Source organism: Hyperolius riggenbachi, chromosome 3 (genome assembly GCF_040937935.1).
Source record: "Hyperolius riggenbachi isolate aHypRig1 chromosome 3, aHypRig1.pri, whole genome shotgun sequence".
Classification (NCBI taxonomy): domain Eukaryota; kingdom Metazoa; phylum Chordata; class Amphibia; order Anura; family Hyperoliidae; genus Hyperolius; species Hyperolius riggenbachi.
The window spans coordinates 105,699,490-105,771,578 of NC_090648.1; positions in this window are offsets into that span (position 1 = coordinate 105,699,490).

A 72,089-nucleotide genomic window follows, 5' to 3' on the forward strand; every position below is an offset into this window, starting at 1 on the left:
CATGCTGATCCAGATGTCCTCCCTCTGCTTCATCTGGATCACCCTGGGGTCCCTGCGCAGGCACGTCAGCATGTGCGCTGCCATTGGGAAGAGGCGGGCCACGTCTGCTGGCACATCGACGTCAGTGCTGTCCTCCTCATCCTCCTCCTCTGCTGCCTCATCCTCTCTCCACCCCCGCACCAACTCAGCTGCACTGCGCTGATCCCCCTCATCAGCAGCCAGGTCAGGGACCTCCACCAAGTCCTCCTCCTCCTCCCCCTCAGAGGTGGACTGTGCAGCTGCTTGCCGCTCCTGCTGGTCCAAGGCTGCCGCTCCCTGTGCCAGCAAAGCATCGAGTGCCCTGTTCAGCAGAGAAACCAGGGGCACCCACTCGCAGACCATAGCATGGTCCCTGCTCACCATGTTTGTGGCCTGCAGGAAGGGAGCCAGCACTAAGCACACCTGCTGCATGTGCCTCCAGTCATCATCGGGGACGATGGACGGGATGTTGCTGGTCTTGTCCCTTCTCTGAGCTGCGGAAACAGTGGCCAGGGCAAGGTAGTGGTTGACAGCGTGCTTCTGTTCAACCAGACGCTCCAACATCGCCAGGGTGGAGTTCCAGCGAGTCGGAACGTCAATGATCAGCCGATGGCGTGGCAGATCCAGCTCCTTTTGCACGTCTTCCAGGCTCGCACAGGCTGCAGCCGAGCGCCGGAAGTGACGCACAACGTTCCTTGCCGTTTCCAGCAGCTCGTCCATCCCCTGGTAGGTGCGCAGGAACTTCTGCACCACCAGGTTCAGCACGTGGGCAAGACAGGGGATGTGGGTCAGGTTTCCCCTGTCTATGGCAGCAACCAGATTGGCCCCATTGTCGGACACCACCTCTCCGACTCTGAGGCCTCTGGGGGTCAGCCAAATCCGCTCCTGCTCCTGGAGTTTGGCCAACACGTGGGCTGCCGTCAGCTTGGTCTTGCCAAGGCTGACCAAGTGCAGCAGCGCTTGGCAGTGGCGGGCCTTCACACTGCTGCTGAGGCGGGGGGTTTGGCCAGGTGTGGCGGAGGATGGCAGAGGATCGGAGGAACCCGCTGCAGTTCCCCTGACCCTGCGGGGTGGCACCACCCACTGTGTTGCTGCTGCTGCTGTGCCCGCTGCTGCTCTCCCATCCTCACCCCCTTCCACCAAGCTGACCCAGTGGACAGTGAAGGACAGGTAGCGGCCTGTCCCGAAGCGGCTGCTCCAGGAGTCCATGGTGACGTGGACCCTTTCACCAACCGCGTGCTCCAGCCCTCGCTCCACATTGGCCATCACAAAGCGGTGCAGTGCAGGAATGGCCTTGCGGGCGAAGAAGTGTCTGCTGGGGAGCTGCCAGTCTGGGGCTGCACAAGCAAGCAGCGCCCGCATGTCGCTCCCCTCCTGCACGAGCGTGTACGGCAGGAGTTGGGAGCACATGGCCCGTGCCAGCAAGCCGTTCAGCTGCCGCACGCGACGGCTGCTGGGAGGCAGAGCCCTAACCACCCCCTGGAAGGACTCGCTCAAAAGGCTCTGGCGTGCCTTTTTGCTGGCACGGGAATCAGCAGACGGAGCAGAGGAGGCCACTGAGGACTGGCTGCCAGAACAGGCCTCAGTGTCGGCGGCAGGAGTTGCAGAGGGGGGAGGAGCAGGGCGTTTCCGCACTCCTGCTGGTGCTGCTGGAGGAGCAGGAGGGCGGGTGGCTGCTGTTGCTGCTGCTGCTGCTGAAGGCTGTGCAGTGATGGGATTGGTGCCACTGCCAGCACCAGATGCCTTCAGCCTCTGGAACTCCTCATGCTGGTGGAAGTGTTTCGCAGAAAGGTGGTTGATCAGCGAGCTGGTGCTGAACTTCAAGGGGTCTGCACCTCTGCTCAACTTCCGCTGACAGTGGTTGCAAGTGGCGTACTTGCTGTACACTGTGGGCATGGTGAAAAACCGCCAGATTGGTGACAAAAACATCCCCCTACGGCATGGAAGCGCTGCTGCCTGTTTCCCTGTGGTGGTTGGGGGGGGGGGGGGGGTCTTGGGTGCGGCTGGTGGTGGTACTGGCTGATGCTGCTGCTGCTGCTGCTGAGCCTGAGACACCAGCAGGCTGTGGGACGCTGCCAATGCTTGCAATGATGCGCCTCCTTGCAAGGCCCACAACCGCATCCTCCTCCTCCTCCTCAGAGCTGCTGAGGACGACATCCTCTGGATGTGTTGGCACCCAGTCTCTGTCTGTCACCGGGTCATCATCATCATGCCCCTCCTGAAACATGTCCTGCTCTGATGATGACCCCCCAAACTCCTCTGCTGATGCATGGATGGGACGCTTGACTGTCGCCACAGTCTTGCTGTCCAATCCCTCCTCCCCCAAAGTGCCCATCAGCATCTCCTCCTCCAAATCGCCAACAACAGCATTCAATTGACTCATCATGCCTGGGGTCAAAAGAGTGCTGAGTGACAGGTCGGCGACTGACGGTGAACTGGCCTCCTCCCCAGGCCCTGCTGGGCGGCTGCTGCGAACAGGGGTGGTGGTGGTGAGGGTGGAGGCCTCGGATGCAGAGCTGATGGCGGGCTGCTCATCCTCCGTCATGAGTTGCACCACAGTGTCTGCATCCTTTTCCTCAATGGGACGTTTCCGACCCGGCTGGAGGAAAATGGGAGCAGGTGCTACACGCTGCTGCTGCTGTGTCTCTGCAGCGTGAGTTGCAGATGCTCCTCCTGGGCGGCGCCCAAGGCGTCCACGGCCAGTGGCTATGGGAGGAATGTTAGCCACTGACGCTGCTGCTGCTGCTGCGGAACTGTGCATGGTGGCGCGCCCGCGGCCGCGGCTTGCCACAATGCTGCTCCCTCTCTTCCTGATTCCCTTGCTGCCCTTCCCCTTGCCCAAACCGCGCTGGCTGCCACTTCCAGACATCTTCAATGTTTTGGGCGTATAGACAAAAGTTTTGTAAAAGGGCGGGTGAAAAGTGGGGTACTTTAATGGAGTGGGTTGGTTGGTGAGGTGACTGAGTGAGTGTCCCCTAGTACAGTAAGTAAGTATTAACAGTCAGGAAGTACAACTAGCAGTTACAATAATCAGTAGTAGTAATCACAAGTAAATTTAGTGTGTGTACACTCAGACAGTGAGTGCACGCACGCAGGAGCTAGTAGCCTATGGACACAGTGACTGAGTGTCCTAGACTCCTAGTACGGTAAGAGTAAGTAAGTAGTAACAGTAAGTAGAACTAACTAATAACAATAATCAATCAGCGATCAGAAGGAAATGGAGTGTGGGTGGTGTGTGTGTACACTCAGACAGTGAGTGCACGCACGCAGGAGCTAGTAGCCTATGGACACAGTGACTGAGTGTCCTAGACTCCTAGTACGGTAAGAGTAAGTAAGTAGTAACAGTAAGTAGAACTAACTAATAACAATAATCAATCAGCGATCAGAAGGAAATGGAGTGTGGGTGGTGTGTGTGTACACTCAGACAGTGAGTGCACGCACGCAGGAGCTAGTAGCCTATGGACACAGTGACTGAGTGTCCTAGACTCCTAGTACAGTAAGAGTAAGTAAGTAGTAACAGTAAGTAGAACTAACTAATAACAATAATCAATCAGCGATCAGAAGGAAATGGAGTGTGGGTGGTGTGTGTACACTCAGACAGTGAGTGCACGCACGCAGGAGCTAGTAGCCTATGGACACAGTGACTGGGTGTCCTAGACTCCTAGTACAGTAAGAGTAAGTAAGTAGTAACAGTAAGTAGTAGAACTAACTAATAACAATAATCAATCAGCGATCAGAAGGAAATGGAGTGTGGGTGGTGTGTGTACACTCAGACAGTGAGTGCACGCACGCAGGAGCTAGTAGCCTATGGACACAGTGACTGAGTGTCCTAGACTCCTAGTACAGTAAGTAGTAACAGTAAGTAGTAGAACTAACTAATAACAATAATCAATCAGCGATCAGAAGGAAATGGAGTGTGGGTGGTGTGTGTACACTCAGACAGTGAGTGCACGCACGCAGGAGCTAGTAGCCTATGGACACAGTGACTGAGTGTCCTAGACTCCTAGTACAGTAAGTAGTAACAGTAAGTAGTAGAACTAACTAATAACAATAATCAATCAGCGATCAGAAGGAAATGGAGTGTGGGTGGTGTGTGTACACTCAGACAGTGAGTGCACGCACGCAGGAGCTAGTAGCCTATGGACACAGTGACTGAGTGTCCTAGACTCCTAGTACAGTAAGAGTAAGTAAGTAGTAACAGTAAGTAGAACTAACTAATAACAATAATCAATCAGCGATCAGAAGGAAATGGAGTGTGGGTGGTGTGTGTACACTCAGACAGTGAGTGCACGCACGCAGGAGCTAGTAGCCTATGGACACAGTGACTGGGTGTCCTAGACTCCTAGTACAGTAAGAGTAAGTAAGTAGTAACAGTAAGTAGTAGAACTAACTAATAACAATAATCAATCAGCGATCAGAAGGAAATGGAGTGTGGGTGGTGTGTGTACACTCAGACAGTGAGTGCACGCACGCAGGAGCTAGTAGCCTATGGACACAGTGACTGAGTGTCCTAGACTCCTAGTACAGTAAGTAGTAACAGTAAGTAGTAGAACTAACTAATAACAATAATCAATCAGCGATCAGAAGGAAATGGAGTGTGGGTGGTGTGTGTACACTCAGACAGTGAGTGCACGCACGCAGGAGCTAGTAGCCTATGGACACAGTGACTGAGTGTCCTAGACTCCTAGTACAGTAAGAGTAAGTAAGTAGTAACAGTAAGTAGAACTAACTAATAACAATAATCAATCAGCGATCAGAAGGAAATGGAGTGTGGGTGGTGTGTGTACACTCAGACAGTGAGTGCACGCACGCAGGAGCTAGTAGCCTATGGACACAGTGACTGGGTGTCCTAGACTCCTAGTACAGTAAGAGTAAGTAAGTAGTAACAGTAAGTAGTAGAACTAACTAATAACAATAATCAATCAGCGATCAGAAGGAAATGGAGTGTGGGTGGTGTGTGTACACTCAGACAGTGAGTGCACGCACGCAGGAGCTAGTAGCCTATGGACACAGTGACTGAGTGTCCTAGACTCCTAGTACAGTAAGTAGTAACAGTAAGTAGTAGAACTAACTAATAACAATAATCAATCAGCGATCAGAAGGAAATGGAGTGTGGGTGGTGTGTGTACACTCAGACAGTGAGTGCACGCACGCAGGAGCTAGTAGCCTATGGACACAGTGACTGAGTGTCCTAGACTCCTAGTACAGTAAGAGTAAGTAAGTAGTAACAGTAAGTAGAACTAACTAATAACAATAATCAATCAGCGATCAGAAGGAAATGGAGTGTGGGTGTGTGTACACTCAGACAGTGAGTGCACGCACGCAGGAGCTAGTAGCCTATGAACACAGTGACTGAGTGTCCTAGACTCCTAGTACAGTAAGAGTAAGTAGTAACAGTAAGTAGAACTAACTAATTACAATAATCAATCAGCGATCAGAAGGAAATAGAGTGTGTGTTGTGTGTGTACACTCAGACAGTGAGTGCGCACACGCAGGAGCTAGTAGCCTATATGAACAGTGACAGTGAGTGTCCCTACGGGTACAGTAAGAGTAAGTAGTAAGTAAGTACAACTAACAATAATCAATCAGTAATCAGAAGGAAATAGAGTGTGTGTACACACAGACAGTGAGTGAGTGCACACACGCAGGAGCTAGCTAGTAGCCTATAAACAGTGACAGTCAGTGAGTGTCCTACTCCTAGTACAGTATAACTACAATACTATTAGTAAAGGACAGCAGAAATACTGGTATAGATGATGAGAGAAATAAACAGAGGACAGCTGCCCACAGAGGCAAGGCCCCCCTGAGGCCTAAACCTGTAAGCTTGCAGCAGCTGCCTGTCTCTAATGTAACACACAAGCTACTAACTAAAATACAATGTCTATCTAAATAACAACAATACAGGTGTATATGGCAGGTGTAGGTGAGCAAAAACGCTAGGTAAATGAACACAATAGAGCACTTGCTAAGCCAAAGCACAAAGGAGCAGATCTCTCTCTGTACAAGTCTCAGGCAAGCATGGAAAACCCGAACATGGCGGCCGCTATTTATAGGGTAGGGGCTGGCCAGGGTCCCCCTCTGTGATTGGCTGCCGTCAGAGGGCCTGGGAGCCCTCTGATTGGCTCTAAGCACATCAATCTGGGCTATGACGCTATTCGAGCTCGGTACCGAGCTCGAATAGCGCCGGTTTGCTCGAATAGCTCGAATAGTGAATGGGCTATTCGAGTGTTCTCGAATAGCCCATTCGAATAGCTACAGCTATTCGGAGCTCGAATACCGAGCTCGAATAGCTGAAAAAGAGCTCGAATATTCGAGCTACTCGAATATTCGAGCTCTGCTGAGCACCACTAGCTGAAAGTAGCTGAACGTAGCTGAAAGTAGCCTAGCATGTACCATTTATGCTTAATGCAAGAGAAAAATTAGACAAGACAAATAACATTTATATCACACTTTTCTCCTGGCAGACTCAAAGCACCAGAGCTGCAGCCACTAGGGCACACTCTACAGGCAGTAGCACAGATATGTAGCCAGACATGGCCTTGTATTTTGTGTTCAACAGTTGTCAAGAGAAAAATTAGACAAGCTAGCCGTGTTAGGAAGACTTGCCTAAGGTCTCCTACTGAATAGGTGCTGGCTTACTGACAGACAGAGACAAGATTTGAACTCTGGTCTCCTGTGTCAGAGGCAGAGCCATTCACCACTACACCATGCAGCCACTGCTTACAGACATGTAGCCAGACATGGCCTTGCATTTTGTGTTCAACAGTTGTCAAGAGAAAAATTAGACAAGATAGTAGTGTTAGGAAGACTTGCCTAAGGTCTCCTACTGAATAGGTGCTGGCTTACTGAACAGACAGAGACGAGATTTGAACTCTGGTCTCCTGTGTCAGAGGCAGAGCCATTCACCATTACACCATGCAGCCACTGCTTACAGCCATGTAGCCAGACATGGCCTGGTATTTTGTGTTCAACAGTTGTTCAAAGAGAACCCCAGATAGCCAGGTAGATTCATCTCTCTCTCTCTCTCTCACCAACACTACATGCTGAAGCCAGCCTAGCATGTACCATTTATGCTCAATTCATTTATGCTCAAAATACAATTCCGCAGAAAGCGGTGACCATCCCTACGAGAGAGAGAGAGAGAGAGAGAGATGAATCTACCTGGCTATCTGAGGTTCTCTTTGGACAACTGTTGAACACAAAAGACAAGGCCATGCCTGGCTACAGATCTGTAAGCAGTGGATGCATGGTGTAATGGTGAAGGGCTCTGCCTCTGACACAGGAGACCAGAGTTCGAATCTCGTCTCTGTCTGTTCAGTAAGCCAGCACCATCCTTACGACCCAACCGACCACTGGGTCCAGCCCAGACGGGACTGAGCACCCTACACACAGGCAACCTCCATCCTTACGACCCAACCGACCACTGGGTCCAGCCCAGACGGGACTGAGCACCCTACACACAGGCAACCTCCATCCTTACGACCCAACCGACCACTGGGTCCAGCCCAGACGGGACTGAGCACCCTACACACAGGCAACCTCCATCCTTACGACCCAACCGACCACTGGGTCCAGCCCAGACGGGACTGAGCACCCTACACACAGGCAACCTCCATCCTTACGACCCAACCGACCACTGGGTCCAGCCCAGACGGGACTGAGCACCCTACACACAGGCAACCTCCATCCTTACGACCCAACCGACCACTGGGTCCAGCCCAGACGGGACTGAGCACCCTACACACAGGCAACCTCCATCCTTACGACCCAACCGACCACTGGGTCCAGCCCAGACGGGACTGAGCACCCTACACACAGGCAACCTCCATCCTTACGACCCAACCGACCACTGGGTCCAGCCCAGACGGGACTGAGCACCCTACACACAGGCAACCTCCATCCTTACGACCCAACCGACCACTGGGTCCAGCCCAGACGGGACTGAGCACCCTACACACAGGCAACCTCCATCCTTACGACCCAACCGACCACTGGGTCCAGCCCAGACGGGACTGAGCACCCTACACACAGGCAACCTCCATCCTTACGACCCAACCGACCACTGGGTCCAGCCCAGACGGGACTGAGCACCCTACACACAGGCAACCTCCATCCTTACGACCCAACCGACCACTGGGTCCAGCCCAGACGGGACTGAGCACCCTACACACAGGCAACCTCCATCCTTACGACCCAACCGACCACTGGGTCCAGCCCAGACGGGACTGAGCACCCTACACACAGGCAACCTCCATCCTTACGACCCAACCGACCACTGGGTCCAGCCCAGACGGGACTGAGCACCCTACACACAGGCAACCTCCATCCTTACGACCCAACCGACCACTGGGTCCAGCCCAGACGGGACTGAGCACCCTACACACAGGCAACCTCCATCCTTACGACCCAACCGACCACTGGGTCCAGCCCAGACGGGACTGAGCACCCTACACACAGGCAACCTCCATCCTTACGACCCAACCGACCACTGGGTCCAGCCCAGACGGGACTGAGCACCCTACACACAGGCAACCTCCATCCTTACGACCCAACCGACCACTGGGTCCAGCCCAGACGGGACTGAGCACCCTACACACAGGCAACCTCCATCCTTACGACCCAACCGACCACTGGGTCCAGCCCAGACGGGACTGAGCACCCTACACACAGGCAACCTCCATCCTTACGACCCAACCGACCACTGGGTCCAGCCCAGACGGGACTGAGCACCCTACACACAGGCAACCTCCATCCTTACGACCCAACCGACCACTGGGTCCAGCCCAGACGGGACTGAGCACCCTACACACAGGCAACCTCCATCCTTACGACCCAACCGACCACTGGGTCCAGCCCAGACGGGACTGAGCACCCTACACACAGGCAACCTCCATCCTTACGACCCAACCGACCACTGGGTCCAGCCCAGACGGGACTGAGCACCCTACACACAGGCAACCTCCATCCTTACGACCCAACCGACCACTGGGTCCAGCCCAGACGGGACTGAGCACCCTACACACAGGCAACCTCCATCCTTACGACCCAACCGACCACTGGGTCCAGCCCAGACGGGACTGAGCACCCTACACACAGGCAACCTCCATCCTTACGACCCAACCGACCACTGGGTCCAGCCCAGACGGGACTGAGCACCCTACACACAGGCAACCTCCATCCTTACGACCCAACCGACCACTGGGTCCAGCCCAGACGGGACTGAGCACCCTACACACAGGCAACCTCCATCCTTTACGACCCAACCGACCACTGGGTCCAGCCCAGACGGGACTGAGCACCCTACACACAGGCAACCTCCATCCTTACGACCCAACCGACCACTGGGTCCAGCCCAGACGGGACTGAGCACCCTACACACAGGCAACCTCCATCCTTACGACCCAACCGACCACTGGGTCCAGCCCAGACGGGACTGAGCACCCTACACACAGGCAACCTCCATCCTTACGACCCAACCGACCACTGGGTCCAGCCCAGACGGGACTGAGCACCCTACACACAGGCAACCTCCATCCTTACGACCCAACCGACCACTGGGTCCAGCCCAGACGGGACTGAGCACCCTACACACAGGCAACCTCCATCCTTACGACCCAACCGACCACTGGGTCCAGCCCAGACGGGACTGAGCACCCTACACACAGGCAACCTCCATCCTTACGACCCAACCGACCACTGGGTCCAGCCCAGACGGGACTGAGCACCCTACACACAGGCAACCTCCATCCTTACGACCCAACCGACCACTGGGTCCAGCCCAGACGGGACTGAGCACCCTACACACAGGCAACCTCCATCCTTACGACCCAACCGACCACTGGGTCCAGCCCAGACGGGACTGAGCACCCTACACACAGGCAACCTCCATCCTTACGACCCAACCGACCACTGGGTCCAGCCCAGACGGGACTGAGCACCCTACACACAGGCAACCTCCATCCTTACGACCCAACCGACCACTGGGTCCAGCCCAGACGGGACTGAGCACCCTACACACAGGCAACCTCCATCCTTACGACCCAACCGACCACTGGGTCCAGCCCAGACGGGACTGAGCACCCTACACACAGGCAACCTCCATCCTTACGACCCAACCGACCACTGGGTCCAGCCCAGACGGGACTGAGCACCCTACACACAGGCAACCTCCATCCTTACGACCCAACCGACCACTGGGTCCAGCCCAGACGGGACTGAGCACCCTACACACAGGCAACCTCCATCCTTACGACCCAACCGACCACTGGGTCCAGCCCAGACGGGACTGAGCACCCTACACACAGGCAACCTCCATCCTTACGACCCAACCGACCACTGGGTCCAGCCCAGACGGGACTGAGCACCCTACACACAGGCAACCTCCATCCTTACGACCCAACCGACCACTGGGTCCAGCCCAGACGGGACTGAGCACCCTACACACAGGCAACCTCCATCCTTACGACCCAACCGACCACTGGGTCCAGCCCAGACGGGACTGAGCACCCTACACACAGGCAACCTCCATCCTTACGACCCAACCGACCACTGGGTCCAGCCCAGACGGGACTGAGCACCCTACACACAGGCAACCTCCATCCTTACGACCCAACCGACCACTGGGTCCAGCCCAGACGGGACTGAGCACCCTACACACAGGCAACCTCCATCCTTACGACCCAACCGACCACTGGGTCCAGCCCAGACGGGACTGAGCACCCTACACACAGGCAACCTCCATCCTTACGACCCAACCGACCACTGGGTCCAGCCCAGACGGGACTGAGCACCCTACACACAGGCAACCTCCATCCTTACGACCCAACCGACCACTGGGTCCAGCCCAGACGGGACTGAGCACCCTACACACAGGCAACCTCCATCCTTACGACCCAACCGACCACTGGGTCCAGCCCAGACGGGACTGAGCACCCTACACACAGGCAACCTCCATCCTTACGACCCAACCGACCACTGGGTCCAGCCCAGACGGGACTGAGCACCCTACACACAGGCAACCTCCATCCTTACGACCCAACCGACCACTGGGTCCAGCCCAGACGGGACTGAGCACCCTACACACAGGCAACCTCCATCCTTACGACCCAACCGACCACTGGGTCCAGCCCAGACGGGACTGAGCACCCTACACACAGGCAACCTCCATCCTTACGACCCAACCGACCACTGGGTCCAGCCCAGACGGGACTGAGCACCCTACACACAGGCAACCTCCATCCTTACGACCCAACCGACCACTGGGTCCAGCCCAGACGGGACTGAGCACCCTACACACAGGCAACCTCCATCCTTACGACCCAACCGACCACTGGGTCCAGCCCAGACGGGACTGAGCACCCTACACACAGGCAACCTCCATCCTTACGACCCAACCGACCACTGGGTCCAGCCCAGACGGGACTGAGCACCCTACACACAGGCAACCTCCATCCTTACGACCCAACCGACCACTGGGTCCAGCCCAGACGGGACTGAGCACCCTACACACAGGCAACCTCCATCCTTACGACCCAACCGACCACTGGGTCCAGCCCAGACGGGACTGAGCACCCTACACACAGGCAACCTCCATCCTTACGACCCAACCGACCACTGGGTCCAGCCCAGACGGGACTGAGCACCCTACACACAGGCAACCTCCATCCTTACGACCCAACCGACCACTGGGTCCAGCCCAGACGGGACTGAGCACCCTACACACAGGCAACCTCCATCCTTACGACCCAACCGACCACTGGGTCCAGCCCAGACGGGACTGAGCACCCTACACACAGGCAACCTCCATCCTTACGACCCAACCGACCACTGGGTCCAGCCCAGACGGGACTGAGCACCCTACACACAGGCAACCTCCATCCTTACGACCCAACCGACCACTGGGTCCAGCCCAGACGGGACTGAGCACCCTACACACAGGCAACCTCCATCCTTACGACCCAACCGACCACTGGGTCCAGCCCAGACGGGACTGAGCACCCTACACACAGGCAACCTCCATCCTTACGACCCAACCGACCACTGGGTCCAGCCCAGACGGGACTGAGCACCCTACACACAGGCAACCTCCATCCTTACGACCCAACCGACCACTGGGTCCAGCCCAGACGGGACTGAGCACCCTACACACAGGCAACCTCCATCCTTACGACCCAACCGACCACTGGGTCCAGCCCAGACGGGACTGAGCACCCTACACACAGGCAACCTCCATCCTTACGACCCAACCGACCACTGGGTCCAGCCCAGACGGGACTGAGCACCCTACACACAGGCAACCTCCATCCTTACGACCCAACCGACCACTGGGTCCAGCCCAGACGGGACTGAGCACCCTACACACAGGCAACCTCCATCCTTACGACCCAACCGACCACTGGGTCCAGCCCAGACGGGACTGAGCACCCTACACACAGGCAACCTCCATCCTTACGACCCAACCGACCACTGGGTCCAGCCCAGACGGGACTGAGCACCCTACACACAGGCAACCTCCATCCTTACGACCCAACCGACCACTGGGTCCAGCCCAGACGGGACTGAGCACCCTACACACAGGCAACCTCCATCCTTACGACCCAACCGACCACTGGGTCCAGCCCAGACGGGACTGAGCACCCTACACACAGGCAACCTCCATCCTTACGACCCAACCGACCACTGGGTCCAGCCCAGACGGGACTGAGCACCCTACACACAGGCAACCTCCATCCTTACGACCCAACCGACCACTGGGTCCAGCCCAGACGGGACTGAGCACCCTACACACAGGCAACCTCCATCCTTACGACCCAACCGACCACTGGGTCCAGCCCAGACGGGACTGAGCACCCTACACACAGGCAACCTCCATCCTTACGACCCAACCGACCACTGGGTCCAGCCCAGACGGGACTGAGCACCCTACACACAGGCAACCTCCATCCTTACGACCCAACCGACCACTGGGTCCAGCCCAGACGGGACTGAGCACCCTACACACAGGCAACCTCCATCCTTACGACCCAACCGACCACTGGGTCCAGCCCAGACGGGACTGAGCACCCTACACACAGGCAACCTCCATCCTTACGACCCAACCGACCACTGGGTCCAGCCCAGACGGGACTGAGCACCCTACACACAGGCAACCTCCATCCTTACGACCCAACCGACCACTGGGTCCAGCCCAGACGGGACTGAGCACCCTACACACAGGCAACCTCCATCCTTACGACCCAACCGACCACTGGGTCCAGCCCAGACGGGACTGAGCACCCTACACACAGGCAACCTCCATCCTTACGACCCAACCGACCACTGGGTCCAGCCCAGACGGGACTGAGCACCCTACACACAGGCAACCTCCATCCTTACGACCCAACCGACCACTGGGTCCAGCCCAGACGGGACTGAGCACCCTACACACAGGCAACCTCCATCCTTACGACCCAACCGACCACTGGGTCCAGCCCAGACGGGACTGAGCACCCTACACACAGGCAACCTCCATCCTTACGACCCAACCGACCACTGGGTCCAGCCCAGACGGGACTGAGCACCCTACACACAGGCAACCTCCATCCTTACGACCCAACCGACCACTGGGTCCAGCCCAGACGGGACTGAGCACCCTACACACAGGCAACCTCCATCCTTACGACCCAACCGACCACTGGGTCCAGCCCAGACGGGACTGAGCACCCTACACACAGGCAACCTCCATCCTTACGACCCAACCGACCACTGGGTCCAGCCCAGACGGGACTGAGCACCCTACACACAGGCAACCTCCATCCTTACGACCCAACCGACCACTGGGTCCAGCCCAGACGGGACTGAGCACCCTACACACAGGCAACCTCCATCCTTACGACCCAACCGACCACTGGGTCCAGCCCAGACGGGACTGAGCACCCTACACACAGGCAACCTCCATCCTTACGACCCAACCGACCACTGGGTCCAGCCCAGACGGGACTGAGCACCCTACACACAGGCAACCTCCATCCTTACGACCCAACCGACCACTGGGTCCAGCCCAGACGGGACTGAGCACCCTACACACAGGCAACCTCCATCCTTACGACCCAACCGACCACTGGGTCCAGCCCAGACGGGACTGAGCACCCTACACACAGGCAACCTCCATCCTTACGACCCAACCGACCACTGGGTCCAGCCCAGACGGGACTGAGCACCCTACACACAGGCAACCTCCATCCTTACGACCCAACCGACCACTGGGTCCAGCCCAGACGGGACTGAGCACCCTACACACAGGCAACCTCCATCCTTACGACCCAACCGACCACTGGGTCCAGCCCAGACGGGACTGAGCACCCTACACACAGGCAACCTCCATCCTTACGACCCAACCGACCACTGGGTCCAGCCCAGACGGGACTGAGCACCCTACACACAGGCAACCTCCATCCTTACGACCCAACCGACCACTGGGTCCAGCCCAGACGGGACTGAGCACCCTACACACAGGCAACCTCCATCCTTACGACCCAACCGACCACTGGGTCCAGCCCAGACGGGACTGAGCACCCTACACACAGGCAACCTCCATCCTTACGACCCAACCGACCACTGGGTCCAGCCCAGACGGGACTGAGCACCCTACACACAGGCAACCTCCATCCTTACGACCCAACCGACCACTGGGTCCAGCCCAGACGGGACTGAGCACCCTACACACAGGCAACCTCCATCCTTACGACCCAACCGACCACTGGGTCCAGCCCAGACGGGACTGAGCACCCTACACACAGGCAACCTCCATCCTTACGACCCAACCGACCACTGGGTCCAGCCCAGACGGGACTGAGCACCCTACACACAGGCAACCTCCATCCTTACGACCCAACCGACCACTGGGTCCAGCCCAGACGGGACTGAGCACCCTACACACAGGCAACCTCCATCCTTACGACCCAACCGACCACTGGGTCCAGCCCAGACGGGACTGAGCACCCTACACACAGGCAACCTCCATCCTTACGACCCAACCGACCACTGGGTCCAGCCCAGACGGGACTGAGCACCCTACACACAGGCAACCTCCATCCTTACGACCCAACCGACCACTGGGTCCAGCCCAGACGGGACTGAGCACCCTACACACAGGCAACCTCCATCCTTACGACCCAACCGACCACTGGGTCCAGCCCAGACGGGACTGAGCACCCTACACACAGGCAACCTCCATCCTTACGACCCAACCGACCACTGGGTCCAGCCCAGACGGGACTGAGCACCCTACACACAGGCAACCTCCATCCTTACGACCCAACCGACCACTGGGTCCAGCCCAGACGGGACTGAGCACCCTACACACAGGCAACCTCCATCCTTACGACCCAACCGACCACTGGGTCCAGCCCAGACGGGACTGAGCACCCTACACACAGGCAACCTCCATCCTTACGACCCAACCGACCACTGGGTCCAGCCCAGACGGGACTGAGCACCCTACACACAGGCAACCTCCATCCTTACGACCCAACCGACCACTGGGTCCAGCCCAGACGGGACTGAGCACCCTACACACAGGCAACCTCCATCCTTACGACCCAACCGACCACTGGGTCCAGCCCAGACGGGACTGAGCACCCTACACACAGGCAACCTCCATCCTTACGACCCAACCGACCACTGGGTCCAGCCCAGACGGGACTGAGCACCCTACACACAGGCAACCTCCATCCTTACGACCCAACCGACCACTGGGTCCAGCCCAGACGGGACTGAGCACCCTACACACAGGCAACCTCCATCCTTACGACCCAACCGACCACTGGGTCTTACACTTACACTTACACTTACACTTACACTTACACTTACACTTACACTTACACTTACACTTACACTTACACTTACACTTACACTTACACTTACACTTACACTTACACTTACACTTACACTTACACTTACACTTACACTTACACTTACACTTACACTTACACTTACACTTACACTTACACTTACACTTACACTTACACTTACACTTACACTTACACTTACACTTACACTTACACTTACACTTACACTTACACTTACACTTACACTTACACTTACACTTACACTTACACTTACACTTACACTTACACTTACACTTACACTTACACTTACACTTACACTTACACTTACACTTACACTTACACTTACACTTACACTTACACTTACACTTACACTTACACTTACACTTACACTTCTTTATACATATTAATGTATTGTCTTATAACTTCATATTGTAGTCATGGGATTGAACCCACAGCCTCACAGTAGCAAGGCCCACACATTAGAGTAATTTAGGGCAATGTTCAGATATTGTCTACTGTGGGATTTGAACTCACAGCCTTGTGGTCATTAGACCTGCTCACTTCCCTTGTGAGCCACACACTGCCATGCAATCCACTCCACATCAAATAAATAAGACTCAGACCCTACATCTACCTACATATTCAACACAAATGTGCCTTGAGCTAATATTGCAGCTAAGCCTTTTCAGCTTGAGGTTAGGTTAGTGCATAAGGCAGCATACTCTCAAACATAAGGTTCTAGGTTTGAATACACAACATGACAACTCTGAATTCAGAATGTCTTAATAGGGGATTCATGGTTGAAAGTAGCAGAAGGGAGTGCTTAGCACAATAGCATAGGTAGGTAGGTAGCCCATAGGAATATACAGCTGAGGTGGCACAGGTGTACAGTTGGAATTAATATCACACGATCCAAGAGGAACTAGTGGCCAGTAGCAAGAGATAATGAGATACTAAAGACCCAATGATTTGGAGACCATTAACTGCCTATGAAGAAGCTATGGTGAATACTCCTTAACCAAAGCTCACACTGAGCTGCTGAACTGTAAGCTGCTAACAAGAAAAGGCAGATGTGGATGGTGTAGTACAATACCCTTTTTTTCCATATATATTATGTAAATATGTATTTAATTAACAACAAAATAACATAATACTGTTCACACAATATAAAAACACTTTTCAACAATCACATTGAAATTGACTTGCATTAAAATTTCTTCAGACACCACAGAAGCAAACCTCAACTGTACAACAATCTAAACTTCTACAACATAAAAAAAATTATATATATAGTACAGCATTTGCAAAACATGCACATTCAAATCATTGTCATTCAATGGAACCTAACATGGCCTGTCAAACATTATACATTTATGAATGATAAAAGTACACTAATAAAAAAAAAAAAAAATTCTACTGCCAAAGATTGAAACTAAACAGAAGAGATGACCAATGCATATGCAAATATTTTCATTTCCCAATCAAGCTGCAGGATAGTGCAATGGTTAGTGGTTCTGCCTTTGATGCAAGCATCCTGGGTTTGAATCTCAACTCTTGCTGCTCAGTATATATATATATATTACAACATTTGCAAACAATGCCCATTCAAATCATTGTCATTCAATGGAACCTAACATGGCCTGTCAATCATTATACATTCAGAAATGATAAAAGTACTCAAGTAATAAAAAAAATTAAACATTTCCCCTACAGCACCTTTCAAAACAAGCTTCTACTGCCAAAGATTAAAACTAAAGAGAAGAGATGACCAATGCACATGCAAATATTTCCAATTCCCATTCAAGCTACAGGATAGTGCAATCATTAGGGGCTCTGCCTTTGATGCCAGCATCCTGGGTTTGAATCTCAACTCTTCCTGCTCAGTACACCAATTCAGACTCCCTAATGCTACTACTACCTATTAGGGATGATCAATGTCATGCACATTTTTCCAACTTGGAGCAAATTATTTAGCAAATATATGCAACTTCAAAACAGACCTATCAATTTAAACCTGGTTTTAAATTACTTGGTCCATTTAAAATCTGCATACATTTGAATACTAATTGACAAAACATTGTATCAGCAGAATAGCCAGGCAACTGATATTGCATTACAAAAAAAAATGGCCGTTCATTCCTGCAACTACAGTTTTACAAATATGTAGTAGGGCTTGGCCTTTCAGCTTCTCTCAGTGACACTGACTAGGGATGCTCATAGGATGGTAATAATTCCTAACTAAGATACTTAGGCAATCAATATGGTTACTTTAACCACGTTTAGCCAGCTTGAAATTTCACCTTAAAGAGTAACTGTCGAGCATAAAATCAAAATTCAATTCTTTATTTTTATCTGGTAAACAAGTAATAAAGATGCTAACCAGGCAATCCAAAAGTTAAAAACACTATTACTTTTCTTGTTGATAAATTATCATTCCCCAGTTTACATGACTCTTATTTGGGACAAAGAAAATTTGGTACACAAAACACATGGACAGTGCAATACATGTGTTATGTAAGTAGAGCAAGTATTTATCTACTTATATATTTGTGTTTTTTTCCTGAGATAGTATGACTGACAGCTCCTCTTTAAAGGAATACTTAAGTCATTTAAAAAAAATGACTTTTACTCACCTGGGGCTCCCCTCAGCCCCCTGCAGCTGAACGGTGCCCTCGCTGTGTCCCTCCGATGCGGCTGGTCTCGCCGGCGGCCACTTCCGGTTTGGCCGTCACCGGCCGACAGGCTGTGAACGCGGCTGATTATCCCCGTCCCCGGACGCAATAGCGCCTTCTACAATGCTATTGCGTCCGGGGACGCTGATAATCAGCCGCGTTCACAGCCTGTCAGCCGGTGACGGCCAAACTGGAAGCGGCCGCCGGCGAGACCAGCCGCATCAGAGGGACACAGCGAGGGCAACGTTCAGCTGCAGGGGGCTGAGGGGAGCCCCAGGTGAGTAAAAGTCATTTTTTTTAAAATGACTTAAGTATTCCTTTAACACAATTAAAGATTTCCAAGTTACACGTATTTCCAGCAGCTGCATAGTGTAATGGTTAAGCACTCTGCCTCTGATACACAGGGCAATGGTTCAAACCCCAGCTCTTCCAGTTCAGTAAACCAGCACCTATTCAGTGAGACGACCCTGGACAAGACTCCCTTACACTGCAACTGCCTATACAGAACATCCTAGTGGTTGCAGCTCTGGCACTTTGAGTGCACCAGGAAAGCAGCAAAATACAAATGTTCAAAGCAATTTTTGCTGTGAATTACAATTTTTCACATCTGACTCACCTGACATGTAACACATTGCACATGATGCCAGCACTATATAAATAAAGAATGATAACAGACAAAAACAGTTTAGAAAATCTGATAACGGTACTCCAAATGTTTGCTTCAAGTATATATATATATATATATATTTTTTTTTTTTTATACTGCACTTTTGCCTTACAGGGCCTGTATTCCAGGTTCAGCTCCAGCCTAGGACACCACCTGCCCATATTTGATTAAGCTATAGGGAACCCAATCTGACCACCGATTGGCCCATGTGGTGAAGCAAGGTGTAAAAACCAAAGTACACCTAGCAGAGGATGGTTTCAATCCATTGACCTCTGGGTTATGGGCCCAGCACACTTCCACTGCACCACTCTGCTGCCACACAGGGAATGCTTTGTTGTAGGTAAAAGTGGTGTTAAATTTCTTGGAGCAGACTTACTTCCTCCCTCCAAAAGACACACATACATCCTCATTAAATGATCATGTAGCAGCAACAACTAGTCTCTGTGGCACAATTGATTAGTGCATTCAGCTGTTAACCGAAAGGTTGGTGGTTCAAGCCCACCCAGGGATGGCTTTGTGTTTTGTGAAGGGAATTAATGTACCTTTCTTAAACTTGAAGATTGTATACAAATGCAAGCAGACTGCAGAGTTGTGCAGCAGGAGTGTGCTGGGCCTATACCCCAGAGGTTGATGGATCAAAACCATCCTCTGCTAGGTACGATTTCATTTTTGCACTTTGCTTTATCGCATGGGCACAACGGTTTCCATAGCCCTGTAAGAGAAAGTGGTACAAGGGCCCTGCCATAACATAGATATTACGGTAGCTAACACTAATCCTGGGCCTTTCTTGTGGTTGAAGAGATGAGTGAACTGTGACACCACACTTAAAAACAATACAAAAAAACAGCAAACAGAGAAGCTTCCCCATATTGTTACACTACTATCTATGTTACAGCAAGGCCCTAATGACACTTTCACTTACGGGGCTATGGCCACCGATTGGCCCATGTGGTAAAGCAAGGTGTAAAAACCAAAGTACACCTAGCAGAGGATGGTTTCGATCCATTGACCTCTGGGTTATGGGCCCAGCACACTTCCACTGCACCACTCTGCTGCCACACAGGGAATGCTTTGTTGTAGGTAAAAGTAGTGTTAAACTTCTTGGAGCAGACTTTAAACTTCTTGGAGCAGACTTACTTCCTCCCTCCAAAAGACAAACATACATCCTCATTAAATGATCATGTAGCAGCAACAACTAGTCTCTGTGGCACAATTGATTAGTGCATTCAGCTGTTAACCGAAAGGTTGGTGGTTCAAGCCCACCCAGGGATGGCTTTGTGTTTTGGGAAGGGAATTAATGTACCTTTCTTAAACTTGAAGATTGTATACAAATGTAAGCAGACTGCAGAGTGGTGCAGCAGGAGTGTGCTGGGCCTATACCCCAGAGGTTGATGGATCAAAACCATCCTCTGCTAGGTACGATTTCATTTTTGCACTTTGCTTTATCGCATGGGCAAAACGGCTTCCATAGCCCTGTAAGAGAAAGTGGTACAAGGGCCCTGCCATAACATAGATATTACGGTAGCTAACACTACTCCTGGGTCTTTCTTGTGGTTGAAGAGATGAGTGAACTGTGACACCACACTTAAAAAAAAAAAAAAAAAAAAAAAAAAAGAAGCAAACACCAAACAGAGAAGCTTCCCCATATTGGAGCATTGGATTTGGTAAAGTCTTAAAGGAGAACTGTAGTGAGAGGTACATGGAGGCAGCCATATTTCTTTCCTTCTACGGTAGCTAAGACTACTCCTGGGTCTTTCTTGTGGTTGAAGAGATGAGTGAACTGTGACACCACACTTAAAAAAAAAAAAAAAAAAAAGAAGAAGCAAACACCAAACAGAGAAGCTTCCCCATATTGGAGCATTGGATTTGGTAAAGTCTTAAAGGAGAACTGTAGTGAGAGGTACATGGAGGCAGCCATATTTCTTTCCTTCTAAGCAATACCAGTTACCTGGCTGTCCCGCTGGTATATTTTGCTGAGGAAGTGTCTGAATCACACCAGAAACAAGCATGCAGCTAATCTTGTCAAATCTGTCAAAATTGTCAGAAACGCCTGATCGGCTGCATGCTTGTTCAGGGGCTATGGCTGAAAGTATTAGAGGCAGAGGGTTAGCAGGATAGCCAGGCAACAGGTATTGCTTAAATAGAAACATATATGGCAGTCTCCATATACCTCTCACTACAGTTCTCCTTTAAGCCAATGTGTTGACTCACCACACAGCCCTGCACCCGGCATGTGTCTCATATGACTGTCCTTAAAGGGGAACTGAAGAGAGAGGTATATGGAGGCTGTCATGTTTATTTCCTTTTAGACAATACCAGTTGCCTGGCAGCCCTGCTGATCCTCTGCCTCTAATACTATTAGTTACAGCCCCTGAACAAGCATGCAGCAGATCAGGTGTTTCAGTGGTTCAGACTTATAAGTCTGATCTGACAAGACTAGCTGCATGCTTGTTTCTGGTTTTAAACAGATACTACTGCAGAGAAATAGACCACCAGCAGAGCTGCCAGGCAACTGGTATTGATTAAAAGGAAATAAACAGGACAGCCTCCATATACCTCTCTCTTCAGTTCCCCTTTAAGTAAGCTTTAGGTTAGCAGGAATGGTTGCATGGCCACCTAGCTTTTCATCCTTCCCACCCTGGCCCTGGAATCTTCCAGACTTCAAAGTGCTGTCCTTTGCTGTGTGTGTGGTTGTTGGTATAGTGGTGAGCATAGCTGCCCTGCAAGCAGCGGGCCTGGGTTGGATTCCTGGCCAAGGTATGTGAGCTTGCTTTTGACATACTAAAAATACCTGTTACAAATCCCTGCAAGATGAGAGGGAGAGGGAGGTTGGTGGTCCTTTTTGCCTATTGAACCTGTAATCCGGGTTCGGATATCTGAGAGAAATCCACGGATATCCAGGTTGGTAGTGAAACTATCTGCAGATAGCTATCCGGATTTCTGTTCAACTATCCGGAATCCAGATCTGGCCGGATAGGGTAAAAATGGTTGGTTATCCGGGTAACCCAGATACCCGAAATCCAGATGAGCATCCCTGGTTAGCACATGCAAACTACTTAGCACCGTGCTAACTAGGGTGTCAAATAATTTGCACGTGCTAACTAGGGTGCTAAGTAGTTTGCACGTGCTAACTAGGGTGCTAAGTAGTTTGCATGTGCTAACTACGGTGCTAAGTAGTTTGCATGTGCTAACTACTTAGTACCCTAGTTAGCACGTGCAAACATTTTAGGCATGCTAACTATGTTAGCACCCTTTAGTGAACTAAGCCCTATGAGTCACAGGCAGGGGGAGCAATAATTATGACAGAGTGAGCAGAGGGGCGGGGAGAGGCAGAGCTCGACACACCAAGAGGCAGAGCTCCTGCAAACAGCAAACAGCTCTTCCTCCTCCTGTCTCTGCAAGGCAGCAAAATCTGCAACCAGGAAAGTCGTAGGATGTGGCCTGCCTATTTCAGAGGCATAAACCACTCATTTTTCAGATGGAATGCAGCTATTCTGCTTGGCTCATGAAGATAATGCTGAGCCAAGTAAAAAAACCGTTAAAAAAAAGAGGCTTCAGTGGGGCACATTATTTACGTCTAAGGCATAAATAATGTGCCCCTTTTTCTGTGTGAATTTGGTGGTGGGGGATAAAAAATTTTTTATTTGGGGGGGGGTTGCAGAAATGAGCAACTTTTGCAGAAATGTAACAACATTATTTGCACCAGGGGTGTAGCTAGAAATGACTGGGCCCCATAGCAAAAAAAAAATTATGCCCCCCTCGACCTTCCACCCCCACAGATCTTGAACCTCCCACCCAAACATTTTGTGGCGAAATCTGATTTCTCAACAAAATGCAACCAGATTGTCTTCAGATTTCCCTACAACATGCGACCAGATTGTCTGCAGATTTCCCCACAAAATGCAACCAGATTGTCGGCAGATTTCCACACAATATGCAACCAGATTGTCGGCAGATTTCCCTACAATATGCAACCAGATTGTCGGCAGATTTCCCAACAAAATGCAATCAGATTGGCGGCAGATTTCCTCAAAAAATGCAACCAGATTGGCAGATTTCCCCCCGAAAAATGCAACCAGATTTTTGGCAGATTTCCCCACAAATTGCAACCAGATTTTTGGCAGATTTCCCTACAATATGCAACCAGATTGTCTGCAGATTTCCCAACAAAGTACAACCAGATTGGCAGTAGATTTCCCCACAAATTGCAACTTCGCTATCTAATACCTACCATATTCATATCATAATCTAAGGATAGTTTGAGGGGCAAGCCAATTAACTTATCTGTATGTTTTTGGGATGTGGGGGAAACTGGAATGTCTGGAGGAAATCCACACAAACATGGGGAGAACATACAAACTCCATTCAGATGTTTTTTTGCCCAGATTCGAATTGAGGACCCAGCTGCAAATTGTATGTGATTTGGAACTGGGACAAACATAACTTCCTGTCAATTTGGATTGGCCCACTTGCAAGCTGCATACAATTTCCATTCAAGCTATGCTAGCATCTCATTAGCCATCTCTGCTGTTTAGACTGCAGATGGCAACTTTTTTGTGGGAGGTGACCTTTTGCTTCATCACAGGTGTAGGAGGCACTCTGGGGAAGCTTCTGTTCAGGCAGATTAAAGTGAACTCGTAGGGATGGAAATGTGGCAGCTGCCATTGCAACATTTGGGCCTCGATTCACTTAGTGGCGCTAAGCCGGTTAGGAGGCCTTAAGAGCTAGTGGGCGCAAACCACAGCGTTAGGTGATTTGTACCCACAGGACCACCCACATCGCGCGCAGCGTGGCGGGACAGTGATAGTGCGCGGTGCAACGTTATCATCGCACCCGCTGCCCTGTAAACAGCGCACCCGGTGCAACGAAAACGGTGCGTCAAGTGCCCCTGAAACGGCACACTATTACTGTCCCGCTGCGTTGGGCGCATTGTGGGTGGTCCTGTGCGCGAAGTAGCTCTGCGCAGCAGTTAGTGCATGCAGAGCTACTTAAGGGGCACTGAAGGCTTTTCACACTTAGCGCTGCTTTGTGAATCAAGCCCATGATCTCTAATCCTAGGTTCATTAGCCACTAACCTAAAGCAAGCATGTATACTCTGAAGACTGAAATGTCTTTAATCCTGTCCTGCAGTCAGTTTGTGACATTTTCTAGGATCAAAATGTCAGTTTTAAAATGTGTGGGTCTAAAACGTAGCTGTAGCACCACCTTTATGTGCACACTAAAAAGTGAAATTTCACTTTTGTTTGAGGCCAGTTTTACACTTCATGTTTACGGTGCGATGCTCCTGATGCATCCCACCACAACACACAAAACGACAATTGTATGACCCAGCAGCAGAGTGCACCAACAGGGTCGCGTGCATAGCGCCATCCCCATTCAGTGATGTATTCCTGCTGGGATTCCCGACGGTCTGTGTGCGACACAACACATTATACTTTGGCGTTTACAGTTACTGCCTTGCCCATAGACTTCTGTTACCCCGAGCACCGTATATTAAGCATGGGGCGTGGCGGTACTGCACTGCAACCAGACCACAATACAGAGCAGTGCTTTTCAGTAGGGTTGGTGGGAAAATTCCGCGGAATTATTAATTCCATGATTCCGGCCGGAATTAGCTAATTCCGATTCCGGTGGTCGGAACGGAATTCCTATACCTCTTAAACGGAATTCCGCGAAAGTTTTATAATTCCGACGGAATTTTCCGAAAAATCTCTCTCCTTCCTTCCTTCCCTCCCCTCCATCCATCAAGTAGGGAATTGCAGATTTTCAAAACAGCTTATATACCATAGCTGGGATTTGAACCCAGGACAAAGTGTGTAGTAGCTATCTGTCTTACCCTCTAGACCATGAACCACACTACATGCTAAAGCTGGCCTAGCATAAACCATACTACCATTATGATCAATTCAATAGAAAAAGTAGCATGAATAAGGATTTGTACTTTTTGAAAAGCATGCTTATATTCCATAGCTGGGATTTGAACCCAGGACGCAGTGTGTAGTAGGTATCTGTCTTACCCTCTAGACCATGAACCACACTACATGCTAAAGCTGGCCTCGCATAAACCATACTACCATTATGATCAATTCAATAGAAAAAGTAGCATGATTAAGGATTAGTACTTTTTGAAAAGCATGCTTATATTCCATAGCTGGGATTTGAACCCAGGACGCAGTGGGTAGTAGGTAGCTGTCTTACCCTCTAGACCATGACCCACACTACATGCTAAAGCTGGCCTAGCATAAACCATACTACCATTATGATCAATTCAATAGAAAAAGTAGCATGAATAAGGATTTGTACTTTTTGAAAAGCATGCTTCTATTCCATAGCTGGGATTTGAACCCAGGACGCAGTGGGTAGTAGGTATCTGTCTTACCCTCTAGACCATGAACCACACTACATGCTAAAGCTGGCCTAGCATAAACCATACTACCATTATGATCAATTCAATAGAAAAAGTAGCATGATTAAGGATTTGTACTTTTTGAAAAGCATGCTTATATTCCATAGCTGGGATTTGAACCCAGGACGCAGTGGGTAGTAGGTATCTGTCTTACCCTCTAGACCATGAACCACACTACATGCTAAAGCTGGCCTAGCATAAACCATACTACCATTATGATCAATTCAATAGAAAAAGTAGCATGATTAAGGATTTGTACTTTTTGCAAAGCATGCTTATATACCATAGCATATCTATTGAATTGATCATAATGGTAGTATGGTACATGCTACGCCAGCTTTAGCATGTAGAGGTGGGACAAGGTCCTTCAGCACCCAAGGCTGCGACAGCAAAGTGCGCCCCCCCATCCCTCCCACCCCAGCCGTCACACACTGACTGCTATTACACTAAGAGGTGCCCCAGGGCCCCCAACCCCCCCAACACCTTAATCTCTACTTATCTGGCTTGCAGTCACTGCCATGTATCACCTTTTCTTATTTCTTTCTGCTTCAAACACAATTGGGAATGACAGCTGAATGAATTGTGCACCCCCTCCTACACTGCGCCCTGAGGCTGGAGCCTCTCCAGCCTCTGCCTCGCCTGGCCCTGAGTGTGGTTGATGGTCTAGGGGGTAAGACAGATACCTACTACACACTGCATCCTGGGTTCAAATCCCAGCTATGGTATATAAGCATGCTTTTCAAAAAGTACAAATCCTTAATCATGCTACTTTTTGTATTGAATTGATCATAATGGTAGTATGGTTTATGCTAGGCTAGCTTTAGCATGTAGTGTGGTTCATGGTCTAGAGGGTAAGACAGATACCTACTGCCCACTGCATCCTGTGTTCAAATCCTAGCTATGGAATATAAGCAAGCTTTTCAAAAATTACAAATCCTTAATCATGCTACTTTTTCTATTGAATTGATCATAATGGTAGTATGGTTTATGCTAGGCCAGCTTTAGCATGTAGTGTGGTTCATGGTCTAGAGGGTAAGACAGATACCTCCTACACACTATGTCCTGGGTTCAAATCCCAGCTATGGTATATGCGCTGTTTTGAAAATCTGCAATTCCCTACTTGATGATATAAGAGGATGGATGGATGAGAGTGAGAGATTTTAAAATTTTTCTGACGGAATTCCGTATACGTCGGAATTCCGCGGAACAGCTCCGGAATACCGTCGGAATAAAACGGTAGCGGAATTTCGGTATGACGGTATGCGGAATTGTCCCGGAAACGGAAATGGGCTCTTCCGACCATGCCTGCTTTTCAGCTCTGCTAGATTTGGTTGCAGCAGGCGCCTCCATAGACTATAATGGCAATCGCTTCCACAGCGGCGCTCAGTGAGTAACATCAGCCCCGTCAGAAGACGGAGCCAAAGTTGCTTAAAAAACACAATAATTTGGCCTCCAGTAATCGCTGGAAGGAAAATTATATCATTCCCCAACTATCCATGGCAGCCTGGAGGGGGAATAGTAATTAACATGGCCGGGACTTGTGCAGCAGCAGGATCAGCCATATACCCGCTGTATCCTGCCCCAAGTCTCCTGCGCCGATTTCAAATGTATGCACTGCAATAGGTGTGAACGTCTTCATAAATTTTTACTGCTTTTGCGGCCCTTCCGGTAAAATAGGGTAACACAACGCAGGTTTAACCTGCAAGTGTAAAAATGGGCTAAAAAATACTGTAAGCATAGATTGGTGTTGGACATTAGATTTCCAAAACTGAATAAAAGCTTAAACACTAGAATGTATGTATCCTATTTGGGTCGCTTACATCTGAAAATGGCGCTTGAAAATAATGGCGCACGGTGTTGCCGCTAGAGTTGGGCCAAACGGTTCGCCTGCGAACGGTTCCATGCGAACTTCCGTGGTTCGCGTTCGCGTAACGCAGGTTAACGTTTGCGGAAGTTCGGTTCGCCCCATAATGCACCATGGAGGGTCAACTTTGACCCTCTACATCACAGTCAGCAGGCCCAGTGTAGCCAATTAGGCTACACTAGCCCCTGGAGCCCACCCCCCTTATATAAGGCAGGCAGCGGCGGCCATTACGGTCACTCGTGTGCCTGCATTAGTGAGAGTAGGGCGAGCTGCTGCAGACTGTCTCTCATAGGGAAAGATTAGTTAGGCTTAGCTTGTTCCTGGCTGCATACCTGTTCTGTGAACCCACCACTGCATACCTGTACTGTGAACCCACCACTGCATACCTGTTCAGTGAACCCACCACTGCATACCTGTTCAGTGAACCCACCACTGCATACCTGTTCAGTGAACCTGCCACTGCATACCTGTTCAGTGAACCTGCCACTGCATACCTGTTCTGTGAACCCACCACTGCATACCTGTTCTGTGAACCCACCACTGCATACCTGTTCAGTGAACCCACCACTGCATACCTGTTGTGTTCAGTGAACCCACCACTGCATACCTGTTCTGTTCAGTGGACCCGCCACTGTATACCTGTTCAGTGAACCCGCCACTGCATACCTGTTGTGTTCAGTGAACCTGCCACTGCATACCTGTTCTGTTCAGTGAACCCGCCACTGCATACCTGTTGTGTTCAGTGAACTTGTCACTGCATACCTGTTCTGTGAACCCGCCACTGCATACCTGTTCTGTTCAGTGGACTCGCCACTGTATACCTGTTCTGTTCAGTGAACCCGCCACTGTATACCTGTTCAGTGAACCCGCCACTGCATACCTGTTGTGTTCAGTGAACCCGCTACTGTATACCTGTTCTGTTCAGTGAACCCGCCACTGCATACCTGTTGTGTTCAGTGAACCCGCCACTGTATACCTGTTCTGTTCAGTGAACCCGCCACTGCATACCTGTTGTGTTCAGTGAACCCGCCACTGTATACCTGTACTATTCAGTGAACCCGCCACTGTATACCTGTTATGTTCAGTGAACCCACCACTGCATACCTGTTGTGTTCAGTGAACCCGCCACTGTATACCGGTTCTGTTCAGTGAACCCGCCACTGTATACCTGTTCAGTGAACTCGCCTGTCACGCTTGGAGGTGTAATCTCCAAGTCAGCATGCAACACATAAGCTGACGAGAAGGAGGTACACACACCAGCACAAGGAATCAGGATATCCCCAGTTTAGTGGAGGAGAGGACTGACTCCAATAGGAGATTGTGGTGCACAGAGCCGGTGCAGATCCGAACAGCCACAAACAACACTTTCGTAATAACGTCTCAGCGCAAAGTAGCGCTGAGCGCATAAACCAGGACTGAGGAGATCAGGACAGGTAGACAGAATGAACGCTTGCTTAACTAGCCACTACTTAGTGACAGCAAGCGTCCACAATAAAACAGACTGGAATGAGGTAGCCAATGCGTTTGCAGCAATGGCGTGCCTCACAAAGACAGGACAGGATAGTCAGGAAATAGCAGGATCAAGATAGATGAACGTAACACAGATACATATACAATAAGTATGATTTCCTAGCGTATTACAATTACAGCTATCAATGAAACTATTTGTAACGTCTGACTAACATATGTATATATCGGCAATGAACCGATATATGACATAAGCAGGAACTCTGACTAAGACTGGAGTAATACAGGGAACAGGACTCAGAAGGATTCACTATCTCTTCGCAGAGATGAACGCAATCCACAAACAGGACCAGGAACAGGATACTACCTCAGCACGGGTGCTCACGATACGGGCAAACTACCAAAGCGTGCTGGAAGGCTGACTGACTGAACACAGGAAATAAACAGTTCGTGTACGTATATATCAGCGACACTGATGTATCAACGCAACACTAATACAAAGAAAATAACAAAATGCGCAAGTATGCGTATATATTGGCGATGAACCAATATATGACACAAGACAAGCAGAGTAACAACTTCTAGAACAAGAGCAGAACTAGGAGGACTCGCTGACCCCTTCGCAGGAGTCAGCGCAGTCCACACGGACCAGGAACGAGGTGGGGCACGGGCAGAGTAACAGACAGAATCTGAGACTATGGTAGCCCATCAAGAATTGCAGGAAGCAGTTCTTTATACTGAGGTCATCCAATGGGAGCAGACCTGCAGATTCCCACACAAGTGAATGGTAATTAATCACAGGCTGACAGCAGGAAAAGGCAGACAATGATATGCAGCCTGCAGGAAAGGGATTGCCCCTCCATTGCAGCAGACAATGTTTGTTTACACAAAAGCATATTAAACTGTCATTAACTTCAGAGCGACTGCAGATGGAATCAGCAACTAGTTTAAGTGCAAACCAAACTATGCAAGAAAATGCATGTAATGACACCAGAACTGCTTGGGTTACAATACCACTGCAGCCAGCAGTAAACGCTGCAGACATGATCATAACACCGCCACTGCATACCTGTTGTGTTCAGTGAACCCGCCACTGTATACCTGTTCAGTGGACCCGCCACTGCATACCTGTTGTGTTCAGTGGACCCGCCACTGTATACCTGTTCAGTGAACCCGCCACTGCATACCTGTTGTGTTCAGTGAACCCGCCACTGTATACCTGTACTGTTCAGTGAACCCGCCACTGTATACCTGTACTGTTCAGTGAACCCACCGCATCAGTGCGCATACCTGTGCAGTTAAGTGAACCCACCTACCTACGTGAGTGCACGCAGTGTGATATACCACTCCGTGCATACCCGATATGGACAAAACAGGTAGAGGAAGAGGTAGTGCCAGAGCCAGAGGAAGGCCACCCGGCAGCTCTGCGCGAGGTCGTGTAAATGTAATTTCGTGTGGACCTGGCCCACAGTACAGTGCTCGGAAGAAGGCACGTCCCATCACCTCCCAGGATTGTCAGGACGTGGTTGAGTATTTAGCGACACAGATCACCTCATCTTGCTCAGCCACCAGCGCTACTACTAGCACCACTTCCGCTGCATTTGACACTTCGCAATAATTATTTAGTGTTGAAATCACTGATGCACAGCCATTGTTGTTACAGCCAGATGAATTTTCACCAGCTCATATGTCTGAGTTACGCGGCAACACTATGGATGTAACATGTAAGGAGGATGAAGGACCTACTGATGGTGCATGTTTGGATTTTTCTGAGGCAAGCGAAGCTGGGCAGGATGATTACGATGATGACGATGATAGGGATCCTCTGTATGTTCCCAATAGAGGAGATGAAGAGGGGGACAGTTCAGAGGGGGAGTCAGAGAGTAGTAGGAGGAGAGAAGTTGCTGAAAGAAGCTGGGGCAGCTCTTCGTCAGAAACAGCTGATGGCAGTGTCCGGCACCATGTATCGCCACCTATGTACAGCCAGCCAACTTGCCCTTCAGCATCAGCTGCTGAGGTCCCCATAGTGCCCACATCCCAGGGTGGCTCAGCGGTGTGGAAATTTTTTTATGTGTGTGCCTCAGATCGGACCAAAGCCATCTGTTCGCTCTGCCAACAAAAATTGAGCCGTGGAAAGGCCAACACTCACGTAGGGACAAGTGCCTTACGAAGGCACCTGGAGAAAAGGCACAAACAGCAATGGGATGGCCACCTGAGCAAAAGCAGCAGCAGCACACAAAAGCAAAGCCACCCTCCTTCTCCTCTTCCTCCTTCAGGTGCATCATCTGCTTCTGCCGCTTTCTCCCTTCCACCTTCACAGGCACCCTCCTCCACTCCTCCTCTGCCCTTGAGCGCTTCCTGCTCCTCTGCCCACAGCAGCAGTCAAGTGTCCGTGAAGGAAATGTTTGAGCGGAAGAAGCCAATTTCGGCCAGTCACCCCCTTGCCCGGCGTCTGACAGCTGGCGTGGCGGAACTGTTAGCTCGCCAGCTGTTACCATACCGGCTGGTGGACTCTGAGGCCTTCCGTAAATTCGTGGCCATCGGAACACCGCAGTGGAAGATGCCAGGCCGCACTTATTTTTCGAGAAAGGCCATACCCCCAACTGCACCGTGAACAAGGGCGTAGGGCCCGTGGTCGCAGCGGTCGCCTTGGCGACCGGGCCCGGCTCCTGAGGAGGCGGGGGAGGGGCCCGGGGGGCCCATCTCCGTTTGGAGGGCCATGCGGCCCGTGCGCGCTGGTAGGGGGGAGCCACAGCCGCGGGGAGGGCAGCCCGACCTCTCCCTCCCTTCCTCTCCCCGGGGCCCCCCCCTCAGATGCAGAGTGAGCGGCTCACGGAAGCGCTGTAGGCAGAACTCACCTCCCTGCGTTCCACTCGCCGCTGATCTCCTCTCTGGCTGGCTCTGCATAGATGCTGTTACACACGCAGCTTCCGACTAAACAGGAAGCTGCGTGTGTAAGCATCTATGCAGAGCCAGCCAGAGAGGAGATCAGCAGCGATTGGAACCAGAGACGGAGGTGAGTTCTGCCTACAGCGCTTCCGTGAGCCGCTCACTCTGCATCTGAGCGGGGGGGGGGCCCGGGGAGAGGAAGGGAGGGAGAGGTCGGGCTGCCCTCCCCGCGGCCCCCCCCCCCCCTCCATTATGGGGACAAGGCACCTACCTACCTAATCTATCCTGGGGGGCAGCTACCTAATCTATCCTGGGGGGCACCTACCTAATCTAACCTATACTGGGGGGCAGCTACCTAATCTATCCTGGGGGGCAGCTACCTAATCTATCCTGGGGGGCAGCTACCTAATCTAACCTAATCCTGGGGGGCAGCTACCTAATCTATCCTGGGGGGCAGCTACCTAATCTATCCTGGGGGGCACCTACCTAATCTAACCTATACTGGGGGGCACCTACCTAATCTATCCTGGGGGGCAGCTACCTAATCTAACCTATACTGGGGGGAACCTACCTAATCTATCCTGGGGGGCAGCTACCTAATCTAATCTAATCCTGGGGGGCAGCTATCTAATCTATCCTGGGGGGCAGCTACCTAATCTATCCTGGGGGGCAGCTACCTAATCTATCCTGGAGGGCAGCTACCTAATCTATCCTGGGGGGCAGCTACCTAATCTATCCTGGGGGGCAGCTACCTAATCTAACCTATACTGGGGGGCACCTACCTAATCTATCCTGGGGGCAGCTACCTAATCTATCCTGGGGGGCAGCTACCTAATCTATCCTGGGGGGCAGCTACCTAATCTATCCTGGGGGGCAGCTACCTAATCTATCCTGGGTGGCAGCTACCTAATCTAACCTATACTGGGGGGCACCTACCTAATCTAACCTATACTGGGGGGGCACCTACCTAATCTATCCTGGGGGGCAGCTACCTAAACTATCCTGGGGGGCAGCTACCTAATCTATCCTGGGGGGCAGCTACCTAATCTAACCTATACTGGGGGGCACCTACCTAATCTAACCTATACTGGGGGGCACCTACCTAATCTATCCTGGGGGGCAGCTACCTAATCTATCCTGGGGGGCAGCTACCTAATCTATCCTGGGGGCAGCTACCTAATCTAACTTAATCCTGGGGGCAGCTACCTAATCTATCCTGGGGGGAAGCTACCTAATCTATCCTGGGGGGCAGCTACCTAATCTAACCTATACTGGGGGGCACCTACCTAATCTATCCTGGGGGCAGCTACCTAATCTATCCTGGGGGGCAGCTACCTAATCTAACCTATACTGGGGGGCACCTACCTAATCTAACCTATACTGGGGGGCACCGACCTAATCTAATTTATACTGGGGGCACCTACCTATCTAACCTATACTGGGGGCACTTACTTATCTAACCTGTATTGGGGGCACCTAGCTAGCCTATACAGGTGGCAGCTAAACTGGTTACCTATATTGGAGGCACCTACCTAACTAACCTATACTGGGGGCACCTACCTATCTAACCTACGCTGGGGGCAACTATTCTGGCTACCTATATTAGAGGCACCCACCTAGCTAACCTGTACTGGGGGCACCTATCTATCTAACTTATACCGGCGGCGCCTGCCTATCTCACCTATACCGGGGGCAACTATACTGGCTTACCTATGCCTGACTACCTATACTGGGGGTACCTATAGCTGGCTATAGGGATTTTGATATGTGTGTGCATCCGTCGGGTGTTGCCGGGGGAGGGGGGGCTGTTGTTGCCGGGGGGGCCCACATCCAGATTCCGCATCGGGGCCCAGAGGTTTGTAGCTACGCCACTGACCGTGAAGTTGAGAGGCAAGTGGTGTCATCTCTTGCGAAGAGCGTTGGGTCAAGGGTACACCTGACCACGGATGCCTGGTCTGCCAAGCACGGGCAGGGCCGCTACATTACGTACACAGCCCATTGGGTCAACCTGGTGGTGAACGATGGCAAGCAGGGCGCAGCGGACCAAATTGTGACACCTCCACGGCTTGCAGGCAGGTCTCCTGCCACCTCCTCTCCTCCTGCTACATGCTCTTCGCTGTCCTCCTCCTCCTTGGCTGAGTGGCAGTTCTCCTCTCCAGCTACACAGCCCCAGCTCCGCAGGGCCTATGCTGCATGCCAGGTACAACGGTGTCACGCCATCTTAGACATGTCTTGTCTCAAAGCGGAGAGTCACACTGGAGCAGCTCTCCTGGCTGCTCTTAAGAAACAGGTGGATGAGTGGCTGACCCCGCACCACCTGGAGATAGGCAACGTGGTGTGCGACAACGGCAGCAATCTGCTTGCCGCTTTGCATATGGGGAAGCTGACACACATACCCTGCATGGCACATGTCATGAATCTAGTTGTTCAAAGATTTGTGGCAAAGTACCCTGGCTTAGCGGATGTCCTGAAGCAGGCCAGGAAGTTCTGTGGGCATTTGAGGCGGTCTTACACAGCCATGGCACGCTTTGCGGAAATTCAGCGGAAAAACAACATGCCGGTGAGACGCCTGATTTGCGATAGCCCGACTCGCTGGAATTCGACCCTGCTCATGTTCTCCCGCCTGCTAGAACAGAAGAAAGCCGTCACCCAGTACCTCTACAACTACAGTAGAATGAAACAGTCTGGGAAGATGGGGATGTTTTGGCCCGACAACTGGACACTGATGAAAAATGCATGCAGGCTCATGCGGCCGTTTGAGGAGGTGACCAACCTGGTGAGCCGCAGTGAGGGCACCATCAGCGACTTAATTCCCTACGCTTACTTCTTGGAGCGTGCTGTGCGTAGAGTGGCGGATGAAGCTGCGAATGAGCGTGACCAGGAACCGTTACGGCAGGAACAGGCATGGGACCAATTTTCATCAGACCCAGCTGTTTCCTCAACACCTGCGGCAGCACAGAGGGGGGAGGAGGAGGAAGAAGAGAAGTCGTGTGCAGAAGACGAGTCAGACTCAGAGGATGATGAGCAAGGTGTTTCTTTGGGGGAGGAGGAGGAGGAGGGGACGGCGACAGGAGAACAACCGCAGCAGGCGTCGCAAGGGGCTTGTGCTGCTCAACCTTCTCGTGGTATTGTTCGCGGCTGGGGGGAGGAGGTTGACTTACGTGACGTCACTGAGGAAGAGCAAGAGGAGATGGAGGGTACTGGATCCGACTTTGTGCAGATGTCGTCTTTTATGCTGTCCTGCCTGTTGAGGGACCCCCGTATAAAAAACCTCAAGGGGAATGAGCTGTACTGGGTGGCCACACTACTAGACCCTCGGTACAGGCACAAAGTGGCGGACCTGTTACCAACTCACCGGAAGGTGGAAAGGATGCAGCACATGCAGAACCAGCTGTCAACTATGCTTTACAATGCCTTTAAGGGTGATGTGACAGCACAACGCCAGCAAGGTACCACTGCCACTAATCCTCCTCCCGTGTCCACGCAGTCAAAGACAGGACGCTCCAGCGATCTCATGGTGATGTCGGACATGCGGACGTTCTTTAGTCCAACGCCTCGCCGTAGCCCTTCCGGATCCACCCTCCACCAACGCCTGGAACGGCAGGTAGCCGACTACCTGGCCTTAAGTGTGGATGTAGACACTGCTGTGAACAGCGATGAGGAACCCTTGAACTACTGGGTGCGCAGGCTTGACCTGTGGCCAGAGCTGTCCCAATTTGCCATCCAACTTCCCTCCTGCCCTGCCGCAAGCGTCCTGTCAGAAAGGACCTTCAGCGCAGCTGGAGGCATTGTCACTGAGAAGAGAAGTCGCCTAGGTCACAAAAGTGTTAAGTACCTCACCTTTATCAAAATGAATGAGGCATGGATCCCGGAGGGCTGCTGCCCGCCCCAAGACTAAGTCAGTCCCCGCACACACAGCATCTCTGCCTGCACGCCGTGTGACTGGCTGCCTGGCCTGCCCCAAGAAGACGAAGTCGCTCCCAGTCCCTCCACACAGCATGTCTGCCTGCAGGCCGCTTGACTACCTTCTCTGCCACCACCAACAGGGTCCAGGACTCCAGGCGGATTGCTGAATTTTTTAGGCCGCTGCTACCAGCGGCCGCTGTAATAATTTTTCTGGTGCGTGTACATGACTGCCTAATTTTATGGCTGCACTGCGGGCAGCTGCAACAACAAAAGAAAAGGCATGTACATGCGCCCATTCCCCTTCGTGATCATTACCTTGCCGTGGTGAAGGGGCTTGCGTATCACAATGAAGCAATGACCGGCGCCTAGATGAGTGTCTCGGGGAGCACTCAAAAGATAATAAGGTCGTTGCTTCATTGTGGTCAGACCAAATTTGATCAGCTGGACAGTCACTGTTCTGTCATTCAGCTACATCAGCCAGGCGACCATATGGGCTGTAAAGCCACCAAAACCTGCACTCTCGCCATGGTGCGCACCAGTCCAGCACGGCCGTCACTACACAAACAGCTGTTTGCGGTGCGTTACACGGTGAGTTTGGTGTGTCAGTGTGAAGCAGTACATTAATTACACTACCTGATTGATGTATACACATGCAAGATGTTTTAAAGCACTTTAGGCCTGTCATTTAGCATTCAATGTGATTTCTGCCCTTAAAACGCTGCTTTGCGTCAAATCCAGATTTTTCCCGGGGACTTTTGGCATGTATCCCACTCCGCCATGCCCCCCTCCAGGTGTTAGACCCCTTGAAACATCTTTTCCATCACTTTTGTGGCCAGCAGAATTTTTTTTTCCAAAGTTCGCCTCCCCATTGAAGTCTATTGCGGTTCGCGAACGTTCAGCGGAAGTTCGCGAACCCGGTTCGCGAACCTAAAATCGGAGGTTCGGCCCAACTCTAGTTGCCGCTAATCCGTTTGCCGCTTATTGCTATTTAACGTTAAAGCCTTATTGTTATTTAGCATTAAAGCCTTATTGTTATTTAGCGTTAACACACAGAACCCTCTCTGTACCTACCCCTAACCCATACACCCCCCCTGGTGGTGCCTAACCATAACCACCCCCCTGGTGGTGCCTAACCCTAACCACCACCCTTGGTGGTGCCTAACCCTAAGACCCCCCTTGGTGGTGTCTAACCCTAACTACCCCCCTGGTGGTGCCTAACCCTAAGATTCCCCCCCCCCCCCCGGTGGTGCCTAATCCTAACCTTGACAGTGGTACATTAAATCCATTCACCGTTTTGCAGTTAAATAACGTCTGCAGTTTGGCTTATGTAGGGGGCTATTGATAAATAACGTTAGTGTGTGCCACTATTGATAAATAACGTTAGTGTGTGCCATTTTTCTTCTTTTTCCCCTGTGCGCCATTATTATGCAGTACTAACGATAAATAACGATAAGCGTATCTTTTTAATGTGGCGCCATTTTTATGCATAGGCGCTGTGCACCATTATTCACTGATCCGATTTGGGTCATGCACATAGAAAAGTTCTGAATGCTGTTTGTGTGCAATGTGGTCTTAGGTAAATTGTATAAAGCCACATCTCTGCTCATAGCAATGTTTGTGGAGGCAAATGAGTGACCCAGTAACATGGAAGAAACCGCACAACAGTAGTATGAGTTAGTTTCATCCTAGTGCCAATTCTCCTCCACAGCAGAGTGCTGCCTCACCGCAGTAACACACTTCCTCCCCCAGTAGAAAGAGTTGACACTTCATTACCCCCCCCCACCCCCCCCCCCCCACCCCCGCCTTAAAAATTACAGGATAAAAATAAAGCTACAGGATCCTTTTAATCCCTTTAATTTTGTGTTCATTATTGTAAATTAATGTAGAGACAAGTGCAGGGGCATAGCTAGATATGACTGGGCCCCATTAGCAACATTTTTTATGCCCCCCCCTTCCTTCCGGACCTCCCACCCCCACACTCAACTGCCATCCAGTGTGTGTACATCAGCCCCTGATCCCCTCAGCAAGCGATCCATCAGGTATAAACTTTTTTTTTGTGTGAACACCGCTCTACCTCGTAAAGCCTCTGTGCAGTGCTTGACCGGGTCAGCAGAACACCAATGAACAGCAAAAGAAAGGAGAGAAGGTCTACACTTATCCACAGCAACTGCTATATTGCTGGACGTCGCCAAAAGCTGAGTGATTCCTGTTGATCCCTTGTGGACTTTTAGATATGTCCAGCAATGAAGCAGTCACTGTGGATAAGTACAGACCTTCTGTAATGCATACTGGAGAGGCAGCTGCGGTGAACAGCGCTACTACCACAGCTGCCTCCGTCTCCCTGCCTAGTAGTCTACCCGCGTCTCGGGCGTCTAGCACGCCGAGGACGGGTTTGTCAGCCACACATAAGGTCACCTTATCGCGTGCGCGCTCGCACAGACAGGACCTTTATGCGGGGAGGAGGCGCGCCAGCTGACCGGCCGGTCGGCTGACGTCAGGTCAGACACTCGCCGCTCCTCATTGGCTGAGAGGAGTAGGCATGCCGGAGGGGTCTCCTCTGCTTCATAAGCCAAGCTGAATCACTTGCAACTTGTCTGCTGTTGTGAATACTTTGTGTTAGCGCTTAGACCTTTTGATAGCTTAATTATCTAACTTGGATAGACTGTATATTATCTGTGTATGACTCTGGCTCGTTCTGACTACTCTTCCGCTCAGTGATTCTGTACCTCTGCCCATCTGATCTTGCTGCCGACTCTGCCTGTTAAACCTTCTTGTCTTTGCTTCTGATTTTGTACTGTATCTGTCTGTCTGTTGCCAACCCGATTAGTCTGACCACTCTCCTCTCACCAGAGGGCCCTGACTCTGGTGAGGGGCTCTGTACTGTTAGGACCCCACCAGCTCCTCTGGTAAGGTATTGCTAAACCTATCAGTACTACTGTTGCACCAAGCACTATACTTTGCTAGTAGCTATCACACCAACTGTCTGGTATACTTTTATTATTGGTGATTCTGCAGATCACCATACAATCAGGTATATATCTGTATTATAGGTGATACTGCAGATCACCTAATAATCAGAACTCTGTTTCTTGCTGACGCAAATCGTTACAGAACAGCAGACCATAATGTATACGGATGCACTGTGTAGCCAGGTTTAAGCCTTGACCACAGCGGTGAAACCGTGTTAACCGTGTTGGTCAATACCCAACAGACTCAGATCACCCAGCTGTCTAGGGTTGTTCAGACCCTCCAGACTGCAACGGAAACAGTGCAGTCCCCTCCAGTTATAGAGCTTAGAATGCCTCTCCCTGAAAAGTTTTCAGGGCACAAATCTGATTTTCAGAATTTTAGAAATCGCTGTCTTTCTTACTTTAAGATGAGATCTATTTTATCAGGGACAGAGAGTCAGAGGGTGACCTTCATTAAAACCCTATTATCAGGGGATTCACAGACATGGGCGTACAGTCTCCCTAGTGGTCATGAGGCATTATCTTCAGTTCAGGACTTTTTTTAATACCATGGCTATCATATAGGATGATCCTGATATCGCAGTCACTGCTGAGAGGAATCTTAAGACTCTCAGGCAGGGATGCAACACGGTGGAAACTTATGCCGCAGAATTTAGAAGGTGGGCTGTGTCGGCTAGATGGGGACAGTTTGCTTTATTAGATTGTTTCTTAACGGGGTTATCTGACCCGGTCTCTGATGTGATGCTAGGTCATCCAGAACCTAAGACAGTAGACGAAGCGATTGCATTGGTGATAAAGATTGATCGCCGCATTTGTTATCAAAGGCAGACAGGGAGATATTCTGTGAGGTCTGTCCCTAATGCCTCTCCTGCACCTTCTCCCCCTCCGGATTTTTAGAGAAGTTTTGGGACGTTTCGTTGTCGTCTACTTAGATGACATTCTGATTTTTTCCCGGAGCCTCAGGGAACACAGGGAACACGTAAAATTTGTCCTGGAGAAACTCAGAGAAAATCGTCTCTATGCAAAACTAGAAAAATGTTTGTTTGAGGTGTCAGAATTTGCGTTCTTGGAGTACATCATCTCCACTGATGGCCTGTCAATGGACCCCAAGAAAGTCTCTGCAGTGTTGGAGTGGCCGCAACCCGCGGGTTTGAAGGCCCATCAACGATTTTTAGGTTTTGCAAACTACTATGGAAAATGTATTAAGGGGTTCTCCTCTGTGGTTTCACCCCTCACCAATTTGACTAAAAAAGGGGCTGATACCTATAACTGGTCTGAGGAAGCCTGTAGGGCTTTTACACAGCTTAAGACACTTTTTTGTGCTGCTCCCATTTTACATCACGTGGATGTTACTCGTCCGTTTATTGTAGAAGTAGATGCCTCCGAGGTGGGAGTGGGGGCTGTACTGTCTCAATATTCTGGAACTCAGGGATGGTTGCATCCATGTGAGTTCTTTTCCCGCAAGTTTTCACCAGTGGAAAAGAATTATGACATCGGTAACAGGGAACTTTTGGCCATAAAAATGGCATTTGAAGAGTGGCGACATTGGTTGGAAGGGGCGGAGCATGTGATTACGGTGTATACAGATCACAAGAATCTGGAATATATTGAAGGTGCGAAGAGGCTCAACCCGAGACAAGCTCGGTGGGCACTCTTTTTCTCCCGATTTAGATTCATAATTACGTACAAACCTGGTAATAAGTACATTAAGGCCGATGCACTGTCCCGTTGTTTTGAACCTGAGATGGTCCAGCCCTCACTCCCTGTTAATATCTTGCTGGAACTCATAGTGGTAGCAGCTACGGAGCCCATAGAGGATCTAACAGTCACTCTGCAAGCATACCAGATTGACGCTCCAGAGGGAAAGCCAGATGGGGTACTGTTTGTCCCATTATACTTGCGTCTTCAAGTGTTACAGATGTTTCATAACCATAAAAATGCTGGACATCCTGGTATAAACAGAAAAGAAGAACTTCTGTCTCGCAGTGTGTGGTGGCCATCTTTGAAAAATGATTGCAGAGAATTCGTGGTGTCCTGTACAGTCTGTGCCCGCAGCAAGCCATCCAGACAGGCTCCTGCGGGAACACTACAGTCATTGCCCACACCCACAGAAACATGGACCCACATATCCATGATTTTGTGGGAGAGCTCCCTGTTTCTGAAGGGAATACTGTGATTTGGGTGGTCGTGGATCGCTTTAGTAAAATGGTCCATTTTGTCCCTTTGAAAAAACTCCCCTCGGCCCAGGAGCTAGCGGACCTTTTCATTACTCACATCTTCCGCTTGCATGGGATCCCAGTTAACATAGTCTCGGACAGGGGAGTACAATTTGTATCAAAGTTTAGCGGGCATTCTGCCAGCATCTGAGCCTGACCTTGTCCTTCTCCTCAGGTTACCACCCCCAAACTAATGGTCAGACTGAGAGGATGAACCAGTCTCTAGAGCAATTTCTTCGTTACTGTGTGGCTGATTCACAACATGAGTGGGTAAAGTTTCTTTCTTTTGTTGAGTTTTCCCATAATAATCTCAGGAACGTTTCCTCTGGCTTTTCTCCATTTCAGGTAGTTACAGGGAAGTTACCAAAATTTTGCAGATTACCAACCACTAATTCTCTCTTTCCTGCGTTAGAAGGCTGGCAGAACTCATGTAAAAGAATTTGGTCATTGGTAAAAGTCAATCTGGAAAAAGCATTTAGGTCTTGATTCACAAAGCGGTGCTAACTGTTAGCATGTCTGTGAAAACCCCCTTAGCACGTTTAAACGAGCTTTTTACACGCAAAACTTTATGCGCGTAAACCTTTACGCGTGCACTGCACAGAGTGCAGGGCGCTCCGCGCGAAGTGCCCATTAAAGCCTATGGGACTTTGCGCGCGGTACTTAGCGCGCGATCTGATTGAGAAAACTGGTGCTGACCTACTTAGCACCCTGGTTAGCGCGGGTCTAAGACTTTAGACGTGCTAAGTAGGTTAGCACCGCATAGTGAATCAAGCCCCTAATGTGCAAAAGAAACAGGCGGATAGAAAGCATTCCAATAAAAGAAAAAGGGGGCTAGGGTTCATGATATATTAAATCAGATAGTAGAAATTTTATTAACAAGAATCCACCAAGGACACAGACAATATAGCTTGATTGCATGCAAAAATCAGCTTATTAAAATTACCAGTAAAAACTTGCGGAGAATCCACTTATCATAATAGATGCTCAATGCCTGATAGTATACCTATCTAATCTAAGCCGGCATCATACGTCTAGCCACGCATCCACACAATGGCGCCCATACACTCCTAAGTATTGCCTTATTCCATCAAGATGATAATGCCTGAAAGTGCACTCCCCATAGGGGACAATGAGTCCACCTGCACAGCAGCGATGTTGTGGTGCTATAGATAATGGGTTATCTCCACAGGGATAAATGGGTGCTTCCAAAAAGGAAGGAAAGCAAACTTTTGTTTTTCTTAACATCTTAGTAAGGGGGCTTTTAGGACCATTGTAGTCCCTTACACACCCCAATGAGTTCTGGGTCACCATGAGCTTGCTGGTTAGTCTGTGCCTCTCGGATTTACAAGCCCTACTCCATAGAGCCAAATTAATCCATGCCATGCACTGATGAGGATCAAACAATCCGAAACAGTCTGTATGCATGTTGGATTATTATGGCTCTGTACATATTAACAAGCTGACACATCATTGCATTCCAGCGGTTCTGGAGGTGTGTTTAGCTTCTAAGGGTACAATGGTTAATTTGCATATATATTCAGCAGTGGTGCCTGGGAGACATCTCGAGCTCACTCCAACCTGAATTATCGCAAATTCTTTCTGTTTTAGGAAAGCAAACTTTTGTTTTTCCAAAAAGGAAAAGTCACTCTTACCACCTCCGCTGCAGCGTATCACGGGGGTACCCACTTCATGCCTGTGTCAGGTGGAGTTCCGATATGGGTAAAGAAAAGAGCCAGCTTCCAGGGTATAGCTCAAGTCTGCATCTGAAGATCTTCGCTCAGCTCACTGAGACAATAGAGCCAATCATGCCTTGCCGGAGCGGCGTCCTGGTGTTGCACACGAGACCCAGTCCCAGCTGTATTCACACAGCTCAGGTATCAAACTTTGATGGCGGCGCCTCTAGGACTCCAGAGGCTATTCCGTCGAATGGCGCGGGTATGACGTAACCATGACACAGTGGACTCCGCCCATCGATGCGTTTCCCGCCCCTCACAGGCGATTCGTCAGGATGTAACACTGGGCGTGTTTTCTCTCTCTCTTATTCAACACTCCTGCCTCTACTCCGCCTCCCACATAGCAACTGTTGCTAGTATACTCACAGTTCCGGGGCATTGTAGCAGAGATCCCAGCCACATAGATAGTCCCATATATAATTATATATATTTCTAAATTCCAGACACACGGGCATAAAAGCAGTCCACTCTCCATACCAAGTATTACAACTTTTTCCAGGCAATTTCATCTGAATTTTTATCTGGATTTTTACACATCCGTGTCCAGAGGCATATCTAGGGATAACGGCGCCCATGGCAAGCAATTAAATTGCGCCCCTTTTGGGAAGGGGGGGGGGGGGGGTTGATGCAATTTTTCCTGGACAAAAGGTTAAAAAACGTAGACAATTTTTTTACAGACGGGTGGAGTCATTAACTCGGTAGGTATTTTTCATTGGGGGGAGGGGTTGTGGGAGTGGGCAGGGTGTGCATGGCCTGACTGAGGCCCTCAAGTGATAAATGCAGCTAATGTGAGGCCTCCCAAGCTATAAATGCAGCTACCCCAAGTGACAATTGCAGGTAGTGTGAGGCCTTCCCCCCCCCCCCCAAGTGACAAATGAAAACCACACACAGCACTTCAGATCCCAAACACAGCACTTCAGATCCCAGACACACCACACACACAGCACTACAAGTCCCAGCCACACCGCACACGCAGCACTACAAGTCCCAGCCACACCGCACACGCAGCACTACAAGTCCCAGCCACACCGCACACGCAGCACTACAAGTCCCAGCCACACCGCACACACAGCACTACAAGTCCCAGCCACACCGCACACACAGCACTAAGAGTCCCAGCCCAGCTACACTACACACAAACACAGCACTACAAGTCCCAGACACACCACAGACACACCACTACAAGTCCCAGCCACACCGCACACACAGCACTACAAGTCCCAGCCACACCGCACACACAGCACTAAGAGTCCCAGCCCAGCTACACCACACACAAACACAGCACTACAAGTCCCAGACACACCACACACACAGCACTACAAGTCCCAGACACACCACACACACAGCACTACAAGTCCCAGCCACACCGCACACACAGCACTACAAGTCCCAGCCACACCACACACACAGCACTACAAGTCCCAGACACACCACACACACAGCACTACAAGTCCCAGCCACACCGCACACGCAGCACTACAAGTCCCAGCCACACCGCACACGCAGCACTACAAGTCCCAGCCACACCGCACACGCAGCACTACAAGTCCCAGCCACACCGCACACACAGCACTACAAGTCCCAGCCACACCGCACACACAGCACTAAGAGTCCCAGCCCAGCTACACCACACACAAACACAGCACTACAAGTCCCAGACACACCACACACACAGCACTACAAGTCCCAGACACACCACACACACAGCACTACAAGTCCCAGACACACCACACACACAGCACTACAAGTCCCAGCCACACCACACACACAGCACTACAAGTCCCAGCCACACCACACACACAGCACTACAAGTCCCAGCCACACCACACACGCAGCACTACAAGTCCCAGCCACACCGCACACACAGCACTAAGAGTCCCAGCCCAGCTACACCACACACAAACACAGCACTACAAGTCCCAGCCACACCACACACACAGCACTACAAGTCCCAGCCACACCACACACACAGCACTACAAGTCCCAGCCACACCACACACACAGCACTACAAGTCCCAGCCACACCGCACACGCAGCACTACAAATCCCAGCCACACCGCACACACACAGCACTACAAGTCCTAGCCACACCGCACACACAGCACTAAGAGTCCCAGCCCAGCTACACCACACACAAACACAAACACAGAGGAAATCAGGTGCCGATCACTTGCTAATGACGGCGCATGTGATAACTATGAATGATATAGTCAGTCTGCGCCCCTAGTTGTCTGGAGAAGCGGGCGCCCAGGGCAAATGACATATGTGCATGCTGGTAGATACGCGTCTGTCCGTGTCAGCATTATATCTCAGAGAAAGGGGATCACAATACAGGGAGCAGGATGCAACGGGGCAGTCTTTCACAGGTAACATATAGTATGCACACCCATTATACTGTATATTTTGGGCGCGCACCTTGTCCACAATACCCTCTCATTCCATCCATACAGAGACCCACACATTCACTCCACTGTACTCAACTGGAGTTCCCCAGTATCTATCTAATACATATCTATTTCCTTCTAGTATAGATCTGTTTTTTCAGATATGGTTTTAAACTAAGCTCATTATTCAGGCCATACGGACTCAAGGTTTGCAATCGAAAGATCCACATTCCTTCTTTACATAGTAACTCATTGGTCACATCCCCTCTCCGCCTTGACATATTTAATTTGTAAATACCCTTAAAGAGTGTGCCCTGTAACCTACACCCATGATTTTGGGCATAGTGTCTACCCAACGTCGTGTCCATGTCTCCATTCACAATGTGACACATATGTTCAAGGATACGGGTCTTCAAGGCTCTCTCAGTCATCCCTATGTACATAAAGCCACATGGGCAGGATATCATATATACAAGATTTTCAGTGTCACAGTTAATGAAAGATCTTATTTGAAATTCGTTAGCACCTCCACTATCCCAAAACGTTTTGGCCTTATGTACATAGGGGCATGCCTTACATTTCCCACATTTGTACATCCCCTGAATTGGGGTTTTGTTAAGCCATGTTGTTGGGGGTGGGCGTTTTCTATACTCACTGCTAACTAGCATATCTTTCAAATTATTGGCCCTCCTAGCCACTATCTTTGGTACTGGATCTATCATTTTAGCGATCTCAGCTGATCCTGTGAGTATATGCCAGTGTCGACTCAATAATTGATGTAATCCATCCCAATGGGCTCCATAGGTGGTGATCAATCTAACCCTATCCTCCGCTGATCTACTGCCTCCTTCATCTGGTACATCATCCCCACTATGCATACAGTATCTTGCCTTCCTTTGGACAGGAGATCCCTCCTGTTCTTATCCCAAGCCTTCTTTAAAGCTCGTCTAAGGATCTTATGTGGGTATCCTCGCTCACGGAACCTTCTGTACATCTCTCTGGACTCACTTTGGAAACTGGCATCAGTAGAGCAGTTCCTCCGCAGGCGCAGGAACTGGCCATATGGAATCCCCTTAATAAGATGACCAGGGTGATGGCTGGTGGCGTGGAGGAGGCTATTACCTGCCGTAGGTTTTCGATATGACGACATACAAATGTGATCACCCTCAATAGTCAATAACAAAGAACGAGAGATTTTCCCGACTAAAATTATAGGTGAGCTTTATATTACGCTCATTGTTATTAATACGTCTCACGAATTGATCAAGTTCCTCAATGCCTTTCCTCCACACCACCAGCACATCATCTATATACCTTATCCATAATGCCACCCCATCAAGGAATGCTGGATCAAGGTATACCACTTGCCGTTCCCAGAGACCCAGATGGAGGCAGGCATACATCGGGGCGCATGCCACCCCCATTGAGGTCCCCCGTATTTGTCTGTAGTATTGTCCAGAGAAGGATAAGTAGTTGTTACCCAAAATAAGGTGCATTGCCTCCACTACAAAGGCATTGTGGGCATATGCTTGGGGATAGTGTTGGTATGTATAGAACTCAAGCGCCTTTAGTCCCTCCCGATGAGGAATGGACGTATACAATGATTCAACGTCAATACTCACCAGGAGGGACCCAGCTGGCACCTTAAAGCCCGACAGCGTCCGGAGAACATCTCCAGTGTCTAATACGAAGGAGGGGAGTGACATGACGATTGGTTTTAATCTAATGTCAATGTATTGTCCCAAGCGGTCAGTTAGGCCACCATTCCCAGACATAATTGGGCCACCTGGGGGATTTTTTCTTTGTTTGTGGACCTTTGGTATAAAATAAAAGGTTGGTTCATTATATTCCACTACTCTCAAATATTCCCACTCTTTATGGTCTATTACTCCTGTGTAGAGGGCTTCATCGAGTAGATCATTCACCCTATGTTTTATTTGTGGAAAAGGGTTCCCATCTATCCTTTGATATGTCTCCAGGTCATCCAACTGTCTATGGGCTTCTTTTACATAGTCCTCTTCATTAAGTAGGACTATGTTCCCACCCTTATCACTGGGTTTTATAATAATTCCATGGGCATTTTTTAGTTCTTTCACAGCTTTAAACTCATTAGGGTTTAAATTACCATGCAACTTAGAGGCAGACCAATTCCCTTCACGTAGATCCCTCTCAACTGATTCCAGAAAGACTGACAGGTATTTATTGTTATTTATTGGGGGGATATAGGTGTATTTACTTTTAAGATTGGTATTGGGGGGTGGCTTTTCCTCAACATTATCAGGTGCTTGTGGCAATAAATCTTCAGGACTATTGTCAGCTCCATCCCACAGTGACTCCAGAGCTGCCAAGGCCTCCCTTTCACTTGCCGTGAGTCCCGTATAAACCGGTGTGGTTCGCGTTTCCTCCTTTCCATCTCCATATGTGAGTTTCAACATAATTTTCCTCACAAACATATAGATATCCTTATATACATCGAACGCATTGCCCTTAGACACAGGTGAAAAAGCGAGGCCTTTTTCCAAGACTTGCACATGGGAGTCACTCAAGGTGAAGCTGGATAGATTGATCACCACCCCTGACCCACTTTCCTGCAGTCCTACTTCTGTCTCTGTGCTTGTCCCTTGCAGGTCACCACTCCCACTCCTTCTTCCTCTACATCCTACTCCTCCCCTTCTGAACTGTCCAGTCTCTCCTCGTTTTTTGGATCTCTTGATTTGCCTGATTTCTTATATTGATGTTTTTTAGATAGATAGAAAGCGTTCACCTGAGTGTGATTTTACCCCAGGAGACATGGTATGGGTCTCCACGCGTCACATAGCCTTGAGACAGCCTTCAGCCAAGTTGGGGCCGAAATATATCAGTCCATACCCTATTACAGAAAAAATTAATGAAGTAGCTTACAGAGTTGCTCTCCCAGCTACCATGAGCGGTGTAAAGTCCTTTCATGTGTCTTTGCTTAAGCTGGCTGTGTATGCGGATTCCTCTACCGCCCACCCCCCCTGTGGTTATTGATGAAGAGCCAGAATATGAAGTGGAGGAGATTTTGGATTCTCGTAGGGTGCGGAACTCTATACAGTACTTGGTCCACTGGAAGGGTAATGGTCCTGAGGAGAGGTCATGGGTCCCAGATCATCATCTTTATGCTGAGGAATTAAAACAGCAGTTTCAATCATCTCACCATGAAAGCACTTCGGGGGCATGTCCGGAGGCAATGCCTCGAGGGGGGTAATGTTAGGAATGATGGTGTTACCTCTGCAGCGGAGAGCGGCGCGGCCGCCGCTCCCGCGTCTGACGTCACGGCGGATTCCGCCGTGTCCTTTCACTCATCTCCTTCCGGCAGAACAGGTCTCTCCAGGGTGCATCAGGCCAGAGTAGCGCACACGCGTACCCGGAGACAGGACCTTTATGCATTGAGGAGGCTGGTCGGCTGACCTGCCAGTCAGCTGACAGCAGTGGTCTGACTCTTGCCACTGATTGGCCGGGATTCGCTGGGCGGGACCTTTTGGTATGATCATCTGTATTTAAGCCCTGGGCTGTCAGTGGCTCGTTGTCTGCTGTTGCTGATACTTTGCAGTGAAAGCTCTCAGACCTTAGTCAGATCCGTGTGTGTTTGATCCGGCAGGACCCCGGGGATTCACACTTAGCTTAGGAAAAACATATTATTGTATTTTGATTATTGTGTAGGACTCTTTGCCTGAACCTTTGATTACTCTCTCTGCCTCTCGATTCTGTACCTTGCCATTCTGATCTGCTGCCGACCTCGGCCCGACCTGCACTCTGATTTTAGCCTTCTGATTCTGTACTTTCGCCAATCTGATTTGTTACCGACCTCAGCCTGTTCTCTAACTACGATTTTGCCTGACGTTTCTGTACCACTGCCTGACCGACCCGTTACCGACATTGCCTGTGCGACCTCTCTGAATTTAGTAATAGTCCCTATCGTTCAGGGCTATCACATAGGAGTACTCCTGTGTTACTGTGCACTAACACGTGTGATCTCACTCTGAATAAAATACTGACTACTGTACTCATTGAGCTCACTCTGATCATTATATATACCACTGATCATTACAGTAGCTTTGTGCATCTTTTATGGTGCCATACATGGTACATTTTTTTCATACAATCTTACCATTTCTATGTAGTATAAGGGAAAATTACGTGAATATACTGAAAGGATAATTTAGGCAGTTCCCTTATACTACATAGAATTGGTAAGATTGGATGAAAAAATTGTACCATGTATGGCCACCATTAGTGTGAACAAAGCTACTTAAGGCGCACTAAGTTCAGATAAGGCACACTAACCTCAGATAAGGCACACTAACCTCAGATAAGGCACACTAACTCAGATAAGGCACACTAACCTTAGATAAGGCACATTAACCTCAGATAAGGCACACTAACCTCAGATAAGGCACACTAAGCGCCGGTTAGTGAATCAAGCCCTTTTTCTCCAATTTCATCCCCTATATAGTTTTAATATAAACACTGCTACTGTGCATAAAACCCTCACATTATGCCCCTAGTACAAAGTATGGTGACAATAAAGTATTTGGAAATAAAGGTGTATTTTTTCTTTGGTGGTTTATTTTTGCACTCTTTTCACGTTCACGTGCACAGATATGCTTGTGCACGTACATGCGCAGGTCATGCACGCGCACAGCAGCAGCACTGTCTGCCCATGGGGGCATTGGGTGCCAGCATGGGTGAGGGTGACAGGTGCGGAAGGCAGGGAGGACAGTGGGCGCCGGTGGGCGTATAGCGTCTGCATAGGATGCGCTCTCAGCTATTGCAACCTTAAACGCATAAAAATTTGCAATCTCCACCCAGACGCCCCATTGTGTCGGGTAATAATAGCCCTCTAGAGAAATTGGCAGGATTTGTGGACCTTAAAATTAAAAATATAGTGAAAAGCCTCCCTTCTTTTGTGATGGACACCAGGGGCTTGATTCACTATGCGGTGCTAACATACTTAGCATGTCTAAAGTCTTTAGGCGCGCTAACCAGGGTGCTAAGTAGGTTAGCATCAGTTTTCTGAATCAGATCGCGCACTAAGTACCGCATGCAAAGTCCCATAGGCTTTAATGGGCACTTTGCGCGGAGCGCCCTGAGCCCTGTGCAGTGCGTGCATAAAGTTTTGCACGCATAACTTTGCGCGCGATGCGGTTCGCGCACAAATTAGTGTGGGAAAAGCTCTTTTAGGCGTGCTAAGGGGGTTTTCACAGGCGTGCTAACAGTTAGCACCGCTTTGTGAATCAAGCCCCAGGGATGTATTGGCTGGCATTCAGGGGGTGCATGTTGAGAACGACTGGTTATTGGTGGGGTTAGATGTGGAGGCGTTATTCACATCAATCTCTAATGAAAAAGGCTTGGGAGCCTTGGATTTTTTTTAATAAACATGTGGGTCAGTCAGATAATATCCATGATTGTATGAAGTTAATTTTGGAGAACAATTTTTTTGAATTTGGAGGTAGCACATACAGACAGAAAAAGTTGTGACTATGGGGACGGCGTGTTCCCCTGCCTAAGCATGCCTCTACTTGGGTTTTTGGGGGCAGGAGAATGTGAGGAGTATGCCGGGGTATATGGAACATGTCGCCCTCTGGCTACGCTATGTGTGGACGACATATTTGTCCTTTGGAAAGGTACAGAAGAAGAATTAAATAAGTTTGTGACGAACTTGAACAAAATTGGCAGGAATATTTTTGTTACCTTCACCAGCAGTAGAGATGAAATTTCCTTTCTGGATCTATGTATTAGAGAGGAGGGAAAAGCCCTAACCACACGTACCTAAAGGAAACCCACTGCAGGGAATACCCTCTTGTCCTTGGCCACCTCGCATCTCCCCTCCCAAAAATGGGCGATCCCTACTGGCCAGTTTCTGAGATTAAAGGGGCACTATGGCGAAAAATTGTCAAATTTTAAATATGTGCAAACATAGACAAATAAGAAGTACATTTTTTCCAGAGTAAAATGAGCCATAAATTACTTTTCTCCTATGTTGCTGTCACTTACAGTAGGTAGTAGAAATCTGACAGAAGCGACAGGTTTTGGACTAGTCCATCTCTTCATAGGGGATTCTCAGGGATTTATTTATTTTCAAAAGCACTTAGTGAATGGCAGTTGCTCTGTCCAACTGTCAAAAAAACTGTGTAGCTAGCAGGGAAGATGGCCAGTATCATTGTTTAAATCCTTTTTAGGGTATATCTTTATAAAGAATAAAAGCCTTGCTGAGAATCCCCTATGAAGAGATGGACTAGTCCAAAACCTGTCACTTCTGTCAGATTTCTACTAACTACTGTAAGTGACAGCAGCATAGGAAAAAAGTAATTTATGGCTCATTTTACTCTGGAAAAAACTACTTCCTATTTGTATATGTTTGCACATATTTTCAATTTTTAAATTTTTCGCCATAGTGCCCCTTTAAGAAGAAACTGTAATAAACTTGAGAATTTCAAAATGGAAGCAGAGGAGCTGCAGGCTAGGTTGCAGGCAAGGGGGTATCCCAATAGGGTTATCATTACTGCATATCATAGGCCATTAGCCAGTAATAGAAATGATTTCTTGTTTAAAAATACTGTACCAGCACAGGTGGATAATAATAATAAAGAAACCGTCTCCAGAATTGTAACAACATATGGTGCACATTTTAATGATGTAAAAAATGTGCTATCAAAACACTGGCATTTATTGGCCCGGGATCCATTGATACATGATATTGTGAGAGATTATCCACGTTTGGCTGCAAGAAGATGCACCAACTTAGGTGATCTACTTATCCAAAGTGAATTTAATTGGGATAGGAGACCTAAAGAAGAGTCAAGCAAGAAAGGAATGTACACTTGTGGTGGTTGTGAGATGTGCAGACATGTACAGAGGGGGGACACTTTTTACAATCATGACAGATAAAATTGTTTACGGTTAATGACTTTATTAACTGTGTTACTGAGAAAGTGGTGTATCAAAATGCCCCTGTAATTTGATTTACATTGGTAAAACCTATAGACCCCTAAACGTAAGGATTGGGGAGCATCTAGCCAATATACTTTAAATCTGTACACAACGCTGATCCAAGAGGTCTAAGATTTATGGACATACAGAAATTAAATATTAGCCCAAGAAGAGGAGACTATGACAACCAGCTATTAAGGAAATAATTCTTTTGGATATATGAATGCGGAAGTTTACAGCCTCAGGGGCTAAACAAAGACCTACATTTAAAAGCTTTTCTGTGAAGGCATCCTCCACAAAGTGCATCTATTTACCCGCTTCAATATTAATAACTGAATCGTCTGCATAAATTTTAATTTAAGCCCTGAAAGCAGCAGCTCCATGGAAGGTATAAGGGGCGTGGCTTGCTTTGATGACGACACGTCTGAGGAAGTCTATTGGACAAAATGTGTCATGTGTGCATGACGTCCGTTGAGTAGGCAGAGTCAGTCCCCCATGCCTCCATGCTCTTTCTCTCGCTGGAGCGTGGATATCCGCAAATGATCCACGCACGTGCAAAGCATGTGCTAACATGCTTTGCACGTGCTAACTAGGGTGCCAAGTAGTTAGCACATGCAAACTACTTAGCACCATAGTTAGCACATGCAATGCAAACTACTTAGCACCCTAATTAGCACGTGCATGGGAACCAGAGGATTGCGCCAGTCAAGTGCTGCTGAATCTATGCTGAAAACTGCGGTCTGTCCTTATCGGGAGCGGTGAGATTAATCCAGTTTGTTTGGCAATTGAATTGCGCTGAATATGCAGGACTGGTTCTTACTCTGTCACTGAATAACCATGCTTTCAAAAACGGGCAGCTTTGCTGTATGTTGTTGAATGAACTCAATATTGTCCTTAGCTCCAGTTTGAGAGGTTTGACACCAAATTATGTGGCAGTAATGAGAATGTAGGTGCAAATTGCACAGAGGCGTGCTAGCTTGGATTGCACACAGGGTTTGACGGCTCTATACCTACTTTCCAGGATGTCGCCTTTTGCCAAAATCTAATTACTGTTGGGCCTGAAGAATTGAATTTTGTTTGCAAACAAAGTTTGGTTTCCCATATAGGAGTGCACTCCAGGGGACTATATATACCAGCATGCAATCATATACTGTAGGTGTGCTTGGCAAAATGTTTATTTTTAATGGGTTTTTTTTAATCATGTTTGATGATTCATGTGATTACTGTTTTTTTGCAATTAAGTTTTCTAATTTTGGATATGCTATGGCTCCCCTACCTAATTTGCTAACCGATTTGTAACACAGAATTGCTTGGGTTGATATCCCGTAGACTTGTATAATTTTTTTTTTAGCACTATGGCCTCGATTCACAAAAGGGTGCTAAGTGTTAGCACGCCAGTGAAAAGGCACTTTGCATGTGCTAACATGCTTTGCACGTGCTAACTAGGGTGCCAAGTAGTTAGCACATGAAACTACTTAGCACCTGTGAGAAAACGCGGAAAAGCCGCCACGTGTGCTGAAAGCAAGGTGGCTGATTCCATGTCCAACGCGGCGGTTTGCACGCGTAGGCACGCGTCTGGTAGTGTGGCAGAACGCGGAAAAGACGCCGCATGTTCTAACAGCAAAACGGCTGTTTCCGCGTCTAACGCAGCGGTTTGCACGCGTAGGCACGCGTCTGGTAGTGTGGCAGAACGCGGAAAAGCCGCCGCATGTTCTAACAGCAAAGCGGCTGTTTCCGCGTCCAAAGTGGCTGGGTCTGTTAGTCCACATAGATGGATGGAGAGCTACGCGCGCAGGCCAGAAGTCAGGACCTTTTTACCAGCAGGGGAAGTGTCAGCTGATCAGGACGATCAGCTGATCCCTGCTGGACGCATGATTGGCTGAGTGGCTCGGGCGGGGCAGCAGAGTCCTGCAACTATATATTCGGCTTGCTTGTCAGTTGCTGGTTGTCTGCCATTGCAAACACTTTTGTGGAAGCATTCAGACCATAGTCAGATCCTTACAGTGTGTTTGAACCAGGTGGACCTGGGAATTCACACTGAGCCAGATTACCTTGTACTGTTATTGTTTATTATTTGTTAGACCAGTTCCAGGGTGTTGAGATCAATGCCCTCACACCCCAGACTAGGAATACTGTGTATTTTCTGTGTATTCTCTAGCATAGTTCCAGGGTGTTGAGATCAAGGCCCTCACACCCAAGACTAGGGAACTGTATTGTCTTTGTGTTTCATTCCAGACTAGTTCCAGGGTGTTGATGATCACGGACCTCACACCCAAGACTAGGGAATTGTATTATCATTCATGTTATGCTCCAGACTAGTTCCAGGGTGTTGTGACTACGGACCTCACACCCAAGACTAGGATATTGCTATTTCTGTATTACGTTAGCCCAGTTCAGGGCTGGACCTTCTTATATTAGCAGCAGGGCTTCCTGCAATCCAGCCTCGGTCCCCCGCCCAGGGGTCCACAGGCTACAGGAGTATCACCCACAGTCAGGGGTGAATTCCTCAGGAGTCTTAGGCCGCCAGCTCCTCTGGTGGTCCCCACTCAGAGTTGTTACTGTTACACCAAACACTCTCACTATTCTGGTGTCCAGAGGTTAGTAATACATCTGTATTATCGCTGATTCTGCAGATCATTGATAATCAGGCGTATATCTGCATTCTTGGTGATTCTGCAGATCACCAATGATTGGATTCTCTCTGTGTGCTGACTCCGATCGTTACAGCACCATAGTTAGCACATGCAATGCAAACTACTTAGCACCCTAATTAGCACGTGCAAAGCGTGAAAGAACTCTGAAGTAGCGCCAGCCGGGTGGGAGGGGTTGTTTGTTATTCTGTTTGCCTTGGTCTTCAGTCTAGAGGCGTGAAGGAGGTCCAGTGGTGGCAGCCTAGCAGGAGAGTCACAATAATCCTCTCCACATCATAGAAGGCACTTTGAAGTTTGTATCTGTCACGTGCTGATACGCCAGCAAACCATGCGATGACGAATGAACAGATAGTTGATTTAATTGTGGTGGATTAGAGGCTGGTCAGTAGCTTCCGCGGCATTCCACATTTTTTCAGTTGCCATTGTGTAAAAAGGCATTGGCACAACTCCACAGACAATATTTCACTAATTATATCAGGCTGCGCACAGCGATGAGCCATGATTGTTCTCAGTGTTGCTATCAGGTGATCATGTTATGGCAGACCACATCTGTGGTTTCTTCTCGTTGATTGCAGGTAATATCCTGGCTATGGTGTAAGTTCTCACTAGTCATGCCTTCGTCACACCTCAGCAGCAGGAGACACAATGCTCCATTTATGCTTGTGCAGTGGTTTCAGTGGTTGAGTCACACACTTTCCTCCTGGATTCCCGGATTTGTTTTTGCTACAGGTTGGTGGACTGTGTCTGGCGGGGCTGAAAGAGAGTCAATATTAAATTAATGGGGATATTTGCATTTGTCTAGAGCCTGAATGATTTCTTATTGTGGTTGTTCTTTTTGTTACTATATTTAATGAATGCTAAGGTATAAATAGAGCCGTACTCACTGCTCCAGTGGAGCAAGAAATCTGCTTTGCTTATTACGTATACTGTACTGGTAAGGTCACTTTTGGGAACAAACAATGCACTTACTGGAATGTTTTTGCTCAGTGAAATGATGATGTGGAAGAAATCCACACAAGCCGGGGTATTCGTTCATTTAGTTTTAGTGGTGAAGTTTTGTTCGGGTATTCAAGGACCTCCAATATTTGCTTTCATGCAGAGTCTCTTTTTCTCCAGACCATGAGCACAATCAATGTGGACTTCCTCATTCATCTCCAAATGGTTACTCTGAACACCTAATATGGACTCCTTTCTTTCTCAGGGGGTTACTCCAGGCAATGATAAAGGAACTTTCTCTCATGAGGGTTACCCAAGAATTTTAGGAAAGGCTCCCTTCTCTTACAAGGCCACCTCTGCAGTAGACCAAGACAAATAACATTTATATTGCGCTATTCTTCTGGCTGACTCAAAGCACCAGAGCTGCAGCCGCTAGGACACTCTCTATAGGCAGTAGCAGTGTTAGGGAGTCTTGCCCAAGGTCTCTCCTACTGAATAGTTGCTGGCTTACTGAACAGGAAGAGCCAAGATTTAAACACAGGTTTCATGTGTCAGAGGCAGAGCCTTTAACCAGTACACTATCCAGTCACTGCTAGCGCTGAACTTTCGACATGTCTTCTGGGCCCCAATCAGATCACATGATATTACATGTGATCTGTATCTAGGGGATGGTGTTAGCGTTACAGCACCACTTGGTGGTGAAAGAGACCCTTTCATCACCCCTCTTTCATCACCAGGTGGCGCTGTAACTCTGACAACGTCTCCTGGATCCTGATCACATGTCAAATCATGTGACCTGATGATATCAGGACCCCGAAGACATGTTGGTATTACATCATCTGTGGAGGAGAGAAGAAGCCTATCCAGCCGACTAGGGGCCTGATTCACTAACCGGCGCTAACCTAGCTAGCACGCCTAAAGACTTTGGGCGTGCAAACTCGGCGCTAAGTAATTTGCACGCACAAAGGGCCTGATTCACAAAGCGGTGCTAACAGTTAGCACCCTGGTGAAAAGCCCTTTATCATGCCTAAACTCAGTTTAGGCATGATAAGTTTAGGGGCTCGATTCACAAAGCGGTGCTAACCCAGTTAGAGACTTTAGGGGCTTGATTCACAAAGCGGTGATAACCCAGTTATCACGCCTAAAAGACTTTAGGCGTGATGACCTTTTCACCACTGAGTTATCACCGATTTTTCCTGCTCTTCGCGCGAAGTTACCGCGCGTACGCGCGTGAGAGCGCGCGCAAAGTCCCATAGGGCTTAATGGGAGCTTCGCGCGAAGCGGGGCCGCTGCGCGCGCGCGTGCGCGGTTGCGCGCGCAAAACTTTGCGCGCGGTAACTTCGCGCGAGTTTCTTCTTATCATGCCTAAAGTGACTTTAGGCGTGATAAGGGCCTTTTCACCACGGTGCTAACACTTTGCACCGCTTGGTGAATCGAGCCCCTAAACATATCATGCCTAAACAGAGTTTAGGCATGATAAAGGGCTTTTCACCAGCGTGCTAACTGTTAGCACCGCTTTGTGAATCAGGCCCTAGGTGTGATAAGTTTAGGCATGATAAGTTTAGGGGCTCGATTCACCAAGCGGTGCAAAGTGTTAGCACCGTGGTGAAAAGGCCCTTATCACGCCTAAAGTCACTTTAGGCATGATAAGAAGAAACTCGCGCGAAGTTACCGCGCGCAAAGTTTTGCGCGCGCAACCGCGCACGCGCGCGCGCAGCGGCCCCGCTTCGCGCGAAGCTCCCATTAAGCCCTATGGGACTTTGCGCGCGCTCTCACGCGCGTACGCGCGGTAACTTCGCGCGAAGAGCAGGAAAAATCGGTGATAACTCAGTGGTGAAAAGGTCATCACGCCTAAAGTCTTTTAGGCGTGATAACTGGGTTATCACCGCTTTGTGAATCAAGGCCATGATGTGATAAGTTTAGGCATGATGGGCTTGATTCACAAAGCGGTGCAAAGTGTTTGCACGCCAGTGAAAAGCCCCTTATCACGCCTAAACTCACTTTAGGCGTGATAAGAAGAAACTCGAGCGAAGTTACCGCGCGTACGCGCGGTAACTTCACGCGAAGAGCAGGAAAAAGCGGTGATAACTCAGTGGTGAAAAGGTCATCACGCCTAAAGTCTTTTAGGCGTGATAACTGGGTTATCACCGCTTTGTGAATCAAGCCCGATAAGTTTAAGCACCAACTGCGTTGACACCGCAATGCACAGCTGATCAAAAGTTTTGCGCTAGCAAAGTCTGGTGTACTTCAGATAGAGTTTAACCACTTCTATACCATAAAATGTTGTGCTGATCTGTGCTGCGTGGGCTCTCCAGCCCACAGCACAGATCAGCTAGCAGCCAGGCCGATCAGACTTCCCCCCTTTTTTCCCCACTAGGGGGATGTCCTGCTGGGGGGGTCTGATCGCCGCCGGCTGCTTGCGCTTGCGGGGGGGGGGGGGGGGGGGGGCTCTTCAAAGCCCCCCTCCGCAGCGCTTCCTGGCCTCCTTCCCCTTCCCTCCCTCTCCCTCCCCCTGTGAGCGGCGCAGGACGTTTTTCCGTCCTGCGCCTGATGGGATAGGCTTTAGCCTATCAGATGCCGGTGATCCCCGGCCAATCAGAGGCCGAGGATCACCGATCTCCTCTACGGCACTGCTGCGCAGCAGCGCCGTATACATGTAAACACCGGGGAAGGTCTTCCCCGTGTGTTTACATTTACCCTGCGAGCCGCCGATCAGCTCGCAGGGTGTTCACGGAGACACCCTCCGTGAACTGACATGGAACGGCCGCTCATACGAGCGGCCGTTTTCATGGAATAAACTTCAGGATTCAGGGGCGTATATATACGCACCGAGAATCCGGAAGTGGTTAATAGCGCTGCTTTGCGTGCGGGACTTTGCACGCTATCTACACTTATCTAAACTTAGCATGCCTAAACTTATCACACCTAAACTTATCGGCCTCGATTCACAAAGCGGTGATAACCCAGTTATCACGCCTAAAAGACTTTAGGCGTGATGACCTTTTCACCACTGAGTTATCACCGATTTTTCCTGCTCTTCGCGCGAAGTTTCTTACGCACTTACGCGCGGCAACTTCGCGCGAGTTTCTTCTTATCATGCCTAAAGTGACTTTAGGCGTGATAAGGGCCTTTTCACCACGGTGCTAACACTTTGCACCGCTTGGTGAATCGAGCCCATCATGCCTAAACTGAGTTTAGGCGTGATAAAGGGCTTTTCACCAGCGTGCTAACTGTTAGCACCGCTTTGTGAATCAGGCCCCTAAACTGGCTTTTCACCAGAGAGGTGCAATGGTTATCATGCCTAAAGTCTCCTACTGGGTTAGCACCGCTTTGTGAATCGAGCCCGATAAGTTTAAGCGCCAACTGCGTTAGCACCGCAGTGCACAGCTGATCAAAAGTTTTACGCTAGCAAAGTCTGATGCACTTCGTATAAAGTTTAATGGTGCTGCTTTGCGTGCGGGACTTTGCAAGCGATCTAAACTTATCTAAACTTATCATGCCTAAACTTATCACACCTACTGGCTTTTCACCAGCGTGGTGCAATGGTTATCACGCCTAAAGTCTTTTAGGCATGCTAACTGGGTTAGCACCGCTTTGTGAATCGAGCCCATGGCGTGTTCAACCCGCCCCCTATATATCATCAGCCAAGTTTTGACCCCCTCACTCCAGAGTCAGCAGGCACATGGCAGCCAATCAACTCTCCCTCCGTCCCGGACCACACCACCTCCCCTATAAAAACGCAAGCATGACAGGCATTTTACACTCTGTTGTGTGCTGTGAGAAGCAGATTGGGGAGAGAGCTTTTAGGCCTCTGTTCTGTGTCCCCGGTGGAGTTTCTTGCTGCCAGTACTGCGTCCTGATGACCCATGAGCCCTTCTCAAAGCTGGCACATTGTTTATCTTGCTTTTTACATTGCTGTGCTGTGTGTGTGTGTGTCCTGTGCAGGGCACCTCAACTGGTGTAAGAGACAGGTGTACACAGTGCCGCCAGCATTATGTGAAGTGTCACTCATTTAGACCATAAGCATTACTGCTACTGTATAAATGTGTGAGATATAGGGGCCTGATTCACAAAGCGGTGCTAACCTAGTTAGCACGCCTATAGTCTTTGGGCATGTAAAGTAGGGTGTTTACTAGGTTAGCACCGTTTATAAAATAAACTCGCGTGCAAAGTATCGCGCGCAAAACTTCAAAACGCATCGCATCGCGGTACGACAAAAACTGCAAACCCGATGCAGTGCACCCGATGCGCCTATAAGGTCACATAAAGTGCGACCTTATAGGCGCATCAGGTGCGCTGTTTTTGTTGCACTGCGATGCAATGTTTCGCACGCGCGCAAAGCTTTGCGCATGATACTTTGCGCACAAGTTCATTTTTACACGCCTAAACTCAGTTTAGGCGTGAAGAGGGGCTTTTCACAAGCATGCTAACAGTTAGCACCGCTTTGTGAATCAAGCCCATATTTTGTGAATCAACCTCAATGGGCTTGATTCACAAAGCAGTGCTAAGTGTTAGCACGCTTATGAAAAGCCCCTTATCCCTGTGTTTGGGCGTGATATTTAACACTCGCATGCAAAGTCCCACGCGCAAAACTGTTTTGCGCGCACCTCGCTGTGCACGCGCAAAGTTTTGCAAGTAGGACTTTGCGCGCGAACTGATTTTCAAAATGGTGATAACCTATTTAGCACCCTACTTTGCATGCCCAAAGTCTTTAGGCGTGCTAACTAGGTTAGCACCGCTTTGTGAATCAAGCCTAATGGGCCTGATTCAAAAAGCGGTGCTAACAGTTAGCACCCTGGTGAAAAGCCCTTTATCACGCCTAAACTCAGTTTAGGCATGATAAGTTTAGGTGTGATAAGTAGTGTTGAGCGAACAGTGTTCGCCACTGTTCGGGTTCTGCAGAACATCACCCTGTTCGGGTGATGTTCGAGTTCGGCCGAACACCTGATGGTGTTCGGCCTTTTAGTTCGGGTTCGCCCGAACTACTCAATGCCCGGCAGAACAGGGCCCCTGTTGGGCCGAAAAGGGCCCTGTTCGCCCGAATACGGCTCCCCTATGGGGAGCGCTCCCCCCTCTGCCCGCTTCCCCATAAAAAAAGTTTGCGGAAAGTTACCTACTAGTGGTGGGCTGGCTGGCTGGCTGTGGTGAGATGGATCATGAGTGGAGGAGTCCGACTAGTCTAGGAGCCGCGTTGAGGCCTCTACGTGATGACGCATACGAGGGTATGCGTCACGCATACCCTCGTATGCGTCATCACGTAGAGGACGTGAGGTCAGAGAAAGGGCGGAAGTAACACAAGGGTACTACCGCTGAACCGCCCGCTGCCCGGCCTCAACGCGGCTCCTAGACTAGTCAGACTCCTCCACTCATGATCCATCTCACCACAGCCAGCCAGCCAGCCAGCCCACCACTAGTAGGTAACTTTCCGCAAACTTTTTTTATGGGGAAGCGGGCAGAGGGGGGAGCGCTAGCGGAGGGGGTGGGGGGAATTTCCGACCCCCCCTGCGATCGGGGCATGCTCCCCCCTTATGCCTGCGACCCCATAGGGCCCCCAAAACCGACATGTTCGGGGGCCCATTGACTTGCATTGAGTTCGGGGTTCGGGCCGAACATGCCGAACATCTGGCCCATGTTCGGCCGAACGGACCCGAACCCGAACATCCAGGTGTTCGCCCAACACTAGTGATAAGTTTAGGTGTGATAAGTTTAGGCATGATGGGCTCGATTCACAAAGCGGTGATAACTCAGTTATCACGCCTAAAAGACTTTAGGCGTGATAACCTTTGCCTGATTCCAAGAAGAAAGCAAAGAGCATGCACCTTCCGTCTAAATAGTGCTGTTTAATGGCAGTGAAGACAACCTGTAAATTCGTGCAGGCATTTCATATCGATACAGTATGGCATAACGTATGCTTGTCAGACATCTCTTACGTGACCGGCAAAGAAAACCTTCGGTGGCTGGTGCTGGAGGTGGGTGCCCGGCTAAGAGTGGGGAGGCGAGTATCAGACGAACTACAGGAGACCAAAAATAATTACAAAGCATCAGTTACATCAGAAAGATACGAGGCAGTAAGTGCTAAGATTGAAACTAAAATATTGAAGATACAAGATGAGATAAAAACAAGAAAACTAAGGAAATTTTACAGAGATAAAGAGGACTTTGATAGAAATAAAATCTTCAATTGGGGGCCCTCCGTACCAGTAAGGTGAAATCCTAGAGCCAAGGGATACTGGACCACCGATTCAGGTTCAGATAGTGATAACGATAAAACAAAAGGAAAAAAGATTCCAGTGAAAAAGCAGAATCCAAAGAGGAATCCTAAAAATAAAGATAAGAAGAAGAAAGAGGAGGAACAGGACCCTAAGAGTAATCAGTCTCAAAAATGTGCAGGGGCTACAGCCCCTTTAGGGGCAGAGTCCGAAGAGGAGGAAGAAGAAAATCTGGCCAAAAGACTAAAAGCAGTCAGTTGGGATGGATCCAGTGCAATGAAACCAGTGAAATTGAAGCGGAAAACCATGAACTAGTAATAAAGGAGACGAAACAACAAAATTTGGAAATACGTAGTATCAATGAGGACGACAATTTACAGATTATTAACATCTCAGGAATAGACATTCCAACAGAGTGTGAGACGTTATTGAAGAAAGGACTTAATTTTTGTCCGACAAAAGAATTCGATTTTGTTTCCTTCACTATAGACCTTTTCAAATCTGTGCGCAAGTTGGTCATTGCACACAGATTTGCTAATCTTAGTCGACAAGAATCTAATATACCTCCAATGATAAAGAGCGTCCATGGTCGCCAGGGTGATGTTGCCCTGATGCAGACACTCAATGAGGGGGATCTGACAACTGTTAAGGATGATTTCAGCTGGGTTCCTCAAATGACAGGGGGTAATGACACTGATATCTTGGGATTTTTTCCACAGATTCGATCGAACCCCACGGATGAGGAAATCTTGCAGGTATTATTAGATTTGGAAGAAGAGTCCAACATCAATGTCGATCAAGTGAATATAGAGACTCAAAGGGCTTGATTCACAAAGCGGTGCAAAGTGTTTGCACGCCAGTGAAAAGCCCCTTATCACGCCTAAACTCACTTTAGGCATGATAAGAAGCAACTCGCGCGAATTTTCCGCGCGCAACCGCGCACACGCGCGCGCAGCGTCCCCGCTTCGCGCGAAGCTCCCATTTTGCCCTATGGGACTTTGCGCGCGCACGTACGCGCGTACGCGCGTACGCGCAACTTCGCGCGAGTTAGAGCAAAAATCGGTGATAACTCAGTGGTGCAAAGGTTATCACGCCTAAAGTCTTTTAGGCGTGATAACTGAGTTATCACCGCTTTGTGAATCGAGCCCAAAGACTCAAACTAGGAGATGTAAAATCCTTTAGAGCTTGTAGATCTGTCCAATCGTTCCCGACAACCTCTGGATCTACTCTTGAACGCTTTTTTGAGAATAACCTGAGGGACATTAAGGCTGAAATTTATAAGGGGGTGGAGTCTAATTTAACCCGAGACGAGTGGAAAGTGCTAACATGGCTTAGAGAGAATCAAGAAATAGTCCTGAGAAAGGCAGATAAGGGAGGAAACTTGGTGATCATGTCGGTGGCACAATACCGAGATGAGGCATTAAGACAGTTGGGTGATGGAGATACCTATCTCCCTTTACTGTCTGACCCTACGGTCCGCTACCAAAACAAGTTACGCACGTTGCTACGCCAAGGCGTGGAAAAAGGTTTCCTCCCTAAGAAATTAGCCAATGATCTTTTACCATCTTTTCCCCGTCGACCAGTGTGGTATCACATTCCCAAACTCCATAAATCACTGACCATGCCCCCGGGACGGCCCATTGTGTCCGGTTGCGGATCTCTTACGGAGAGGTTGTCCAGATACCTCGACCATCTCCTGCGCCCCCTATTGGAGGGGGTCCCTTCACATTTAAGGGACACCCTTGAGGTGTTGCGGATGGTGGAGCGTGTCACCTGGGTCCCTGGTGACAGACTGGCTACGATTGATGTGGTCAGTCTGTACAGCCGTATCCCACACCGGCTGGGTATAGCAGCGGTCAGACACTATCTAGCCCGCACTAATAAAGATGCGGATTATGTGGAATTCATTTTGGAATGTCTTGAATTCGTTTTGACGAATGACGCGTTTTTGTTTGACCGCAGGTGGTACCAGCAGATTTCGGGGACGGCCATGGGGACCCCGGTGGCATGCTCCTATGCAAACCTCTTTTTGGGGGCGTGGGAGGAGTCTGCCGTGCTTTCGGATTCCAACCCGTTCCGGAAGCATGTCAGACAATGGTCGAGGTATGTGGACGATGTCCTGGTGGTATGGTCAGGGTCAAATGATCAATTCAAATCTTTTATGAAATACTTGAATACCAATACAGTGAACATGCAGTTTACTTCAGAATTGAGCGAACAGGAAATCACTTTCCTAGATGTTAAGCTTGTGGTGGAGAACAATATCTTGATCAGCAAGGGTTACAGAAAGGCCACGGCCACTAATTCGGTGCTCCACGCACATAGCTTTCATCCGGGTCATGTGATTGAGGCCATACCTTATGGCCAATACTTACGTTTAAGGCGAAATAACAGTAATGAGCAGGATATTGATACCCAGGCTGAAGATTTAACCTCAAGATTCATACAAAGAGGATATGATAGGGAGCTTTTGGAGAGATCTAAATATAGAGCCAGAAGACAGGAGAGACAAATGTTATTAACTCCAAAAAGTAAGGAAAAGGAGGATAAGAACAGGACCACGTTTACGTTTGAATTTTCTCCAATGGCAGATCAGATAAGAAAGACTATTTATGCTAATTGGTCTATGATCACTAATGATTCCGATTTGGATGTTATTTCTGGAACCCCCCCAAGGGTAGCGTTTAGGAGAACACCTACGTTAGGTAATTTATTAACCAGTAGCGAGTTTGTTACACCTAAAACTAAAGATTGGTTAAGTTCCTCTCTTCCAGTGGGGAATTTTAAGTGTGGCCATTGCCACTTGTGTGGTAATATTAATTCCAGCAAATGCATCCGTTTAGGTAAAGAAAGGTTTAAGGTGAAGGAATTTTTCACGTGTCAAACGAATTTCGTTGTTTATGCTATGTTATGCCCTTGCGAGTTCTTTTATATAGGCCAAACCACCCGGCCAATGAAAACAAGAATAGGTGAGCACATTGCCTCCATTAAATCTGGGAAAGGTTGCACCCGCTTCATCACCCATATGAGGGAGACCCATGGTGGGGATGGTTCAGTGATTCGCTTTGCTGGTATAGAGAAACATGAGAACCCCCGAAGAGGTGGGGATAGAGAAAAACTACTATTGAGGAAAGAAACCACAATCATTTTAAAAACAGAAGCGATGGGCCCTTTAGGCCTCAATGATAGAATTGAGTTATCCTGTATGTTAGATCATTAATGGACAGTAATATATACAATATTCTGAACTTTTCTTGTTATTAATTGCATCTAAATGCTTGTATCTAAATGCATTGTATATACTTAAAATTCTGGATTTTCCTGGTCGGGGGCTGATGGGTGAGATGTGGGTGCCTTCAGGGACTCATTATAGGTTAGGCCCGGTTCACACTTGCGGTGGCCCTCCGGAATCGCCGTGCCGGAGCCGCACCGCCTGCAGAACGGACGGAACGGACGCACGGCATAGCAATTAAAGCCTATGCGTCCGTTCACATGGGTCCGTTCTGCAGAACCGGAGCCGGACCGGATCCGGGCCGGATCCGGACTCCGGCCTCCGTTCCAACATGCGCTATTTTTTCATCCGGCCCCTCCGGCAGCCGTATCCGGGGCGGAGCCGGACTGCACCATCCGGCCAATACAAACCAATGGGAACCGGAGGCCGCACAACACACTGGCTGAGAAATCCGGATGTTCTACCCCACTTCCTATGCGGATTGTTGCGGCGATATTGGCTGGGGACACGTGGGCAAGCATTTTGGAGTGGAGCAGCACAGCTGGATCCGGATCCGGAGATGTTGGCAGCATGTCGCAGGTGGAGGTGAGTGCTAAACAGCAGAGGGCCTGATTCCACAGGTCCCCCTTCTGCTGACCTCCCAGACCCCAACATTTTTTTTTTTTTTTTACGTTACTTTGCCAAACGGATCCGGATCGCATCCTGATTACCACCTGATGCAACCTGACCGGATCCGGATCGGATCCGGATCAGAACCGTACGGTTCCGATCCGGATCCGGTCCGGATCCGGTCAGGTCATCCGGTCCGTTTGGCAAACAACCGCTAATGTGAACCGGGCCTTAGGGATCCTCAGACAGGTTGGTCATTATCTTGGAGGTACATGTAATTGCCATGGACTTATTTGCTATAGGGAAATTGACTGCCTTTCATTGTATTCCTAATATAGGAGTTTAGAATGTATATGCAAAGGTCTAAATAAGTGGCCATAATATATGTCTTGGGTTTACCTTGTTAGTGTACATAGACTGGGTGTTAATAAATTATACCCCACTGTATCCAACTACCTCCTCTCCCTTTCCCTATAGACCTGACCCTAACTATCTAGATGCCCTTAGGCTAGCCCATTGCTTGTCCACTAGCTGTTTGACCAAGTAGCTCTTTTCCCAGCAAACTGTTTTTAACTTGCACTGTCACTTTAAAAACACAGTTTGCACAGTGTGCTGAGCGCATGGGCTCTGTTGGCTTGCAGTTTTGTGTCATAAATCGATGCTGCCTTTTACACTGTGTGGTCCCACTTATATGACACAGTTTTAAATAATTTTTCTGTGTCTGTAGATTTTGGCACCTACAGTGGCAGCATGGTGTGGGTTTTTATTTACATTTTTGTAAATTCCAATTGGTTCCCCGTCTGTTGGCTCAATATGCGGATAACTTCCGCCATACTGCGTGCCACCGTGCATTTGCGCTCCACACATCGTCACTAGGAAATGACGTCACCGGAAGGGGCGGGATTTTTCCCCGCTATAGGCCGGGACGATTGCTTCCGCTGTTCACAGTGGAACGCGTGACCAAGCGTCGCATAGACGCGAAACGGCCGTCGCCTCCCCACTCTTAGCCGGGCACCCACCTCCAGCACCAGCCACCGAAGGTTTTCTTTGCCGGTCACGTAAGAGATGTCTGACAAGCATACGTTATGCCATACTGTATCGATATGAAATGCCTGCACGAAATTACAGGTTGTCTTCACTGCCATTAAACAGCACTATTTAGACGGAAGGTGCATGCTCTTTGCTTTCTTCTTGGAATCAGATATTGATGTGAGTTTCTTCTTTGACGAGCTGTGCACACGTCTGGGTGGCAGAATTTGACAATTTAACAGCAAGCATATAACTGAGGACGCTGGAAAGATTGTTTTGCTATGTGATTATACTTTGTTGCTCTTTGATGTTTCCAATTGATGGGATGTGCCATACACACACCTTTTTCTCCTTCTTGAAGTGAATCTTTATGTGATAACCTTTGCACCAGCAAAGTTATCACCGCTTTGTGCTCTAACTCGCGCGAAGTTTCCGCGCGTACGCGCGTACGCGCATACGTGTGCACGCAAAGTCCCATAGGGCTTAATGGGAGCTTCGCGCGAAGCGGGGGCCGCTGCGCGCCCGCGTGCGCGGTTGCGCGTGCAAAACTTTGCGGAAAATTCGCGCGAGTTTCTTCTTATCATGCCTAAACTGAGTTTAGGGGTGGTAAAGGGGTTTTCACAGGCGTGCAAAGTGTTTGCACCGCTTTGTGAATCAAGCCCGATAAGTTTAAGCACCAACTGTGTTAGCACCGCAGTGCACAGTTGATCAAAAGTTTTGCGCTAGCAAAGTCTGGTGCACTTCGCATAGAGTTTAATGGCGCTGCTGTGCGTGCGGGACTTTGCTCGCTATCTACACTTATCTAAACTTATCATGCCTAAACTTATCACACCTAAACTTATCACACCTAAACTTATCACGCCTAAACTGGCTTTTCACCAGCGTGGTGCAATGGTTATCACGCCTAAAGTGTCTAACTGGGTTAGCACCGCTTTGTGAATCGAGCCCAATGTCCCTAAATTTGTCCGCCTTTCTAGTCTACAGATTGCCTGCTTGCTAGGGTTGGGCTGATGCAGAGGATCCTCCAGAGGCTTCCCACGTCCTCCACCATGGGGGCTAGGAGGACACAGGAAGCCTCTGCAGGATGATTTTTCCTAAGTATCTGTTTTTTAACCTTAGGTTCACCTCACACACACTTAAATAAAATGGGACATTGCATCATATGGCTGCCAGCAGCAGTTCTTCCTCTAGTTTATCTGAATTTCACTGTTCCCTAATAAAGTGACAAGTGGTGGTTTAGAGAGTGTTTGATGATGATGCAAGTTGATAGTGTTCCTCGGTGATGTTTCATTGCTCTGATGTCATTCTGGATTCCATCCAGATAAAGACACAAAGTCTATTGTTCTCTAAGACGTGACACTTGCTGGTCAGTTTCACGTGTTGCTGCTCCCCTTCCCTTCCCTCTCCCCCCCCCCCCTTCCTCCCCGATCCCGTCTCTGTCCCACTTGCATTCATGCAGAGATTGCTGCTAACCCGAACCATCATACATACATGAGAATGGAGTTCTCTTGAACACTCTTATATATAGAAATAAATGTTGGTAGGCTTGCACATCATAGAAAGTGTGTGACCATAAGGATCATAAGATAAGGCTGACATGTTTGGATTCGGCACCGGCCCTACAATTCACTCATTCAACTGGAGATTGATCTTAGTGTTTTAGGTCTGGAACACTGTTTTAATCAGCAGTTTCCGTACTTATCAATAACCCTTTCTCCTGTGCTTTCCACTGGCTTCCCTAATTAAAAAACTAACTTTTACGGTAACACCCCTTCCTCATACTCGTGGTGATATAGCTGGGCGATACTGGCAAAAACAAAAATGGATAAGTTAACTAGTCAATAATACACAGGTAAAGAAAAAAACAAAACAAAAAAGCAACGTGGCATAATAGTCCAATCACGTCAAATCCAAGATAAAAGATCCATTGCCAGCACCAGAGAGGCACAGGTCATCACATACACAGCTTGTGTTGCAGTAGTCTGCTGTGAGTCAGGGCCTTTCGGAACCAGCTCAGCATCGTGCTGCGCCTGATTTGTGCACCATCAAAGACCAAAGTAAATTTCGGCAATAGCACTGCAGAGGGAGTTTCTACAAAATAGCTGGACCCCGAATTACATGGCCAAAAGCACAAGTTAGTTTATCAGTAAGGGAACATATTTGTTATGTTCCCCTAAAGCCTCTCAGCTCCTCTCTGCACCCAAATTGCAGAAGGCCAGAACATATGTACGCAACTTCTGTTCCAGCCTCTCTCTGGGGGGTCATTGGGACAGGAAAAAATGGCGCACAGTGCCAATGCACCCTTCTGACACGCCATACAGAACAACGGTAAATCAGTATTTACCATGTTAACTGTAACTTTCTGGCGCACGACTGCCCAAAGTGCTTAAAACGCTATTTTGCCATTTAATGTTAAATTCACAAAACAGTGCTAACTGTTAGCACGGCTGTTAGCATGGGTTTTTGTGCGTTTTACCAAGTTTTCAAGTGAAAAAAAAGATTTTCGCGTGCAAAACATCGTGTTTGTGTGTTAACACGAATTTTTTGTGCGTTAAGTTTCATGTTCGCGCCATAAAGCGAATTTATCGCGTGGACGCGACCGTTTAACGCACACACTTCAGAGGCTGATTTGTGCTGGTGCCTCGATCTTTTTTTTTCCCCCACCTCTGCCTGCCGGGACACATGGGAGGGTTGCGGGGGACAATGGGACCCCTCCCCCAACCCGGGACCATCCCGACGAATCCGGGACAGTTTGGGGGCTTGGATTAAGGTGTTGGGGGGTTGGGGGCCCTGGGGCGTCTCTTCGTCTAATAGCAATCAGTGTGTGACGGCTGGGGTGGGAGGGTTTGGGGGGAACTTTAGTGCCTCAGCCTTGGGTGCTGGAGGACCTCGTCCCAGCTGTGGAAGCAGATAAAACCTTCTACAATATTTACACATTAATGCACTTTGGGGTATATTGCTGAATCATAGTCACATTACGGAACACACGTCAGAGATGCTTCTCAGAGATCTAAAGAGGCCTTGCGAAAGCCCAAATACTTTTAACACCCTGTATTGACCATTCACCACTTAACTGCGCTGAATAAACTATACCCTTTTTATCACCCTTGTTATCTGATGTCTTCACACTTCCTTATTTATCTTGTTACCCTTTTTCCTTATGTGATAAAATCATAAAATCATGAAGAGGAACTGCCCAGAAGAATGTCCTAAAAGAGATATGTGAGACCCAGCTGAAAGATAAGCAATTTGCCTTGTCTCTTAGCGTTGGTGTTGCACATGGACCATATTAATGTCCAGTAAAATTATAATTGGTGTGCATTTATTTTGGTGTGAAAAACTTAAAAAGAGTCTGAAGCGAGAATAAATCTCGCTTCAGACCTCAGAGTTAGCAGGGGCATGTGTGCCCCTGCTAAACCGCCGCTATCCTGCGGCTTAACGGGGGTCCCTGATCCCCCAAATCCCCTCCGTAATGCGGGGGAGCGCTTCCTGGTTGGGGCAGGGCTAACCGCCGCAGCCCTGCCCCACGCTCGTCTGTCAGCGCGTATCTCCGCCTTTCCCCCGCCCCTCTCAGTCTTCCTTCACTGAGAGGGGTGGGGGAGAGGCGGCGATGCGCTGCTGATAGACGCAACTGGAGGCAGGGCTGCAGCCATTAGCCCTGCCTCCAGGAGCGACCAAGTCTGCGACCAAGTGTTGCAGTGGGGGGTTTGGGGGTCAAGGGACCCCCGTTTAGCGGCGCTATTGCGCCGCTTTAGCAGGGGCACACGTGCCCCTGCTAACTATGAGCTCTGAAGCGAGATTTATTCTCGCTTCAGAGTCTCTTTAAAGTAAAACTGAAGCACAACTAAAAAATAAATCAGATACTCACCTATAGAGAGGGAAGGCGTTGGCGTTGAATCCTACACAAGCCTCCCAGTCCTCTCTCGGTGGCATTGTTCCAGTACTGTCACCACGTAGCAGTGGTTTGACAACACTTGAATGATTCTTCCCAGAGAGGACAATGAAGTCCCTATAGGATCCAGAGCCTTCCCTCTCTATATAAGTACAGTATCAATAACCAAGCTGTTTTACTAGTTTTATTTTGCTGCCTAAAAGAATACATTTTTAGTCATGGAAGTGACAGCTTCTGTCTTGTTGGTACCTTGTTAGGAATACAGTAGGATGCAAAAGTTTGGGCAACCTTGTTAATTGTCATGATTTTCCTGTGTAAATCGTTGATTGTTACGATAAAAAAAAGGCAGTTAAATATATCATATAGGAGACACACACAGTGGTATTTAGGAAGTAAAATGAACTTTATTGGATTTACAGAAAGTGTGCAATAATTGTTTAAACAAAATTAGGCAGGTGCATAACTTTGGGCACCACAAAAAAGAAATGAAATCAATATTTAGTAGATCCTCCTTTTACAGAAATTACAGCCTCTAAACGCTTCCTGTAGGTTCCAATGAGAGTCTGGCCCTAGCAACCAATCACAGAAGGGAACCTTGGCCAGCCCCACCTGACCTCATTGAGCCAATCAGAGGGCTCCCAGGCTAAGCCCTGGCACCCAATCACAGAAGGGAACCCTGGTCAGCCCCTCTGTGGGTGCCATGATGAGAAAACTCGTCCTGTGTGACTGCTCAGTCACTGAAAGACATGCTGCAGTGCTGCATGCCTAGCAGTGCTGTATACAGTGATAAACCTAAAGCTGTTCAGTGATTAACCCCTTCACTATCACTACACTATTGTAGTATTGTTAATTAGCTTGATTTCATTGTGTGACAGTCAGAGTGTGTGCTGTGCTGCAGGGCTGCTGCAGGCAGCTGCTATGTGTCTGTGTGTGTGCTGTGCACAGACTAGGCCAGCTGCTGCCTGCTGGCCAGCTATTAGCCTTAGCTAGCTACAGTATAGATTAGGTTAGGGATAATAGGGAATATGATTACTGTGTTATTGTGTAGTTAGTACTGTAGTACTGCAGTCAGTGCTAGTAGTTGTTAGAGTAGTTGTACTACTATGTTAGCTTACTACAGAACTGCTGTGCTGTGCTGCTGAGCAGTGCCAGTGTGAAAGTTAGTGTCTTCTCCTCTGCTGTCTGACTGTCACTCGCAGAGCCGGGACAAGGTCCTCCAGCACCCAAGGCTGAGACAGCAAAGTGCGCCCCTCCATCCCTGCCACCCCAGCCGTCACACACTAATTGCTATTAGACTAAGAGGCGCCACAGGGCCCACAACCTCCCCAACACCTTAATATCAAGTTATCTGGCTTGCAGTAACTGCCATGTATCCCCTTTTATTATTTCTTTCTGCTTCAAACACAATTAGGAATGACAGCTGAATGAATTATGCGCCCCCTCCTACACTGCGCCCTGAGGCTGGAGCCTCTCCAGCCTATGCCTCGGCCCGGCCCTGGTCACTCGGCACGTGGCACTTGGCATGTGGCAAATGGCACGTGTCACGTGGCACATGTCAC